General features: G+C 37.3%; 1 protein-coding gene across 2 annotated transcripts; it reads left to right on the forward strand.

Moving 5' to 3' along the window:
* The first annotated feature begins 15,774 nt into the window (after positions 1 to 15,774).
* On the forward strand, positions 15,775 to 21,628 carry LOC113079861 (phospholipid scramblase 1-like). 2 transcript variants are annotated; one of them, XM_026252083.1, is made up of 7 exons: positions 15,775 to 15,866; positions 16,361 to 16,448; positions 16,976 to 17,018; positions 17,108 to 17,328; positions 17,520 to 17,681; positions 19,407 to 19,565; positions 19,644 to 21,628. In XM_026252083.1, exons 2-7 carry the CDS (start codon positions 16,371 to 16,373, stop codon positions 19,671 to 19,673), a joined length of 693 nt encoding a protein of 230 aa, XP_026107868.1. In that variant the 5' UTR covers positions 15,775 to 15,866; positions 16,361 to 16,370; the 3' UTR covers positions 19,674 to 21,628. The 2 variants fall into 2 exon arrangements, with proteins under 2 accessions (XP_026107868.1, XP_026107869.1); XM_026252084.1 differs by lacking the exon at positions 15,775 to 15,866 and adding an exon at positions 15,905 to 15,977.
* Positions 21,629 to 61,916: the final 40,288 nt, after the last annotated feature.

Below are 61,916 nucleotides of genomic sequence, written 5' to 3' on the forward strand. Positions count from 1 at the left end.
TAACAAACAAATAATTAATGAATGACCATGTTAAGGTCAATAAGTCTCTTAAAATATGGACCCTGACCATATGACCAAAAATAATAAGGTAAAAGAAGATAAAATTTACAAAAGATAGAAAAATAAAAATAAAGTTAAAAATGCTACCCTATAAAATGCAAAAAAGAAAAAAGAAAAAGAAAATCCATAAAAAAAATCTTTATTTGAAAAACCCAATCACAGCCATGAATAATAGTTTTATACTAAAGATGATATATTTTATGACTACACAACATTATATTTTAAATTGAATAAACTTTTCTTAGAAATGGCACGTATATATATATATATATATATATATATATATATATATATATATATATATATATATATATATATATATATATATATATATATATATATATCCAAGAGCTTCCTTTTATTAATAAATTCATATTACATTTAATTTACATTTATATTTACATTTATGGATCGATACATAATACATTTGTCAGGAACTGGTTAGCATGGAATTTCTACTTCCCACGACACACTTGCCATTTTATATCTTATACTGTTTTATTTCACAATTCTATAGCATACTTGATTCTGATTGGTGAACAGCATCATTCAGTGGTCAAATATTGTTAAATAGTGAATGCTGTTGTTGTTTAATAAGCACTGTGAAGCATTGTCCCAGACGACCAGTTCCCATCATGCTTCATATCTCTCTTGTCACTCTCTGCTCTCCTTTTCCTTAAAATCAAGTCCATTTATTAATGCATTGGATAAGTATAATAACTTGATAATGTACAGTCAGCCGGTCATTTTTGCAAAATAAACCCAGGCAAAGGCTTTTGTCCCTTATGTATCTATGTGACAGTGACAGTGAAAGAAGCAGGATGGCATTGATTCCCTCTCAAGTCAGAAACCGTGTCTGTATGCTATTGATTATTCCCTACCACCTCGGTGGATGGCACAATTACCTGTTCCTGTCGGAGCGTTCCCGTTCTGTCAGCGCGGCCTCATGAATAATGAAAGGCTGACATTCTGTTACTCTTACCTGCCGCTTGTAACCAGTCAAACTGGAAAAGGTGTTTATCTGCGCGCGCTGCCACTCCAAATGTTAGATATTAAAAATTAATGGCCATGATTAAGATACTTTGAAACCCTGGCAAATGGTATATTTAAATATTAAGTCACATGTAATTAAGAGCAGAGAAATATTCTTCCCTGTAGTTAGGGGGCAATTATAACAATTTCCATCAAGGGATTTCCCAGCTTGACTTTTTTGTTCTGAGCTTTGGTGATTAACATTATGGCTAATTGAAGTCATTTTCTTAGACCGGGGTAGTTCGCTCCTTCTTTTGTCCTGGAGGGAAACTTAGCACTCAGAGCGCTTCAAGCTGAATCTCAGTGGAAGATTTCCATTTTCAACCTCAAAAGTGGCCCCATGTAATTGTCTGCTGGAGTGTTTCCCCCCATTAGCTGAAGAGGTCAATCTTACGCGGGGCGACACGGGCGAAGGCTGCGGCCCGGTGGCTTGATCTCCAGCAGACTAACCAAACACCCTCTGGATAGAAAGAAGCACTTATGTCTTTTATGAAAGGCACTGATTCTTGCTCACAATCGCTCATTTGAGGTCCTACAGCAGGGTGTTACTGTCGCTTCATCATACACTGTAAAAATGATCGTAATTTTAACAGTAAAACACTGTAAAAATGTTACCGTATGAACAAGTTAATACTAATAGTATGTTTTCTTTGTATATATGAAGAACAAATCAAAATACTGTTAAACTGGTGTTACAGGAAGTGATGGAAGTCATTTAGCAATTTACAGTAAAAAAAAAAAAAAAGATTCCCAGAATCCTCTGCATGATACTTTATTTTGAATATTTTTTTCTTTATTTTTTATGTAAATTTTTATTCAATCCATAACCCCCCCCCCCCCCCCCCCCCAAATAAAAACAAAAATGCTACCATATTTTACTGTAAAGTAGATTTTTTTAAATATGTTGTAAGTGTTTGATAATAACACAGAGAACTGGTTTTATGTTGCAAGAAAGGAAAATCTGTAATTTGGTGTTGCGATGTAGCCGCCCGCGGCTGTATGAGGCCTATGAATTTTCCAGATGACCACAGAATTGCAGTGTTAACAGAGAAGTGGCATACACAAAGAGCTAATGTATTGCTAAGCTAACCGTGAGTGACACTGTCAATCAATCTGATATAGTGTTGACCACTACTGGGATCCCGCTTTTGGCCAGAAAGTCGAACATACTGTGAAACAAGTCCATTAAAGTTCTGCATGATGTTTTCATAAGGCATGCTGGGTAAAATACTGTGTGCGAGTGAGTGTGTGTTTGTTAGCTGTTATACATTTATGTTTAAGCCTAAAACCATGAAGTTAACACCCACAGTGATGACAAAGGTTTACTGTATTTCATCTCACACCAAAACTGCCCTATCTCTGAAATCTAAACCTTGCGTGTGTGTGTGTGTGTGTGTGTGTGTGTCAGACCTATTCAGCTGGCCTAAGAGCCGTTTTACAGCCCGACGCCAGCACCGCAGAATGATCCCAGCAGTTGTCCTCTCGCAGAATGTTATTACAGAAGGAGGGAAGGTCAGATTGCAAGGATGATACATGGGAGGTGCTTTTGAAATAAGTAAGTCCTTTTTTTTTTGCATGAGCATTGTGTATTGACCTTGGCATTTCTGACAATAACATCCATCATGCACATGAACCCCTTCCAAACACACAACGCCAGTCCACGCGGAGGCCAAATGAATCGGATTAAGCAATAACACTGCTGCATGGATGCCTGACAGCCAGCGATAGCAGAATAAACTCTCAGTTCTCAGGCTCTCGGGTTTCAGATTGGGCCACTTTATGAGAATAAAAATGTGTATTATAGTAAAGGTATATATATATATATATATATATATATATATATATATATATATTTTTTTTTTTTATTATTTTTTTTTTTTTTTTTTTGAAAGTTCATTTATCCATCTTCAAGTATCTATTTGTACAAACCTCCTAAAATGAGAGGTTTAAGAAGTAACCAGGACATAATTGCACACACACACACACACACACACACACACACACACACATATATATATATATATATATATATATATATATATATATATATATATATATATATATATAGTATAGTATAGTATAGAAATATAAAATTAAAGTATACACCTACAAAAAAAATATAATAATAAAAAGTTCTACCTATTCATATTTGTATTCATTTGGAGCGCAGTATCATTTTTGCCTCATGCTGAGTGTGTAAATATGTAAATGTACTCTGGTGATGTTAGAGTGTGTTGACATCACATTGCTGTGTGTGTACAGCATGAAAGTGTAAACAGCACAGCGATTGCTCGCTACCGCGTGTGTGTGTGCGTGTGTGTGTCAGGAGAGCCAGGATGGGTCCGACCTCTGTCTGTCTTGCTGTGCTGTTTGGAAAAGTGGTATACGTCTGAGAATAGTGAAGCGTTGCTGGCTAACAGCTCTGTGTCTCTCTGCCTCCTCTGTCTGTGTGCTGGACTGAAGAGCACATGTTTGGCACAGACGACGCACGATTAAGTTATATTATTATCTTTTCATCCACTGCTACAGTCCTGACAGAGTGAGGAAGTTCACTTTACAACTCTAGCAGGCTGTACTGAGGGATATTTACTTTTTTATGGATTTTATATATATATATATATATATATATATATATATATATATATATATATATATATATATATATATATATATATATATATATATATTGGATTAACTGTGTGGCAATATAATATTTATTACAACGAATTGCACAATATTTTGTAGATTATTATTATTACTGCTACTATTATTATATTTGTTGAATTAAGAGTTGAAATATTATTTTAAATAATATTTTAAATATTTTATTTTTTAAATACATGTATGTACTTTTTTGTTTTCCAAACGTCTATATTAGTAGAATGATGAAAAGTACAATATCTAGAACAAAAATAAATCAAATGTAAACTGTACGATTACTAAAAATAATATCACCGTGAATGTATTTTGTTTTTTGGGGAATATATTTTAACTGAATATTAAATGTAAATATTTTAACTTAAAATAAATGTTACAATGCTTTTTTAATATTATATGATGTGTTCACAGCAACAGATGTATTATGACCAGAATAATAACAATATAATATGAATTATTATTTGTAGTAGTGTTATATTTCTAAAACATGTTGTCAAATAAAACACTTTCACATTTTATTTTAAACGTGTGAAAGTCTTTAAATACCTAAACATAAGCACACATGTAACATAGCTATAAATGACAGTTTTTAATACACAAAATCCTATAATACATTTAGCCTGAGCTCATTCAAGCAAATGCAAAGTATACATGATTTAATTATATTTATTAGTACAATATTTAAAAAGCCAGCATTATATTTTGGTTCTTTTTTATTCTATCTTCATGATTTTTACTGTTACAGTATAGTAACATGGCTAGGCCTCAGGATATAAATGATACCCACTGATACCCATTTTTCTTTTTTTTTTTTTTCTTTTTTTTCTCAATATTACAAATACATACACATAGGCTACTAATATTTTTATTCATATAATTACCATATTATAATGGCTCAATATTACATTTTGTCCACCAAAGAGCAGTTGTGTGGAGTGCAGCGGATCCTCAGTCAGTTTCAACAGGCCTGGAAGATCTCTCATGTTAAAGGAAAGAGACTCTCATTTTGTGAAGCAGTAGCAGAGGATCTTCACACTTCCACACCAGCTCTAGCTAAAATGGAGAGTGGATACTCATTTTATCCTGAAATAAGCGGGTGAGAGCTGAACCTTTGAAACACGGTTAGACAGCGCCCCCTAGCTGCGGCGCGCTGAGGTTTTATAGAAACCAAGCATGAAAGGGAGAATTCTTTAAAGCCTTCATCAAGTGTGACCAACCAGCATCAGCAGTAACCCATGTTATACAGGCCACAGTTGTGACCCCCTCAAAGGGCTGCCCCGGAGGAGGCGGGCGACAGGGTGGGCCACACGCCCTCAGAAGTGTTCCTCCTCTCCCTTGAAGAACGGCTGGGCCGGCCCAGCAGGAGGCACACCGGCCTGCTTTGAAAAATAACACCTTTGTGATCCGCTGTGTTTGGGATGGAGCGTGGTCTGCAGATGGCATAGAAAGAGCCACCACGGCAATCTCTGGAGTGGCATTTGAACTAATGCCAAAATATCATCCTCGATCACAGAAACAAGTCGTCCTGGGAGCGGGGAACGACTGCTGAGAACCTCCTGCCTGTGAGGAAAGCCACTCGCTTTTTAGGGATGATTTTCCCTGCAAAATAACAATACTAATAGGATGCTTAAGGTTTCACTTAAATGTCTGAACATTCTCTGCCATAAAATTACCAGCAGTCTGACAAGACTTGAAGGTGCATGACAAGAACATTTTATTAAGTTAGTTATTCATTCATTTATGTATTTATTATTAATATTAATATTATTATTTTGCAATGATATATATATATATATATATATATATATATATATATATATATATATATATATATATATATATATATATAATAGTGGCATGAAATAATTTATTTATGTTAAAGAGTTTACAATAACATAATTGCCTCTAGGACAAAAAAAAGTAATAAAAAAATTGCTATATACTGTTGAAAGAAAATGTAGAAAATACACAGAATATTTAAGGATATATTATAATGATTTGTTTAGTTTGAGTTTAGAAGGCTTCCAAATAAATAAATCATATTTAGATAAATCATATAATAACTGATTTATTTATTTATTATTATTATTATTATTTTATTTAAGGACTATTTTTATTTGTTTTCGTCCAAATTGCAATATTGCAAATGATGCTGTTTGGTAACATTTTTTTTTTTTTCAGAAATCAAAGTTGCTTTTAAGTTTAGTCATTTAGCCAATGTCGATTATATACTGCAAGGCTAATTAACTGCCCAATATCAGTCAAAACTTAGCTTTGCATTTTATACCGCATAGTGCATATCTTATCAGGCAAACCTTCTCTCTAGATATAAACATCAGCCAATGAAGAATCCACTTTAAAACAAAGATATGGAATGGTACTGCAGTGCTGTCTCTTACACTATAAGCTCCTTTTCATACTTATGTGAAGTTATCAAAACAGCATTGATACTGTGGTGTCATTAATAGTAGTTTATAACAAACAAACAAACAAAAAACAACCCTAAAGACCAGATCGTGATGTGGTGGGCCTGTGGAGTTTGTGCAGAGGTGAATTCATCACTACAGGCCAGTCCTGACAGGTCTTCCCCTTCCAGCCGTCTGAGAGGGACGGGGAGAAGCAGAGCGCTGAACTTCTAACCCCGCTCACTGAAATCAGTTTTAGCTGCCTCTGACAGTCGATAACCTCTTTCTGACAGTGTGCTCCTGATGGCCAGCGTTCCCATGCCACAGCGGGTCCCCTGCAGTCACCGGACCCTCTGCAAAGATGATCTGCTTTTAGCTTGTTTTCCTCTCCATTGGCTTTGGCAGGCTCAGAGGAGCATGTGTATTCTGATACTTCCCACACTTCATTTGTGAATGGATTCACGGTTTTACTACATCAGAGCTGTAAAATCCAAACCTGATCATATTACGGATGCGAGTAGTGCTTGCCTGTGAAAAAGTCACGGCTTTATACCAATGTGTTGCCATTAGTGTGCATTATACATTGACTATTCATTGAACATATTTTCTGTTAGTAATGTCTGACAACACAACGGCTAAAAGTCTGTCTTGTGCAACGCTAATGGCTTATGAGTTAACATATCTACACACACAACTGACCCTCTCAGTGGAACGCTTGTTTCCTTTGGGGTTTTGCATCGGACCCCCTCTTTAAACAGGGCCCTTGAAATTGTCCCAACTTCCCCCCTCGCCCCTTACAGCGCCCCTGGTGGCAGTTTATTTATTATTAAATATGCATTTATTAATAAATCTTTACGCAGTTCCTTGCACAATATCATCTCAAAACACTAGAGGCAAAAGTTTATACTAAGAAAGCATTAGTTCAGAATTCAGAAATGCTAAGGAATGGATTGTAATAATAGCGATGTTAATCATTTGGCAGTGCCACGATCTTGACCTGCGATCTTGATAAGCTCAAATATTTAGCGCAGCTCTCATAGCCCATGTCTTCTGCCCACAGCTGTGAATACTGTCCTTGTACTGTTCACCAGCGCGCGTGTGTGTGTGTGTGTGTGTTAGGCAAGCCTGTTGGCGCGTTCTTTTCAGCAAACTTCACACTAATCTCAGCCTCTTCTCACCCAGGGACTCAGAGGGCATAAATTAACTCCACACAACACAAAGATGGGAAAAAAAGACCAGCCAGGCAGTCATTTTCATCTCCTATTAGCACATGTTCTTTCATAACACAATGAGAAAACAGCCACAGTATTGAAGACTAAAGGGTGATTTGTTTTTATGTATAACGATATCTTCAGGCACATGTATAGCAATAAAACATTTGCCTGCTAATTGACCTGGGGACACTATATGTTACTTTAATGAGAGTCGCCAGAGCCCTGGTTAATGTGTCTATGACTCGTGCAGCATTCGGGTGGAAGAGGAACATCTTACAACTTAGAAGATTCTTCGTCAAACCAGCGCTGTCCTACTTCTCAAAGACATTACTCACACAAATCAAGACGGAAACCCTCGCTCTAGCTACACTTGCATGTGGCCTAATATTCTGATAGCTTAATCGCAATGAGAAAAATAATAATAATAATAATTAACTGAGGTAAATCAAATATTATTAAAAGAGGTACTGATCCATTAAATTTTTATTTTAGTGTTTTTTTTTTTTTGCATTATTTATGATTTCATTTTTATTTTAATTATTTACAGTTTCATAGCATTCATTAATATTTTGAATAAGCTTTTATTTTCATAATGTCGGTTTTAATAAGTATACAATAACAATTTTAGCACTTCAACATCAACTTATTTTAATTAATTGCCAATCCAACATTTTTATGATTATTTTTATCTTCATCCTTATTGTTAAAGCGTTTTTTTTTTTATCTAATATTCTTCTATCTAATTTCAGATCTATTTCAATTAACAAAAGGTATTTTTTAATAGTTTTAGTTAACTAGCATTACTGATCCATTAACTAGAGCTTGATTATTTTATATTAGCATCATCATTGTTGTTATTATTATTATAAAAATGTAGTAAACAGTTTATGAATACATTTGTAATATTATAAAGAGGGAGAGAGGGAAAAGCATAATACAAACTTCAAAGGATCATTTAATTCAAACAATATTTTTGTTGTTGTTGTTTTATCTCACGAAATCATGAAATCATTCTGAATTGAACACAAAAGTGTGCATGTGTATACAGTATTCTCATGATTACACACAAAGTGTCACTTTACGGCTTCGAAGATTAAGTACAAGACTCTGATTTCACACTTAGATCAGGTGAAGTAATATTGTGACATGCAGAATGTCCTAATGGAGCCATAATACACCCGATCATTTAAGCATTTTACAGAACATGTGTTGTGACATTTTAATTGTCTTTGAAAAACATCGCGAAGGCAACCCTACGATTTCATTGTACACGGATGTGCGCAGGACCATATGGCGGCATACATATTTCTCATCTCATACATGTTTCTTTTTGACATCCATAATTCCTCGGCATCCAGTAGCGTCTGGACCGCTTCCAAAGCAATTATAAAGTTGCCGTGGAAACAGAGGCCGCCTGCCAAAACGAACCATACTGTCTCCGCGCGCCAAGACAAAGAAAGAACAGATTCAATAGAAAGATGAGAAATCGAGTGAGAGCATATCTGGGTAGCACCATTATGATAATTCCCCAAAGTGCATATTGTTGTTTCATGAGACTAGACTTACTCACTCAATGGAGTTTTTCTTCCTTAGTGTGGCGAGAGGTGTTGTTAGGCACTAGAGTAATGTATTGTAACCTTATGCTAAGCTAATGAACAGGAAGATGAAGGCCCAGTAATGGATACGTTTTTACATTCATCTTTTTGAGGCTCATTATGGGGGTTTGTGACAACCTCGTTAGGACCGGTCTCCAGATAACCCAAGTGAATAAAGCACAGAACCCTCACATGCACACAATAAACACACACACACACACACACACACACACACACACACTCACTGTGGGAGAAGTGCTGCGACGTGTGCTCACACAACCTCTCATGCTTTGAAAGGAGCCCGAAGACTCTGTTTGTTCAGTTGGTTTTTGGGTTCATCTCATGTGCACTGCATAAATGTGTTTGATCATTACACGTCACAAAGGGGAGAGAATCTTACTTCTAGTGATGCCACCATACAGCGGATACCTTGACAGCTTAATTAATAATTTATGGTTTATTCATTTATTTATCTATGCACCTGTGAATAAAAAATGCAATATGCTAAAATATTTAGTGGCACTTTGCATGCAAGTGTCCGTATGGTTATTGTATAATGTGCTCGTATGTTCTCATTAGCGATGTGGAGAGGATCAATATTTGCATTCCAGCGCACAATAATATAACTCACTTACATGAGCTTGGAAGTTTATTTTACATTTATACTTATAGGGGAGAACTAAGAACTAAGACGATTTTTAGCCTACTTTACTGAACAGTTTTTAGCCGGACCGTTTTAATCATGAGTCCACACTCTCCCTGTTCTGTAACAGAATGCTCTCTGACCTCATATTTTTGAAAAGTTATCATGCCCTACCAAGTATTATGTAGGACAGGCAAGCATTGCATGCTCCGAACATGAGTCATAGTTAAATGCAGCCTATTCCTGTAAGATGGTAATAGTCTAAGCATGGTTAAAAATTCAGGGTAGCTGGACAGTATTGCGGACTGCACAAATCATGTTGTAAGTGAATAGTCTGGGTTGGATTTCAGCATGTTCTCTTTTGTCAGAACAGACTTGTAATGCATTTTTGGCCGTGATTCACTAGTCGAGAACTAGTAGTTTAAACCAACATGAATCTAGACCTAAAACAGAATAACATTTACCTAACTTGGTATTTCTGGTCTAAAATGACTGGCCTTTGCTCGTAAAAATCTGTGTAAAACTCTCATTCTGTCATATTAACACTATACCTGGGATTCAATCATATATATATATATATATATATATATATATATATATATATATATATATATATATATATATATATATTATGAAACTGGTTGATCAAAGGCCTCATTGATCTGAGCTCATGAACCTTAGTTTTTTTAATTAATTAACAATAATAATAATAATACATTTGGCAATGCTCACTTAAAACTGAGGTGTGTAAGCTCAGATCAATGATGCCTATGATGAGATGAGGGGAAAAAAATCCCCCAGAAAGTGCAAAAAAATATATATTTAATGTTTATGGGTGTCACACACCTGGACTTATTTAGTGTGTTTTTGCCCGTGACCCAGTTTCTGTCTTTCCGTGTTTGATTAGTTCCCAGGTGTGTCCATTATCTTCCTCATGTGTTCCATGTCCCTGTTAATTTAATGATTCCATCCACCTGTGTTTCCCCAATTATCTGTTGTACTTAAGCCTTGTCCTTTCAGTTCTGTGTTGTCGGGTCTTCATTACCATTTGCTACTTACGTGTGTCTACCTCTGTGCTCCATGTTGGATATCCCCTGTGTTGGATATATTAAAAACCTTATTCCGTTTATCCTCGACTCCGTATTCCTTCAGGCAGCGTAAAACCGTGACAGAAGACCCGACCAAATAAGAGAAAATAGAAAACTGCGTGTTCTTCCCTCCGTTTTGTTTTTGTGTTTTCAAAGTCTTTTCTTTTCTTAGTGTTTCTATGGATCCCCTCTATCGTCCCGAATTCCTCATCCTTCTGCTGAAGCAGGAAGAACGCTCTCTCGAGGACCACACCAGATGGTTTCTCCTATTAGCAAATGCCACCAGCTACCCGGACGGCGCGCTCTGCACCTTCTACAACACCAGCCTGAACTCCAAATGCAGAGCGTTGTCGTCCGAAGATGGTCCTCGAGAGAATTTCGCCGCATACGTGGAGTGGACTCTGGCGAGAAATGGCTCATCTCTCACCGTCTGCCCCATAGAGGACCTCGCCAGCCCCACTCCCGACCCAGAGACCAGCCAGCCACCATCTCGCTACACGGAGCCAGAGCCCACCGCAGCCGCAGAGCCCGAGCCATCCATTGACAGGGAACAGGATCTCGAGAGCGCGACTGACCAGGTGTGTGAGCCGGCAACACCGTGCATCGTGGGAGTCCTCGTGGAGATCGAGGGCGTGGAGGAAAGCCCTGCCCACACTCCTGCGACTGAGGGTGAGCTGTATACAGTCTCTGAAGATCGTATGGAGCAAGTTCTGGATCTGATGGACTGGTCTATGGAGGTAATCCCTAAGTTTCCTGTTTCCCCGCTGGTTCCGTCCAGCCCTGATTCCCCTGTATACCCTCTCAGTCTCCCACTCCTACCTCCTCCAGTCATTTCCTCTGCTCCATTTCTGCTGGTTCCGCCCAGCCCTGAGTTTTCTGTTTCTCCGCTGGTTACGCCCAGCCCTGAGTTTTCTGTTTCTCCGCTGGTTACGCCCAGCCCTGAGTTTTCTGTTTCTCCGCTGGTTACGCCCAGCCCTGAGTTTTCTGTTTCTCCGCTGGTTACGCCCAGCCCTGAGTTTTCTGTTTCTCCGCTGGTTCCGCCCAGCTCTGAATCTTCTGTGTCTCCGCTGGTTCCACCCAGCTCTGAATCTTCTGTGTCTCCGCTGGTTCCACCCAGCTCTGAATCTTCTGTGTCTCCGCTGGTTCCGCCCAGCTCTGAATCTTCTGTGTCTCCGCTGGTTCCGCCCAGCTCTGAATTTTCTGTTTCACCACTGGTTCCGCCCAGCCATGATTTTTCTGTTTCACCACTGGTTCCGCCCAGCCCTGAATCTTCTGTGTCTCCTGCATTCCCTCCCAGCCTCCCTCTCCCACCTCCTCCCAAACCTGCTGGTCCTTCTGCTCCACTTCCGCTGGTTCCATCCAGCCCTGATCCTCCTGTCGTTCCCCCCATCCTTCTCCTCTCTCCTCCTCCTAGACCAGCCAGTTCCTCGTCATCCCTGCTGGTGCCAGTCAGTCCCGCAGCTCACCCTCAGTCCGCGCCATCGGGGCGCGGTGGTTCGCCGCTGGACTGCCAGTCTCCAGCTCCGCCTTGGCGTGTTAAGGCCCTGTCTCCGCCTCCAGCCTCCGAGCCCTGGACTCCTCCTCGGTCCTTCGACCCAGCGGCTCCGCCTTGGCTCTTAGCTCCCTCGTCTCCACCGTGGCCTGTCATCCCACCTGCTCCACCGGGCTCCCTCGTCCCTCCGGCTCCACCTTGGTCAGTCGTCGACCATCCGCCGCCTCGGGACTCCACTCCTCTGGTTCCACCTCGTCACTCCATCCCTCCGGCTCTGTCAGGCTCCTCCTTCCCTCCGGTTCCACCTCCATCCTCGGTCGCTCCGGCTCCACAGCGGTCTGCCAGGACCCTGCCTCCGCCTTGGTCGCCTGAGCCTTCTGCTCCACCTAGGCCCTCCGGAACCTCGACGTCCCCCTGGCTCTGCGGCTGTGCTGCTCCATCTTGGGCTCCTCACCCATCGGTGCAGTCTCCGCCTGTCGGCCCCCTGGTGTCGTCGACCCTTCCTTCACCATGGCTCCTCCCGCCGTCGACTCCACCTTGGATCTCCGTCCTGGCTGGTCTCTGGTGGACCATCTGGCTCCTCCTGCTCCTGTCTCCTCCCTGGCTCCTTCCTCCGTCGTCTCCTCCCTGGCTCCTCCTTCTGTGGTCCCTGTCTGCTGGCCCCCTCCTGGGAGTCCGTCCTCCACCGGAACCTCCTCCCAAGTTCCCACCCACGCCTCCCCCTGTTGTTTCTACGGTGCGAGGACGCACCTACCGGGAGGGGGGAGTACTGTCACACACCTGGACTTATTTAGTGTGTTTTTGCCCGTGACCCAGTTTCTGTCTTTCCGTGTTTGATTAGTTCCCAGGTGTGTCCATTATCTTCCTCATGTGTTCCATGTCCCTGTTAATTTAATGATTCCATCCACCTGTGTTTCCCCAATTATCTGTTGTACTTAAGCCTTGTCCTTTCAGTTCTGTGTTGTCGGGTCTTCATTACCATTTGCTACTTACGTGTGTCTACCTCTGTGCTCCATGTTGGATATCCCCTGTGTTGGATATATTAAAAACCTTATTCCGTTTATCCTCGACTCCGTATTCCTTCAGGCAGCGTAAAACCGTGACAATGGGAAGTTGTTATACCCTGTGTGAGCAAAGATAAACTTCAGGTCAATGCAATAATAATAATTAGCAATATTTTTACCTTTTTGGGTAAAAAAGACCGGAACACAACATGAGTGTTAATGTATCAGCTGTTTATTTATTTATATATATAACAACATATATCCTCATTCACTATACTCCACTAATATACCACTTGAAGGAGTGAATGAGCGAATTCAGAGGTTCAGAAAGTGGTTCAGAGATGATGCAGGCATTCATTTGGTGTGACACTCACAGTGCATGTGTATGTCTCTTGTTAGCAGTTTACTGTTCATCAGTTGCACACTCACTTTTCAGGTGCACTGTGGGATTGAATGAGTGCACTCAATACTGTGCACTATGGTCACAACTACAGATGCCTGTCGCCTCAAATAGTGCACTATGTAAGGGTATACGGTCCACTTTCATCTAGACTCAGACCAAGGTAGTTCCACATCCAGACAATTATTGAACAGTTTCTTCTGATTGTGGCCATGGATGTGTGTCAGCTCAATACTGCACTCCTGTGGCCACTGCAGAGTTATCTTGCATAGATGCCATGTAAACAAATGTATCAGTATGACTCTGGAAAAAAAAGTGAAATATGAATTTTGGCCAGAAACATAGATATCTCATCATCAGCACCACTTCAGCTGTTATATCATTTCTGTTTGGATTAAGAAGGATCACAGAAGAAAGTAGCAGATATGAAAGACAAAACCACCTATATCTTGTATCACACACACCAATCAATCAATTAATCAGTGACTGAAAACTGAATCTAAATAAAATAGTGTGAAATAGCATTACCATTACATTATCACTTTTATTAGTATCAACACATACCAAAAAAAAAAAAAAAAAACTGACTCATATAGTGTGGCACTCATATTATATTGAGTGAGATTATATTATCTCCCTTTAGAGTATTATTAAGCCAGCCATCTAAACTTGTACAAGGACACACTGTGGGCTACATTTAGAATGGAATGGAGATGTTTTCTGATATTTCTACAGTAGGTCAGTGGTTCTTAAGGGACCGGGCTAAACGACATTAGATAAACTCAAATAATTAATCTAAATTAAACTATGGTAACGATCATAAAAATAATAATCTAAATGATTCTAATTAAAATGCTAAAATGCTAAAAAAAAAAAAAAAAAAAACAAACAAAAAAAAAAAACATTAATGTCCTGATGTCAGGAGGCCTTTGAGTAAAAAAAATATATATCAAAGGAAAGTATAAAAAGGTATGATTGATGAATACATGAAGGTAAAGAGCTGAGTATACTGTCAAGTACTGTAAATTGTACTGTACAAATGATGAGTGCTGGCACTATATGACTTCTTTACTATACCGACTTCCTGATTTTGACTGAACTGGTTGTGTGGTTGACCTTTTCAGATTGGGTTACAGTCATTTTGCAGCCATGATAAGGTCTGTTTATCACATGGGATAGTGTAAAGTGATGGTCTGGACTTCACAGCAGTTTTTGCCATCCACCTCCACCCCGGGATCTGACCTCTCTGATAGCACTCTTGCACACAGATTGATTGGTTCATCAGCCTTTCAGTGTGTCCTAGTGTAAAAGTGTTTGACTCTTGCCGTTATAAATGATAACAGCAGGGGTTTCACCTGAAACTGTATCATTCCATCCACTGCCTTCACCAGGAGGCTACCTGATGCGCTGCATTGACTTTAATCTAGGGACCTATTTTGGGGGGAAATAGAGGTTGTAGGAAGCACTTGAAGGATTTTTTTTCTTTGCTCCTATCCGCTTTATTTTTAACCTAAGCCATTTTCACCTTGAAAGCGCAAGGCTTTCTGTGTAAGTTGTTTCCATTTATTTTAGCTGTACAAAACCAGTTCGTTACACTTCTAAATAGGCTATTACAGTGTAACAGTGTTTTTATTTTATTATTTACTTATTTTAATAGTTTACAGCTCGTTATTCTTTTAATTTGTTCTATATTATATATATATATATATATATATATATATATATATATATATATATATATATATATATATATATATATATATATATATTATAAAGCATAATACATTTACAGCCATTTGTATAAACATGGTACAGGATGACTTGGTAAACATTCAATACTGTGGCATATCCATGTAACTCATGAAACAAATCTCATAATAATTTGCGGAGGTGGAAGTAATCTCTGCGTCGTGCCTCCTGCAAGGGATTTTTATTTTTTTCATTGGGATCATACTATGCCGAAAACGATTCCACATGAATATTAATTAGGACGTGCTGAGGTAAACACCGAATTAATATGCATAAGTTAAAAGCTCACTAACAAACGTCTGTCTTTCAGCAAATCAGATAGTATCACGAGCCAACGTACGTTGCGTAATTAAGATTCATGAGCAAAGGGCTTACCATAGTAGGATTTGTTAATTCGCTTCCGGGAAATCTCGACCGAAGCGTAATGACGTGTAAAAAGCGTTTTGGAGCACGTGAGCAGCATGCCAACCAATGGGGCCGAGCCGTTAAAGTCAGCCGTTATAGTCCCTATCATAAGAAGACGCAGGTGAGTTTTGGTCTTATAAATAGATTTGTGCAGCAGATTTAACGCGTCTGCGAGCGTCACGCTGCTTGTAAACCACGCGTTTGATTTGGATTTGCTTGAGGAATAAATCTGGTCAGTCACTACAGGCAGATCAGACCTGAACGCACTTGCTGCTTGTCATAAACTGTTGTGTTACTTCAGGTCGCGGTCCTATATTATCAACATTTTAAAATTAAATTAGATGAATTAAATTTAATTTAAATTTATTTCCAGGCTATTCATAAAGCCATACAGTATATTTAGCATTTAAATAGGTCGCATGTTCCCCCGGACCAGGTTTAGACGACTTCTGTGTTGTGTTATGGTATTTTCTCTCAGTCGACAAATGTATAAATCTTACTCGACTGAATATATATCTATATATATCTATATATATCTATCTATCTATCTATCTATATATATATATATATATAATTTTAATTATTTATTTGTTTGTTTATGTCTCCACTGTAAAGATAAGGCAGCATGCAGCCTATGAATATGTATATGGTTCCCAATCAAGGAATACCAGGCTTGCCACCGGGATTAGAATACCTGACACAGGTAAGTTAAAATGCTATTTGATATGGCTATGTTAATAACACACGGCTGTGTAATTAATATTCTGATATAGGCTAATGCAATTCCATCTGAATTTCAACATTTGTGAGATTCAGTCCGTCGAAACAGTTTTGGTTAACTGATCTAATTTTGTATCTCTGAAAAATAGTGATCTCCGGCATTATATAATGTTGAATATTAACGGTTTTAGTGTCTCTTAATTAGGGATTTGTGGATACTACTCATTATATGTCTTATTTAAGTCAAAGAATAAACGTACCTTTCAGATGAAATTCTGCATTGTCTGTTATTGGTTGTCCGATTATTTAACTAAATTGTCAAAATACAATTTTAAATACAATATTTGATTTAGTATCTTACATTAGTGGGTAAGATTGTTTCTTTGAATAATTTAACCTTTTGTTCTTAAACAAATTAATTACTAAAAACACGTGTGTAGGATAAGTGTGTTATGATATAGTTGTTGTATGAAAACATCTTTGTGTGTGTGTTTTCTCAACTGTCTTTAGGTGGATCAACTTCTTATCAAACAGAAAGTTGAGCTTATTGAAGGTACGTACAGCTGTTTCTTCTTAGACCTGTTATTCTAATGCTACACATGCAGCGAGTAATTGAAAAGTCCTCTGTATGGTTTCATGCAGCTTTGGCAGGCTTTGAGAGCAATAATAAGTATGAGATCCGTAACTCCATGGGTCAGAACGTGTTTTACGCGGTGGAGGAGAACGACTGTCTCACCCGTCAGTGCTGCGGCCCGCTGCGATCCTTCACCATCCGCATCCTCGATAACTTCGGACAGGAGATCATCACAGTCAGCCGTCCTCTCAAATGCATGTCCTGCTTCTTCCCTTGTTGTCTGCAAGAGGTGATCTTCCGGGATGGCAAAAATGGTTCTGAAATGCGAATTTGGATCCGAGAATTGCATTCTTTGCTTGCAGAGGCCACTCACTTTAATATAGACCAGAGATAACATATTAGAATGTTTATTATTAATGGAGCAATTTTGTTGATTCCTTCTGTTCACCCTGTCCTCTCTCTTTATTTCTCCTGTTTCAGCTGGAGATCCAGGCTCCTCCAGGGAACACGGTGGGATATGTTCTTCAGCAGTGGCACCCTTTCCTCCCCAAGTTCACCATAGAGAATGAGCGCCGGGAGCCGGTTCTCAAGCTCCAGGGGCCGTTCTGTGGCTGGAGCTGCCTGCCAGACGTGGACTTCGAGGTCTAGTATAACAGCTCTTGTGATCAAACTCTCGTTGCTGTATCACTTGAAAGCTTTGTTTAGGCTGGTAAACTGATGTTTTTCCAAAAACAAAACTAAAGACCAAAAAGTCTATTTTTAGCATAATTAGGCAAATAGGTGCTCTCAAATTCATTTTACTTAAAAAGTAAAAAAAAAAAAAAAAAAAAAAACATAATATTGTCCAATGCATTTATGCATCATTATATTATATGGTGTGTGCTAAAGTTTTTATGGAAGACTTTTATCTCACAAATCAGACTTTTTTTCTCACAATCCGCCCACCCCACAAACTCCTAAACTCAGAATTGCAAGATATAAACTCACAATAATAATAACAAAAAAATTAAATGATAATAATAAAAAAATACCTCACATTTTTAATCACAATACTAAGTTTGAAAATTTTGCCTGGTATTTCCTTAGAATTTCGTTTATATATCACAATTCTGACTTTTTTTCTCTGAATTCTGAATCTGTTTTTTTTTTTTTTTTTTTTTTTTTATATTAAAAATGACAAGGTAATTATTTTTTGTTATTATCATTATTTTTTTTTATATATCCCATAATTCTGTCAAAAAATAAAAACAAAAAAGATCAAATATAAACTCAGAATTGCCAAAAAATAGTCTGAATTGTGAGATGAAAATTCCCAAATAATTCTGTCCCAAAGATTTTTATTTATTTATTGTGAAATTAAAAATTCTATTCAATTGTATTTTATTTCAATTGTATTTTATTTTTGCAATACAGTCATAATTTGTATAGGAGAATGTTCTTGATTGTCAGGAAAACAATATTCAATTCAAATCAAGTTTTTTTGTATATTGCTTTTTACTATACAAATCATTGCAAAGCAACTTTACAGAAAATTACGTTACAGAAAATTACGTTACTTCAATTTTTAGTAGTAGCTTAGTAGTGGTGACTGTCAGCATTTTTTTTATTAAAGACATAGTTAAACAGATGGTGATCACTATTAACAGCAATTATTACGACGCGATCACACTTGTAGCAAAGTTTAGATAGAATATTAACAGAAATATTAAACAGATTAATAATAATAATAACAGTTGGTTTTAGGTCGCCGTGATTTTGCCAAGTAAGTCATGACATCCTTGTTGATCCTGGAACAACATTCCAATCAACCAATCACAATTGAGATATAACTTTTCAGGAAATATCTGTTTTAGGCTTAAAATCAGGATTAGGTGCTTCTACACCCTTGTTAATAAGCTATCATTTCCCTCTGATTTTATAATAAATTATGGGTAAGGTTAGGTTTAGTGGTGGCGATTGGGTTAAGTCAGACTTTTTGGACAACAATGTTGATCCAGGATCGTCAAAACATGTTGATCCAGGAACATGTCTGTCTTACTTGGCAAAATCACGGCGGCCGTTGGTTATACGATTCATCCATAGACAGCTGTTACTCTTTGTGTTGCACTACTGAAGCATCTTCATTGAGGATATGTCAATGTTTAAATATGTGATTAATAATTCAGCTATATTAAAACATTAGCATTTGACTGGAGAACTTCAGATTTGTACTTTTTCTGTTGATGTCTGCGATTCTGTTCTTGCCCACTAGGCGGAACTGTTGTTTAGCGGATGCAATATTTCAAGGAAATAAGCATGGATTTGCAGCCGCATATTTGTATCCCACAATTTGGAATGTCATTTATTACTTCTCATGTCCCCTTGAAGATTCTGACCATGGATGAAGTCAGTATTGGAAAGATCAGCAAACAGTGGAGCGGACTTCTCCGTGAGGCGTTCACAGATTCAGACAACTTTGGGATCCAGTTCCCCATGGATCTGGATGTGAGAATGAAGGCGGTGATGATCGGAGCCTGCTTTCTCATTGTGAGTATGAGCGAACAGAGAATATGGGTTGATAGCGTGGCTTGTGAGTTACATATTTGTTTTATTTTCATTTTCCAGGACTTCATGTTTTTTGAGACGAATAACTAGTTGCTATGCAGACGGCGTTTTAACGTGCGGCTTTCTGGAAACGGGTGAAAGAGAATATGTTTACCCTTGCACATCATACATCTGTGAAATCCAGTGGAATGCATGTGAATATGAAGCCAGCGGTGTAGAAGAACGGTGATTTTAGAGACTGTGAACTAGCTTGAGCTGTGTGATATAGCTGGTTGTACCATTTAAAGTGTATTGTTTTATTTCAATTTTTAACTTTTTTTTTCTCATCTATACATAACAGATTAACATATATGGCATTAAAAGGAATAGCTCACAACAAAATAATTAAATAAATAAATAAATCTGCCACTATTTACTCCAAGCTCATATTACGTTCTTTCCTTCATGGTCTCCCAATTTCTAACATGAAAGGAGCAATTTAAAAGCATGTCCAGGCCACTGTTTTATTAAATTTTTTACCCCCATAAACTCCATAGAATAAGCCATATGACAGAATTTAAATCGTGAACTCTTCCTTTAAGAGCTGTCAGTACAACTATGCATATTCCATTTTGCATTAATACCTACACTGAATGATTAATATACACCTTTAAAACACAAAGTTATATTTTATTGTGCAAATAGTATTTCCAACACTTTTAATTGTATTGATTAATTCCCCAAATATGTATTTTGCATGCATAAAGAGCTAAAAGTGGTCCAAAACAGTAAAAAGAAAGAAGTAATTTGTAGTAATGTAGTCATTTGTTATTTATTATGTGATTTACTTAGCTTATCTATTGTTTGTTTAATTTGTAGTGTTAACAGTAATTTTATAAATAAATAAGAATTAGTATTTATAAATAAGAATTAGTATTTATGAACTTTTATTTAAAACATTTTGTAGTACTTTGATCTTTAATTACACGCAAAATTTAGGAATGGAGCCCTGCACATGATATGCAAGAAAAAAATTAATAAATTGTGCGTGCAATTTACTAATTACTTCCTTCGATGTACTAAAACTTACACACAATTTACTTATTCGTTCTATCGATTTGCTAAATCGTGCGCACAATTTACTAATTCATTGTCTCAATTTATAAATTTTGCACACAATTTAATAATTTGTTCTCTCAATTTATAAATTGTGTGTACGATTTTTCAAATCGGGGGTACGAATTAGTAAATTATGCACACGATTTAGCCCATTTCTTTTTTCCTGCATGCCATGTGGAGGGCTAAGTATTTAGGATATTAAGTATTAAAGTCACGTATTAAATTGTTTTATTGTATTGCATTTTATGACACAGGTTTGCAGTTTAACATATACTGTATACTGTATGTGACGCTTCATGAATGCCTGTTATAGTGGATGTCTGACTAACACAATGTATTTCTCGCAGAGCACTGTTCTTTTTAAATATTTTGGCAGATTACTAACTTCAGCGTTATATTTAAATAGTAATACTATGTAGTACAAAACAGTTTTATAAACTACACACATTTGTCCAATCATTGTGTAGCGAATGTACCATTATTTGTGTCACTTTTAGTTATAATTCAACCTGTTTTGATTGAATTTGTCTTTAAAGAAAAACAAATGAAACAGAAGCGACTAATTTGAGTCTTGCATAAACCCTACCAAAATCGTATTTGTTGGGAAAAAAAAAAGAAAGAAAGTGGGATATTAGGTGGAAACTGAACTTTTCTCTTAAAGCTATGGTCAACAAGTTGGCAATAATTCCTCCAGATGAGATGTGAAATTTGGGTGCTAATGAAAGAGAACATGGCAGTGCGTCATTAAAAAAATGTATAGGTTTGAGAAGAAAATATATTTATTTTACCATTTAGCAGAGTGTGTTCGGTCAAGCTTGGCATCAACAGCCCAAGCTTTGATCTGACCTCGGCTTGTGAAGAATTGAACATTTTAAAATGGTATTAGCGTAATGGAAACACATGAGGCTCTGAAGTCTGATCTGGAATGCAATAAAGAGAATTATTTAGCTGTGGATTCAGTTCTCACCCTGCGTTCTGCCGCATAATGCCAAACACATCAAAGCAAACACTGTGTATATTCCATTCACTATGTTTTACTGCTTGTTTTATAATAGAATTGTATATTGTTACAAACTAGAAAGTCTCTAACAGCATCCACTGTTTCTGGAAACTATAAGACTGAACAGTTCAGCCCCCAAAAATTAAATAAACATCTATCATCATTTTCTCACACTCGTAGTTTTCTAAACCTTTTTTTTTTCTTCATGCAACACAAACAGATTAAGCTGATCTCAATGAAAGATGGATAAATAAGATAAAGATAGATAAAGCACCATAAAAATATCATAAAAGTGGACATTTTGCTCGCTCAACAGCTGGCTTTCACTGAATGGAGAAGAGCAGCTTAGGTATCTTGCTGTAAATATCTCCTTTTTGTGTTCTATAGTAGAAAGGAAGTCATATGACGACTGAGAGTAAACAAAGAGAATTTCTACGGGACTGCGGACAGGTAGTTTTAATGTAATGTTTTATTATAATGTTATCTGTACTGTTTGTATGTACCAAATGCTATGTTATAGTCCATTACACTTCCATGTATATTTAATCACCCATATCTATTGGTCACTGGGAGTTATATTCATCTGCAGGAACTGTTTCAGAGAGCAAAATAGATTTTCTATTGATGGAATAATATTGTCTTTTTGGGGGAAATTTTTGGAGGCTCAGATGTCACAGTTGTAGCAGTCTTGTTATTAAAAGGAAGAATTTTTAAGTCAGTCAGATTGACAAACTTGCGTTCAAGGTTTCCTCGAAATAACCAGATTGGACAGAACCAAACCGGTCTGCCAAGCAGGATGTTGGCGTGAAGGTTTCCTCTTGGATGCTCCTGTGAAATATGGTTGAAGCTTGGTTTGTATGCACTATATTCAGTTACAAAGTCTTTAAAATGGATTATAATTGCTCAGGTAGCATTACAGGCCAGTGTTGCGATGCTTTACCACAAACCGCTATGAGTAACAAAAACTATCGGATGGCTGATTGAAACAACCCGCCCGCCCTTTTTTCTGTAAACAGTATTTACTTCTGGCTGAAGGAGTTTTCCAGAAAAAATATATCCTGAAAACTGTGTCAAGACCAGTATGTAATTATGTGCAATGACCCAGATTTTATGGTTTGAGCATTTGTCTTTATAATTGAGTGACAAACCCTGTAAGACAACCATTGTGTGCTTTTTTGAAACTAGACTCATGGACTCATTTTCTGCATGATGCCAAAATTTTGAGATTTTTGGACAAGGTCTTATGTACACCTGAAGCTGTAGGCCTACTAGACTCTCCTCTGATGGGAGAATTGTCTAAATGAAGTGTTCATCACTGAACTTGTCAAACCTTAATTGCGGGGTTGGAATCAAAACTAAAACCGGGTGAAACAGTTTCTGTTGCTTCTGGAACAATTCTGGCTAAACCCTAGCCACCATACCAGCCCCTAAATTAAAGTTAATTGGTTGATAAGAATGTTGTTTGCATGTTGAAAAGTCTTTGTCTTCCAAATCTGGTGGCTAGGAATGCTCTGTTAGGACCAAAAAGGATGTTGATCTAGGAAAATGTCTTACTAGCTGAATCTTGGTAAGCCACCCGAGATGATATATTTACATAAGTGATCGTGATTCTAACTGTCAGAGGAGTGATTGTACTCAATTATAATTTGAAATTGTAACAAATTGGCTTCATCCAGCATGTATACCTATTAATCGGGCTACGATTGACCTCGCCGTTGTGAGCATGTTCTGAAAGGCAGACTTTAAACACTTGATTACATGTTGTTTTATGTCTGTTGAAACCTCCTCAGTGAAAGAAGATTCCCTGAAAGTGTCAAATCAAATTCCACACGACGTCATGACATACATAATATTTTACATTTTGTCAAAGTGTTGGTGAAGTCATATGCATTTCTATGATCTTTTTCATAGGATCTGCTCACCTCCCACAGAGAGCTAGGGTTAGGAGTGGGGTTAGGGGGTTGGAGCTTCGTGCTTACTTTTTTATATAAATCTGATCTTTTTTTTAATTTTAATTTTTTATACAACTACCTTTGATATCACAGTGTCATAAAATATTTACATTTTCTCATGATATTAGGTTTACATACTGTATATGTAGGCTTTATCTATGCCTAGAAGCACAGTGAAGTGTGTTATTACGAAGTGGAATGTATTTGGAACACCCCAGACCCTCCCTGGATCAGGACATCACTCCAAACTGGATGAAAGTGCTGGAGGAAACTGGTCAGAGAGACGACCAAGAGGACTACAGCAACACAGCAGTTGCAGGACAGAGTGGTCATCGTGTGCACACAGCGAAACTGAGCACACAGTTGAAGTTGAAGGAGAAAGAGGTGAATGTCCTTGCATGGCTTTGTCAGAGCCCAGACTTAAACCTCATTGGAAATCTGTGGAATGACTTCATGACTGCAGTCCACAAACACTCAAAATTATACTGAACTTGAGCAGTTCTGCAAAGAAGAGTGTAACAAATTGTAAAAAAAAATCTTCAAAATCAATGATTTATAAAATATTTTCACTTTCACAAAAGTTTGGGTTGGTCAGAGTTTATATATCCATGGAATCTAATCCAAAACCTCCTGGAGAACCATGTTGTGTTGCTTCTAGAACAACCTTTTTGCCAAAACCACAAATAGCATCAACCCTTTCCCAAACATTTAACACTATCCTTAAGAACAATAGTGAACGGGTTGAGAATGTTGATGATCTATAATGCTCACCCTTTTTTTTTTCTCAAAAAAATCTGGTTTATAGGAATGCTGTTCCAAAACCAACAAGGCTGATCCAGCAACATGTCTTTCTTGACATTATCACATCCACCCAAGTGTGTCAGAGTTCATAATTGCAGTCTGAGTCCAAGTACCCCAACTATAACAGTATCATCCTTCAAATTATTACAAAATAACATATTATTTATCCATAATTTTTCTTATTAAATTAATTAACTAAATAATAGACTAACAGCTGGACTAACAAACCTAGTATCTTGGCTTCATTTAATATTTATACATGTTAATCAGGATACAAAAAAAATAAAATAACTGCATCCCAGTTATAACCTATATGGTGCCTGTGAGGGGACATTGTCGGTTCACTTTGTTTTGTCATAGACAGTAAAAGAAATGGACACAGTGACCCCACTGAATTCAACAGAAACAAGTGAAGTCAATTAGAAGCAAGCACTTCCTGGGGAAAGTGCCCAGGAAGTGCGTACTGCACAGACTCAAACTGAGCTTGATGACGTAGATGTCACGTGAGCAACCTGTCTGACAATTGTAAGTCTTCTAATCGTTGTGCCAAGTGAAATCTGAATCACCCACCGAATCTTGCAGACGTTATTGAATAATTTTGTCCCGTTGCTCTATGGGCCTCTCCATTGACTTCATGCCTCCACGCCTCATAGACAGTTAAAGATTGCCTGCGAGCTTCTCTTCCTGTCCGTACGGTAATTCTCTACTGTGCGACAGAGAGTCGCAGGTTATGACGCAATCGTTAGCCTATTTTTTACAAAAACTGCTTCTACGGTGCCACAACCTAAGATACAAGGTAATGGGGCCTTTTATACATTTGCGTGTTTCTTTAGAAATAATGAATGGACAAATTGAGTCTTTAAACGCGTCAGATGTAAAGTTATTCGCTGTCAAAGTGACGCCAAAATGTATGGGAGTAAATGGAATGCTAACAGCAGGTGGGGGTCCACTAGCCAATGGTGGCACCCACAGGTGCTTCAAAAAAATATGAAACTCTGCCCCCCTAAGTTTTGTTGTGGCCACGACATAATAATTAGTGAACATATTTTTCTCGTAGCCACGACTTCTTATGTTGAGGGAACAACATTCGGTTCTCGAGTTTTGTGTTGAAGTAACAACTTTTTACCAATACCTTATAGTAACCACTGCAATTGAAATGAGATGTAAAGATGGAGATGACTGATGAAATAACATTTTACTTTGAATTAGTAATGTCATATAAAGACATAGTGCAGTCTCTTGATTTAAAACACGGCTACATTATAAGTGAAAGGCAAGTAAAGCGCATTCTTAAGTTTAACGGGCTTTGTCGTCAGAAATTTGCTTACTTGAATCAAGTTCTCGAATTCGAAATTTTAACTAGCTGAACAGTCCCGGACGCCTCCATGGATACCGCTAGATGCAAAAAAAATGCCTCGAAAATGGCATACATGTACGGAAAGAAGATGTTCGAATAATTTTGAAAGAGCTGGATCCAGAAAATGTATTACTTCGTCGTCGACGCCGACTTCATCGTTGGCAGTATTTTTCTCAAGGTCCCAATTTATCTGGCATGTAGATTCGTATGATAAACTATCAGCATATGGAATCTGTATCAACGGTTGCATAGATGGATTTTTCTTGTCGAATCATCTGGCTAAAGGCAGCACACACAAACAGGAACCCTCAAGTCATTGCCGTTGTTGTGCCCAATTTTGACCTGCCTAATCCTAACCCCACCCCTAATCCTATCCCCTCCCTCACACCTACTCCTAAAACTACCAATACGGGGGGGGGGGGGGGGGTAATAATTTGTCAGGGGGTCGAAATTGGGCACAACAACTGTTACTTCGTGGAGTGTAAACAGCAAACTGGAGGATGTCCACAAATTGTGAGATGCGACCTGGGAACAGAGAATGTGATCATGCGTGACATACAGATGTTCTTCTGACGAAATGATGGTGATGAGCGGGCAGGGCCCCGCAGCTGCATCACTGGTGTCAGTTCAGCAAACCAAAGAATCGAAAGTTGGTGGGGATTGATGCGCAAAGAAGGGATTAAATTCTGGATACAGTTTTTTTTGGAGAGCTGAGAGATGAGGGACTGTTTTCTGGAGATTTTCAGGATAAAGTTTTGTTGCAGCTGTGTTTTCGAAATATTATTCAGGTAAGCAAAATGTATTTTAAATGACCCATTAACTCGTTTGGTTAATTGATCCTGTATTTAAATTTTTCAGTCCCCAAACATTAATTATTTTGCATTTAATCACTTTTATTAATACGACTCTTTATTTTGATGTGGCAAAATGCCTTTTAATTCTCCGCAGTGGGACTCGTCAACTCATCAAGTATTATCACACTGTTGTAATTTACACTAGTAGATGACAATATCAAGTGTGTCAGTGACTTAGCAAAAACAAATATTGAAGCCTATTACAATGCAGGAATTCCTATATAATTCAAATAATGAAATAAAAAAAAAATATCCCTATGTGAGTTTTTATTATTATTATTATTATTATTTATATGATAGGCTATAATAACACAAAAGAATCAGCACGTGTGCGTGATCGCAAATGTTTAATTTTATACAGCACTTCAACAGACAAGAAGTTTTACATTTTGTATTTTTTCTTGTTTTGTAAATGAAATAGCTAACAAAGCAGCAGAGCTGTTGTGTATTTCAGAGCAACACTACAATGTTTCTTTTCTTGAATTAATCTGTTTTTGAAGAATGGAATAGATAATCTAATTGATTAGCCATTTGAAAGTTTCATTTGAATTAAGTATTCAATGAATCATTCATTAAAACTGATTCTTTTCGCAATACTGGCGGCTTTAGAGTCATTTATTCATGACAAGTCTATATTGCATAGGCCTAACTACAGTAAAGCAAGGGACATCAATAAGGTCACTTGGCGCCAGGGCCGGATTGGGACTCCTTTTCAGCCCTAGAATTGCATGTCTTAGACCGGCCCACTTTAGTTCACAACTGACTATATTAAAATAATGTAATTAAAACTACAGAATATAATTCCCTACAGCCTTGTCTTCATACAATTCATTGTATTTTTAAAAACATCATAATTTCCAATTCAGTGCAAAAACAATAGCCTAAGTTTTGCTTCACAGTGAAGATTTATTAGAACAGTAGATAACAGGATAGTGTAAGAATATATTTTCTTTAAGATTTAGTAATCATAAATATCCAAATATTGAAATAAAGGAAAAAAATCTAATAAAAACAAATATATAAAACAAAAGAAAAAAATAAGATTAAAATAAATAAAATGTATTGCACTTTCTAACGACAGTATCATCTCAGTTTCATTAATGTATTGCTGAATCATCAGGTATCATTGATTATCTCGGGGCATTTTTCATTGAGCATTTTTCATTACTATTAGTTCTTCTGAATGACAATCCTACCTGCCCATTCTGGTGTGTTGGGCTCATGACTGGAGCTTGGTAACGTTACTGGGCCTTGCTCTTCACTGTTTGCAGCAAACTGGACTAGAGGCGGCTGCTGCTGCACAGCTACAAGAAAAACTTTGATATATGAGCAGTGGTTTGCATACAACGTTGTTTTTGCAATGTCGCTAGCATCTTGAACTGCTCCTAACTACCTTAACGTTAGTTTACTTACTGGCCTCGTAGTCTCCGTTTGTTTTGTTTGAGGAAGAATGTGCTCAGTTAAGAACATTTGGCCGCGTCAGTTTCCAAAGCTTTCTTATTTATTCTGGACTTTTCAGCGCCGCATTTGCACTTTTTCTTATCCGTTTTTATCTCACTTTTTTATTTTGAGCAACTTGCATGGTGACGTATTGGGGCGGGGCCAAGGAGTCAACAGATAATCACGTCATCATTATCTTGCAGGCTGCACTCAGGCGGCAAGGAACTTGACCGGAAGTTGAAGTCGGGTGGGGGCTGCCATCTTTTAGCAGAACTTCACTTGCGTTAGCATTCCCATTGACTCCCATTCATTTCACTTTGACAGCGAATAACTTTACATCTGAGGCGTTTAAAGACTCCGTTTGTCCATTATTTATTTCTAAAGATACACGATAATGAGTAATTAATCAGAATACTTACTCCTGCTCACTCACGACAAAGAACTCCCCGCTCAAGCTCGCCGTCTCTGCAAGATTAACAATGGCAGTTTGCACGCATAGCCACTTAGAAGATTTACATCTGTCAGACAGGTTGCTGACGTCGTCAAGCTTCATTTGACTCTGCGCGTCAGAAACGGAAGTGCTAAAAAACGCTAAAAATGGGCTTCACTTGTCTCAATTGAAAAAAAAGTGGGACGGTGGTAAAAAAATAAATAAAAAGAGTGGGGCTGCGGTAAAAAAATAAAATAAAAATAATAATATTAATAATAATAATAATATATTTCAAACCAGTTCCATGACAACAACGGCCCTCGCAGCCAAAAAAACATACCGGCCCGGTGCTCCCGATTAGCCAATCCGGGTCTGCTTGTCGCACAGACACAAAGATATTAGGCGTTTCTCAATGTCAAGGATCCTTCCTCGGTAGGATTGATCCTTGCAAGTCACTTCCTTCAGAGGCTAGGTGAGACTCCTCTTTAGCCTACGGAGAACACGTAAATGGAACAGGCTAACAAGTGCACGTAATTGCGTCATTACGACAGTGAAAAGGTCCGTTTGAATAACGCTACTTGGACAACTTAACTAGTCATTTATAAAAGAAATGCCGTTGACGCAACCAATTGTTAAATGACAGGTCCGGTTCAGTTAACCATTTGTATTTGTATAATTTACAATATACGGTAGTAATTTATACTGGCATTTAAACGTCAAACTTTACTTATATTTACTACAGTTATAACAAATGTTTGGTAACGTAAATAAAATCCGTTAACGCTCCGACTACGTTAACGTTCAACATTTTTTAATTTTTGAGCCAACGTTAGATAGCAAAGCTGCGCGCATAGGATTGTGGGTGATTTTGAGAGTGCGAAGAGCGCGAAGGATACACATATGCATCCTTTCCTGTGTATGGGATATTCTTCGAATGAAGGACTCAGTCCTTGGTTGAAATTCCGAGGATCCTCGACATTGGAACAGTCCTTCAATGTCGATGACGTAGCATCCTCGAAATACTGGCTTCCGAGGATCCTTCCTTGACATTGAGAAACACAGATTGTGTGCATGTATTTGTGTGTGCTTTGGTTTAACCTAGATTGTGATCCTCACAAAAATAATAATAATAATAAAAAGAATAATAATAACAGAATAATAGCCTTAAATTGGTTGGACAATCATGGTATTGAAATTTGCAAGTGTCTAACAGTTTTGAAATTATCCATTATCTTACACTTTCCTCAGTGGCTTTATCACAAAACAAATGTAAACGCTTAACCAATTGCTCATGTAGTTATACAAGTAAACAGTTTTAACTTGGTAGACATGATGGACTAACTGCCAAGGTTTTCCTAAGAAGAACAAGACTGACTGTGAGCACCCTGAATATATTTAAAGAGATAGTTCACCTGAAAATTCAGTCATCATTTACTCACCCTTCAACTATTCAATGCATCAGTGCTATCTTTTCTTTTCTTCTGTTGAGCACAAAATTAGACATGTTGAAGAATAATGGGGACAACAAAAAAATCTCATAGTTTTAGAACAAGTATAGGGAGAGTAAAATTATGACAGAATTTACATTTTTGGGTGAACTATCCCTTTAATGTCTATTTCTACATGCATGCTATTCTATGCGTTCTCATTTATTTTATTTGAAGTTGATGGTGACAATCAAATAAAGGAGTCAATAAGATAATGTCTGAATGATTTATACTTTAGAAACATGATTTTTTTTTCATAAACTCTGAATGTAAACACTGTAAATATTTCTTTGTGAGCAACACTTTCTAGTTGTTCTGAAGTAAGTTGTAGCCAATTCTGAATGCATAAACAAATATTTTTGTCCATAACAGTATACTATAACAGTATCATCCTTCAAATTATTACAAAATAACATATTATTTATCCATATTTTTTTCTTTTAAATTAATTAACTAAATAATAGACTAACAGCTGGACTAACAAACCTAGTATCTTGGCTTCATTTAATATTTATACATGTTAATCAGGATACGAAAAAAAAAAAAAACTGCATCCCAGTTATAACCTATACGGTGCCTGTGAGGGGACATTGTCGGTTCACTTAGTTTTGTCATAGACAGTAAAAGAAATGGACACAGTGACCCCACTGAATTCAACAGAAACAAGCGAAGTCAATTAGAAGCAAGCACTTCCTGGGGAAACTGCCCAGGAAGTGCATACTGCGCAGACTCAAACTGAGCTTGATGACGTAGATGTCACGTGAGCAACCTGTCTGACAATTGTAAGTCTTCTAATCGTTGTGCCAAGAGAAATCTGAATCACCCACTGAATCTTGCGGACGTTATTGAATAATTTTGTCCCGTTGCTCTATGGGCCTCTCCATTGACTTCATGCCTCCACGCCTCATAGACAGTTAAAGATTGCCTGTGAGCTTCTCTTCCTGTCCGTACGGTAATTCTCTACTGTGCGACAGAGAGTCGCAGGTTATGACGCAATCGTTAGCCTATTTTTTACAAAAACTGCTTCTACGGTGTCACAACGTAAGATACAAGGTAATGGGGCCTTTTATACATTTGCGTGTTTCTTTAGAAATAACGAATGGACAAATTGAGTCTTTAAACGCGTCAGATGTAAAGTTATTCGCTGTCAAAGTGACGCCAAAATGAATGGGAGTCAATGGAATGCTAACAGCAGGTGGGGGTCCACTAGCCAATGGTGGCACCCACAGGTGCTTCAAAAAAATATGAAACCCTGCCCCCCTAAGTTTTGTTGTGGCCACGACATAATAATTAGTGGGAACGTGATATTATGTCGTGGCCACGGGATCATTTTGTTGAGGTAACGACATCCTTATGTCGTTGCCTTGAGATGTTATGTTGAGTGAACATATTTTTCTCGTGGCCACGACTTCTTATGTTGAGGGAACAATATTCGGTTCTCGTGGCCATGAGTTTTGTGTTGAAGTAACAACTTTTTACCAATAGCTTATAGTAACCACTGCAATTGAAATGAGATGTAAAGATGGAGATGACTGATGAAATAACATTTTACTTTGAATTAGTAATGTCATATAAAGACATAGTGCAGTCTCTTGATTTAAAACACGGCTACATTATAAGTGAAAGGCAAGTAAAGCGCATTCTTAAGTTTAACGGGCTTTGTCGTCAGAAATTTGCTTACTTGAATCAAGTTCTCGAATTCGAAATTTTAACTAGCTGAACAGTCCCGGACGCCTCCATGGATACCGCTAGATGCAAAAAAAATGCCTCGAAAATGGCATACATGTACGGAAAGAAGATGTTCGAATAATTTTGAAAGAGCTGGATCCAGAAAATGTATTACTTCGTCGTCGACGCCGACTTCATCGTTGGCAGTATTTTTCTCAAGGTCCCAATTTATCTGGCATGTAGATTCGTATGATAAACTATCAGCATATGGAATCTGTATCAACGGTTGCATAGATGGATTTTCTTGTCGAATCATCTGGCTAAAGGCAGCACACACAAACAGGAACCCTCAAGTCATTGCCGTTGTTGTGCCCAATTTTGACCTGCCTAATCCTAACCCCACCCCTAATCCTATCCCCTCCCTCACACCTACTCCTAAAACTACCAATACGGGGGGGGGGGGGGGGGGGGTAATAATTTGTCAGGGGGTCGAAATTGGGCACAACAACTGTTACTTCGTGGAGTGTAAACAGCAAACTGGAGGATGTCCACAAATTGTGAGATGCGACCTGGGAACAGAGAATGTGATCATGCGTGACATACAGATGTTCTTCTGACGAAATGATGGTGATGAGCGGGCAGGGCCCCGCAGCTGCATCACTGGTGTCAGTTCAGCAAACCAAAGAATCGAAAGTTGGTGGGGATTGATGCGCAAAGAAGGGATTAAATTCTGGATACAGTTTTTTTTGGAGAGCTGAGAGATGAGGGACTGTTTTCTGGAGATTTTCAGGATAAAGTTTTGTTGCAGCTGTGTTTTCGAAATATTATTCAGGTAAGCAAAATGTATTTTAAATGACCCATTAACTCGTTTGGTTAATTGATCCTGTATTTAAATTTTTCAGTCCCCAAACATTAATTATTTTGCATTTAATCACTTTTATTAATACGACTCTTTATTTTGATGTGGCAAAATGCCTTTTAATTCTCCGCAGTGGGACTCGTCAACTCATCAAGTATTATCACACTGTTGTAATTTACACTAGTAGATGACAATATCAAGTGTGTCAGTGACTTAGCAAAAACAAATATTGAAGCCTATTACAATGCAGGAATTCCTATATAATTCAAATAATGAAATAAAAAAAAAATATCCCTATGTGAGTTTTATTATTATTATTATTATTATTTATATGATAGGCTATAATAACACAAAAGAATCAGCACGTGTGCGTGATCGCAAATGTTTAATTTTATACAGCACTTCAACAGACAAGAAGTTTTACATTTTGTATTTTTTCTTGTTTTGTAAATGAAATAGCTAACAAAGCAGCAGAGCTGTTGTGTATTTCAGAGCAACACTACAATGTTTCTTTTCTTGAATTAATCTGTTTTTGAAGAATGGAATAGATAATCTAATTGATTAGCCATTTGAAAGTTTCATTTGAATTAAGTATTCAATGAATCATTCATTAAAACTGATTCTTTTCGCAATACTGGCGGCTTTAGAGTCATTTATTCATGACAAGTCTATATTGCATAGGCCTAACTACAGTAAAGCAAGGGACATCAATAAGGTCACTTGGCGCCAGGGCCGGATTGGGACTCCTTTTCAGCCCTAGAATTGCATGTCTTAGACCGGCCCACTTTAGTTCACAACTGACTATATTAAAATAATGTAATTAAACTACAGAATATAATTCCCTACAGCCTTGTCTTCATACAATTCATTGTATTTTTAAAAAACATCATAATTTCCAATTCAGTGCAAAAACAATAGCCTAAGTTTTGCTTCACAGTGAAGATTTATTAGAACAGTAGATAACAGGATAGTGTAAGAATATATTTTCTTTAAGATTTAGTAATCATAAATATCCAAATATTGAAATAAAGGAAAAAAATCTAATAAAAACAAATATATAAAACAAAAGAAAAAAATAAAGATTAAAATAAAATAAAATGTATTGCACTTTCTAACGACAGTATCATCTCAGTTTCATTAATGTATTGCTGAATCATCAGGTATCATTGATTATCTCGGGGCATTTTTCATTGAGCATTTTTCATTACTATTAGTTCTTCTGAATGACAATCCTACCTGCCCATTCTGGTGTGTTGGGCTCATGACTGGAGCTTGGTAACGTTACTGGGCCTTGCTCTTCACTGTTTGCAGCAAACTGGACTAGAGGCGGCTGCTGCTGCACAGCTACAAGAAAAACTTTGATATATGAGCAGTGGTTTGCATACAACGTTGTTTTTGCAATGTCGCTAGCATATTGAACTGCTCCTAACTACCTTAACGTTAGCTTACTTACTGGCCTCGTAGTCTCCGTTTGTTTTGTTTGAGGAAGAATGTGCTCAGTTAAGAACATTTGGCCCGCGTCAGTTTCCAAAGCTTTCTTATTTATTCTGGACTTTTCAGCGCCGCATTTGCACTTTTTCTTATCCGTTTTTATCTCACTTTTTTATTTTGAGCAACTTGCATGGTGACGTATTGGGGCGGGGCCAAGGAGTCAACAGATAATCACGTCATCATTATCTTGCAGGCTGCACTCAGGCGGCAAGGAACTTGACCGGAAGTTGAAGTCGGGTGGGGGCTGCCATCTTTTAGCAGAACTTCACTTGCGTTAGCATTCCCATTGACTCCCATTCATTTCACTTTGACAGCGAATAACTTTACATCTGAGGCGTTTAAAGACTCCGTTTGTCCATTATTTATTTCTAAAGATACACGATAAAGAGTAATTAATCAGAATACTTACTCCTGCTCACTCACGACAAAGAACTCCCCGCTCAAGCTCGCCGTCTCTGCAAGATTAACAATGGCAGTTTGCACGCATAGCCACTTAGAAGATTTACATCTGTCAGACAGGTTGCTGACGTCGTCAAGCTTCATTTGACTCTGCGCGTCAGAAACGGAAGTGCTAAAAAACGCTAAAAATGGGCTTCACTTGTCTCAATTGAAAAAAAGTGGGACGGTGGTAAAAAAATAAATAAAAAGAGTGGGGCTGCGGTAAAAAAAATAAAATAAAAATAATAATATTAATAATAATAATAATATATTTCAAACCAGTTCCATGACAACAACGGCCCTCGCAGCCAAAAAAACATACCGGCCCGGTGCTCCCGATTAGCCAATCCGGGTCTGCTTGTCGCACAGACACAAAGATATTAGGCGTTTCTCAATGTCAAGGATCCTTCCTCGGTAGGATTGATCCTTGCAAGTCACTTCCTTCAGAGGCTAGGTGAGACTCCTCTTTAGCCTACGGAGAACACGTAAATGGAACAGGCTAACAAGTGCACGTAATTGCGTCATTATGACAGTGAAAAGGTCCGTTTGAATAACGCTACTTGGACAACTTAACTAGTCATTTATAAAAGAAATGCCGTTGACGCAACCAATTGTTAAATGACAGGTCCGGTTCAGTTAACCATTTGTATTTGTATAATTTACAATATACGGTAGTAATTTATACTGGCATTTAAACGTCAAACTTTACTTATATTTACTACAGTTATAACAAATGTTTGGTAACGTAAATAAAATCCGTTAACGCTCCGACTACGTTAACGTTCAACATTTTTTAATTTTTGAGCCAACGTTAGATAGCAAAGCTGCGCGCATAGGATTGTGGGTGATTTTGAGAGTGCGAAGAGCGCGAAGGATACACATATGCATCCTTTCCTGTGTATGGGATATTCTTCGAATGAAGGACTCAGTCCTTGGTTGAAATTCCGAGGATCCTCGACATTGGAACAGTCCTTCAATGTCGATGACGTAGCATCCTCGAAATACTGGCTTCCGAGGATCCTTCCTTGACATTGAGAAACACAGATTGTGTGCATGTATTTGTGTGTGCTTTGGTTTAACCTAGATTGTGATCCTCACAAAAATAATAATAATAATAAAAAGAATAATAATAACAGAATAATAGCCTTAAATTGGTTGGACAATCATGGTATTGAAATTTGCAAGTGTCTAACAGTTTTGAAATTATCCATTATCTTACACTTTCCTCAGTGGCTTTATCACAAAACAAATGTAAACGCTTAACCAATTGCTCATGTAGTTATACAAGTAAACAGTTTTAACTTGGTAGACATGATGGACTAACTGCCAAGGTTTTCCTAAGAAGAACAAGACTGACTGTGAGCACCCTGAATATATTTAAAGAGATAGTTCACCTGAAAATTCAGTCATCATTTACTCACCCTTCAACTATTCAATGCATCAGTGCTATCTTTTCTTTTCTTCTGTTGAGCACAAAATTAGACATGTTGAAGAATAATGGGGACAACAAAAAAATCTCATAGTTTTAGAACAAGTATAGGGAGAGTAAAATTATGACAGAATTTACATTTTTGGGTGAACTATCCCTTTAATGTCTATTTCTACATGCATGCTATTCTATGCGTTCTCATTTATTTTATTTGAAGTTGATGGTGACAATCAAATAAAGGAGTCAATAAGATAATGTCTGAATGATTTATACTTTAGAAACATGATTTTTTTTCATAAACTCTGAATGTAAACACTGTAAATATTTCTTTGTGAGCAACACTTTCTAGTTGTTCTGAAGTAAGTTGTAGCCAATTCTGAATGCATAAACAAATATTTTAAACATTTCTTAATGTAATGAACATCAATTTCTAGTTGTCCTCTGATAAAAACAGTTTAAAGTAACTCTGAATGTATACATAACCACTGTAAACATTTCTGAATGAACATCACTTTCTAGTTGTTCTGAGGAAAGATTTAACAAACTCTGAATGCATACATAAACAATATAAACATTTCTTACCCATAGTTAACGCCTTTCTACTTATCCTGAGATATTTTTGTTTCATTGTACAAAGGCAAGGTTATGCTATTTTAGCAGCAGTCAGTAGCAAACTTGAATCAAAGCTCCCTGGGGTAAAAACAAACAAAGAAAGGACTTTTAGAAATTAAATTTCACAATAACTTAAGGAATTTATATAAAGATGATGTTAAAGGTATTCTGTTTACATTACATTCTGCTTAAATGAAATGGCACAATTAAACTCTATTTGTCCTGTATGACATTAGCACTAAACTTAAATTTTATTGCAACTCCTATAAGCAGTCACCTAAGAGCAATATAATTTGGTCCTAAAAAGCATTTTCTTTCCCACAGGACATTTTAGTAGAGGCACTAGCACACCTGTCTGTTTTAACTGAAATAATGTGTTGGCTACCAATCCTAAGAGTAGGCTACATTACAGTTAATTAACTTTTTTTTTTTTTTTTTTTTTTTTTAAATGTCACCTATCGGCTGTGCAACTTCAAAACTTTCAGTAATCACATTTTTTTTTGTACACATATTTTTTTGTACAAATGTACAAAGAAATATGTGATTTTTTTTTAATTTTTTTATATGAATTACTGAACAAATAGAAACACATTAATTCGTGGACATCATGTAACTAAATGTATTTATAAGTTCATCAACTTTGTATAACAGTGTGGAAATGTGATACACTTGTCAATGGAAATATGTACTGTTATTTATTTCAGTTACTCACTAATACTAAATTGATATAACATCCATCACCCAGACTGAACTGTTAAGAACAGCACTGAAGTCACTGCGGATGTCTGGGTAGTTCTGATAGTTTAAAGGCGACATTAGAGAGCAACCACATGTGTGAGATAGTGGGCGACAATGGAAGTCACTTGTTTCAATGAAATTCACCATGATTTGTTTCCCTGATATTTGCTGGGCCATACTATAAAGTGGATCATGTAACATGAAATTGGTCTCTTCAGACTCTTAAAAAGGTCAATTCTTTCACTTACATTGGTGCTAAAGCTGCTAGATGCTCGGTTGTCATCTTGGGCACTTTCATTCAACTTGACATCTGTTTAAGGATTTGTGACAGAGTTTTCTGTATTCTTCTGTGTACTGATGCACTTTGTAAAAAGATAAAGTCTCAGAATTTTAACCTGACTTGTTTCATAGAAATCTCCAATGGTGCATTCCGATTCAATCATTCTGTGGGAGAAATATCGAATCTCACAAAAACCTAGGTTTTTCTCACAAAAACCTATCAAAACCTTGATGTTCTAAAATATACCCTGTATAATGCATATTTTCTCTTCTCCATGCTTGCATGTCAGCTTGATGCAAACAAACAACTCAAAAGTAGGCCTAATCCAATTTAATTTAATGTGGTTTTGTTCAGATTCTTTTAAAGTATTGATTTGATTTAGCTAATTTCTGTATATCATTCAAATCAGTATATCATTATTTACATTTAAAATGCAATTCACACAAAAGCAACTTGAAAACACATCTTCTGAACATCTTTTCAGTTTAAAGAGTGTTTAAGTTATGCAAAGAATCTATGCAATGTACGGTTGCCCATCGGAAATCATAAAAAAGTTCATAGGAGACTCAGCATGACTGAACAAATTTACATATTATTAACACCCCCCACTCAAAGATCAGTTTCGCATTACCGAGCTTTTTACCGAATGATTCAGGGCTTTAAACGAATCAGTTGAGTCATTGATTCAATGACCTTTTCATAAACTAAGACAGGCAATCGATTCATTTCAATTTCCTCTGCAGTGGAAATATGTATTTTATTGATAAGCCTACTGATTTAATGTGACTGATAAAGGCTATTTTATTTTATTTTATCACGACTTAGGTGCCCTTGAGCAAGGCATCGAACCCCCAACTGCTCCCCGGGCGCCGCAGCATAAATGGCTGCCCACTGCTCCAGGTGTGTGTTCACAGTGTGTGTGTGTTCACTGCTCTGTGTGTTTGCACTTTGGATGGGTTAAATGCAGAACACAAATTCTGAGTATGGGTCACCATACTTGGCTGACTGTCACGTCACTTTCACTTTCGTCACTTTCATTCTCTTATTACGACTGAAATTTCGAATATAATTTAAGGACTTTGATTTGACAAATGACAGTGGCTGTCAAGACCTGCACATGTTTATATAAATATATAAAAATAAAAAAAAATCATACAACTATTTACCTTGTCTTGTTCAATTCAAATGTTTGCCTCTTCGATGTTGCGTTCCCTTTTAAAATGTCAAAAAAATGTTTTAAAATGGAAGTCACGTAAACCTTCAACGATGTTCCAATATAACTTGTGCAAAAAGCAGATAAAGAAATTTTTGAAATACAGTGAGTTATTATGAAACAAAGAGCCCATCGAATGCAATACAAAACACATGTAAAGGTTGGATCCTTTAAAACAAAACGCATGGCCATGAGAAAAATATGTCGTTCCGTCAACATAACATCTAGAGACCACGACATAATATCATGTTCCCACGAGTTAATATCTTGTGGCCACGAAATAATATCACGTTCCCACGAATTATTATGTCGTGACGACAAATCTAAGCGAACCGACCAAATCACCTCACAGGCACCGTAATAACCTCTGTAGTGAAAGAGAACATTCCCTGGAAGTCTCAAAGCCAAAACACCATCATGAGCATTTGTAACCATTTGCAGATTGGCTTGGTCAGATTTATATATCCATGTACTCTAATCCAAAACTTCCTGGAGAAAATGCTGTATTGGTTCTAGAACCTTTATCCCACAACACCAGTCCCAACACTGTCCTTGAAATCAGTGGGGGATAGTTCGATATGAATGTTGTTAAGTCCCTAATCCTTGAAACATCTGGTTTATAGGAATGCTTTTCCAAAACCAACAAAGATGCTGATCCAGCAACATGTCTCACTTTTCAAATTCACAATAAGCCACCCAAAGCAATATACTTAAGTGACTAGGTCCATGTCTCTGATACAGTGAATTATAGTATCATCCCTCACAAAATTAATATAACCAAACACATCCATCACTTTTCTTATTAAATTAATTCTGCGATAGACAACACTCCTAGCTGATACTAAAATACCAGAACACCCCTACACACGAGCGAGAGGTTCACATGACCTCAGCTCCACATACACTGTGCACTTTATCTTGATTTATAAGGTTTAGCTGAAGCACACATTTCAGAAATGACAGCAGTGTGAGTTTTCTTACTTGAATGTAATGTGTTTCCAACCTCCAGTTAACTGAGGCTGTATGTAAAGAATGTTTAGGGATGTGCTGGCATACTTGCAAACAAATTAACTATGTCATTCCTTACATATACAAACTTCAAGGAGCCTTAGAAACATCATACTGTATTGAATTTCCTGTATCAGTGTGTGAAGACCACACATTCAAACACATCTGGTCCTAAACACATCTGTGCAAACAAAGCTTGAAGATAGTCTCCAGTGGAATGGGACACTGGGCACTAGATGAATGAAAGCATGAAAACAATGATGTTCAGTCATCTACTCCAGCAAAGTAAACAAATGCGGAAATCTGTTCTTATGTCTGGTCCACATGTGATGTGCTCCTGTGAGAATTTCTCAAATATTTTTGGAATTGACCATACAAATACTACTTAAAATGCAAATTCCTCAAAAGGCCTGTCCTCTCTTTTCCTCCTGGAAATGGAGATGGTCAGGGTGTATAAATATATCCGAGCATCTTATTTCAGACTGGCCTCTCTAATGATCACTTTTGGTATTACTCTAATGAGAGACTGCTCATGAAGCTCACTCTGTATAATTAACTTAAAATGAAGAATTCTCCCAATGGAGCCCCTGGGACCCACCTAAGTTTAAGTTCCTTTATATCCCTGTCTTTAGTCAAACTTATGGTGCCATTGTGCGACCATGTCTCGTACTGTCACTGAAATGTAATGTTTAGAAAGAATTACAGGAAAAGTCATGCTCATGTTTTTCAATATCCAGTTGAAGACAAAATGACGTGTTTAGCAGAATGTTGATGCTGTTTATTAATTAAATCGTACATTAATTAGAGATTTTCAAGCTCCACAAAGCATACTTACAAAGTAGGACACTAATTCTAAAAGTGCAACCGATTTAGTATGTATTTATGTATGTTTTAACTGTACAGCATCTAGTCACTGTAAACTGAAGGGAAAAGAGCAGCATTAACTTTCTTCACAGTTGTTCATTTGTGTTCTGCAAAACAAAACAAAAAAACCTTGATTGGAACAAGACGAAGGTGAGTAAAATACAAAAGTGAATATATATATATATATATACAGTGGGGCTCGAAAGTTTGGGCACCCCTTGCAGAATCTCCAGAAGGAAACAAGATGCATGAAGAGCTGGGGGGTGAAAACTTTTGAACACAATGAAGATGGCCAAATTTGTCTTATTTTGTTTAAATATAATTTTTTTCCATTTAGTTCTGCCCTTCGTAAGCAACAGAAGATACTTGTATGTTTCCCGGTACACAAATTAAGTACAATTTACCTTGATCTTCAAATTCCAAAAGTTTTCACCCCCCAGCTCTTAATGCATCTTGTTTCCTTCTGGAGCATCAGTGAATGTTTGAATCTTTTTAAATAGTTGTGTTTGAGTCCCTGAAATGTCCTCAGTCTGAAAAGATGTATCTCAAAATCATACAGTCACTGCTGGAAAGGGTTCAAATATGCAAAGATGCTGGAAAACTGAAGAATCTGCAGGACCTTAAATATTTTTCTGAAGAACGCTGCTCAGTTTAACTGTTCAGAACACACAAGGGACTCATGCACAACCATCACAAAACAGAAAGACAGTCGAGGATCATCAGGTAACAGAACACAGTATTAAGAAACAAGGGTTCCAAAAACTTTTGATTGGGGTTATTTTAATAATTTCAGCATTTTTTTGTCTTGTGGAATAAATGTTAAAATATTTTATGTACAATATCTTACTCAGGACAGTACTAAATAAAAAAATAACATGCATTTAGTATGATCTCTCTTATTTTTTGAAAATTACTCATATTTTCACAGATTCTGCAAGGGGTGCCCAAACTTTTGATCCTCACTGTAGGTATATATATATATATATATATTGAGGTAGGCCTACACACTTTAAAAAAAAAGAGTACCTTTTGAGGATATAATATCCGTCGATAGACAAGTGCGAACTAAATGGAATACTTTTTGAACACAAAAATGTATTATAGTTTTAGATTGAAGTAAGACTTATACGATTTATACAAGCATTTATGATGAGCTAAAATATACTTTATTTGTCATTTCTATTAAAACGTGTATATCATGTATTAATTACAACTTTGTGTATAATATATTATTTTAAGTGTATTTAAAATATATTAACTAAATATATCAAAACATATTATTAACTTAATATTGCAATAACACTAATACAATTGTAATCAATTACTTATTTACATGTGCTTTAGTCTGTTAGTCGACACAATAAGTGCACTTCTTTAAAGCATGTCAAAAGATTATTAACACATAATGATTTAAAGTCTACTTTAATGTAAAACTTTTCTTTTGATGTGTGGTATGTTTTGAATCAGCCATGAAAGTGTACACTAAGTGGCCTTTTATGTCACTGATATAATGTTAACTGTAATTGAAGTTTTTATAAACAAAAAAAATATATAGATTTTAAGGACACAACTAGTACACATTCAATACAGTTATGCACACTTCTTTTACACAAGGATAGTCCTTTAATGCAAATTAGGTTTCCCGCATGCTTGGCCAATAGACTCCATACTGTATATTCCTCCCTATATTCTTTCTTTCCGATATGTCCATGACCAACATGCTATCTGCCTGTTTTCAGTGTTGTGAAATGGCGCCATTGCGGATGCACAGATTGCCTCCTTTCCACCCATATGAATGATGGGTTCTTGAGGATGCTTATAGAGCAAGATGACAAATGTGTTTTCCTGGAGGTCAAGTTCTCTTTGTGATTTTGGCTGAAGTGTGGGATTTCCCATCTTAACTTCACTGAAACCAGTGCACAGATGTGGAAATGAGGTGGTCAGACTGACGGCGGTTGGTCTATCAAGAGGCACTGGTCTTATATAGTTGCCAGTTTATAATTAACACGAAGTGGCAGGTTCAAAGGCACGCATTTGAAACAAAAAAAGCTATTATTGGAAGTAATTATAGCAAAGGATTCGTCAGGTCCATGAGATCATGTCGTCGTGGATGGGTGACTCATCATCGTAATCGAGAAACCATTTGCCAGGCATTGCCAGTACCACAAATAGACGTGTATGTATTTTCAGTTTGCTCCATGGGAAGAAAAAAAAAAAAAAAAAAAACTAGCTGGCCAAAAACTTTTAGATCGTCATACTCTGTGATTCAAGACCCAAGGTCTGTAAAAATGTTTAGTCTTGATTCATTTATTGGTTGTACTACTGCCTGACTCATCCACTATACTTGACATTTTCGATGAATGGAAATATAGATGAAATATCATGATCAGCTTTATTGCCTGCAGACTTTGACGTCTCTTCAAACTAATACCTTTGTGTTTTAAGGAAACTGTGACAAACTTACACTTATAATTGTGTGTGTGTTCTCCCTTTTGGGGTAACATCATAAAATATTATAAAAAAGATGCTACCTGTAACAGAAACCATAATTTATGTCAACACCATGGTGCCTTGCATTCAGATTTATCTCCATGACAATTATGCATATTTCTCCCCAAATTATTGTTACAGTATTGCATCCAGATGTTATCTTTTTTTTGTTTGTGTTTTTGACTCATTATAATATTTTAATGTAAATTCTTTTATTTAGCATAAAATACATGATACATGTCATACAATTATCCAAAATACATCATACAAAATACATATATTATGACACATGTCCCAAGCTCTCATCAGTGTTGCCAGATGCTCCCCTATGTGCTCTTCGGTATTCGAGAGATCCCTCAGGCCTCCACCAGCTTTACACCGTTCGATCTGCTCTTCGGCCGACAACCCCACGGTCTGCTTGACGTTGCCCGAGAGGCCTGGGAACAACAGCCGGTGGTACACCGGACCACCATCAAACACGTGCGCAAGATGCGAGAGTGGATCGACTGAGTTATGCCCATCGTCCGGGAGCAACTCATCAAGGCGCAGCAACGGCATTACAACCGGGCGGCCCAACCACGGGAGTTCCAGCGAGGAGACCACGTCCTGGTGCTGGTGCCCACAGCCGCCTGCAAATTCTTAGCCACCTGTCAGGGGCCCTACACAGTCACGGAAAAGGTCGGTCCCGTTACGTACCGTGTGCGGCAACCAGGCAGAAGGAAGGAGGATCAGCTTTACCACGTCAATCTTCTGAAGCGCTGGGTTCAGGGACAGGGCCCCAGCTCTCGGCCTACACCAGCTTGACTCCCGTGGTTGTTGATATGGATCCCCAACTCTCCGCCGCCCAGAAGTCTGGGCTGCAACACCAGAGTAAGGGGGTAATTGAACCATCACGCAGCCCATGGTCCAACCCCATCATCATGGTTCCAAAGCCCAACGGCACCCTCCGCTACTGCAACAACTTCCGCCGCCTGAACGAAGTCTCCGAATTTGACTGTTACCCAGCGTGTGTGTCTATGAGTTGTTGGACCATTTGGGAAGGGCCCAGTTCATCTCGACCTCAACAAAGGTTTCTGGCAGGTCCCCTTAACGGAACAGGCCAAACCGAAGACGGCCTTCTCTACCCCATCAAACGTATGCGGTGGCCTACCTCGGCGTCGTCATCCATTCGGAGACTTGGGAGGACCATCTGGAGCAGCTGCGGAGGGTGCTGACGGAACTACGCCGGGCTGGCCTGACCGCCAACCCTCGGAAGTGTCATCTGGCCCTTGCCGAAGGGAAAGTACTTGGGGTAACAGGTAGGTCGCGGCCTCATTAAACCGCAAGAGAAGAAGGTGGCAGCTTTCCTCTCTGCGCCGTGGCCCACCTCCAAGACGCAGGTATGGGCCTTTTTGGGGTTGGAGGGGTACTGCTGCTGCTTTATCCCTAACTTCTCCTCCTTAGCTTCTCCCATGACAGACCCGACTGGGAATGGGCAGCCGTAAAAGGTCCCGTGGACCCCCGAGACAGAAGCGGCATTCCACCGGATAAAGGCAGCCCTCACGATGGAGCCAGTCCTCCGAGCCCCTGCCTTCAACTGCCCCTTCTTGCTGCAGATGAACGCATCCGACACCGTCCTGATTTTTATAAGCCGAAAGCTCACCCCTGTGGAACAACTGTACGCGGTCCAGGACTTCAACTTCACCATGCAACACTGAGCGGGGACGGCCAACGCCGACGCCGACGCACTGTCAAGTGCACCACTACAAGGACGCTGAGCACCGAGCACCAAGCCGCCTCACAGCAACGCCACTTCCTTTCAATAAAATCCACCCTTCAGGGAACTTACCTTCATTCTCCAGTCGTGTCCTTCCTCACCCTGCCACAATATATATATATATTGTTTTTTTTTTTTTTTTTTTTTTTTTTTTTATTGTTATAAACTTGTTATACTGGTGGGAGTTATGAATATGTAATTTTCACAATGCAGAAAAATCTTGGAAATATGTTTAATTTTCTTAAAATAAATAATAATCTTAAATTACTAATCACCATTTTGTTTGATTATTAGGCTGTTATGTTGGGTTGAAATATGGTTTTGTGAGATTCACCCTTTTACCACAAAAGTAAACAAAGCTTTTATTTCATTTTTCAGACTTTTCTGAATCATTGTCAGTCTTCTGCCTCTATTCATCAGCATATCCATTAGCTTCACTGCACTTTAAAGTTTATAACAATGTAAAAGCAATATCATACTGTACACTTGACTGCCCACACAAAACACATCATTTGCACTGACATTTTCTTTACTGTTGCTCAGTTAATAACCAAGACCAGATGTGGCAGATGAATGCATAGCCATGTGTTTCTCACTGTATAATACAGAAGTGATTTCAGCTGTTCATGTTAGTAGCCCCCGCTTCCATCTCCCAAACATGTCCAAACAATCCCCTCTGTCTCACAAAGCCGTAAAATGCCAAGGGATGCATTGAGTATATCTGCCTTTATTTATCTCCACTCCTGTGCTTTGAAACATCTTCTATCTGCAGTGACAAAGACTGCGGCAAGACATTTTAATGGCCCACAGAGAAGCGGGAACCTCTGGTGAACTGATATTTTGAGTATTTGTACTACTCATAGATACATGCATGAGTGAAACTGAAACTTGTAAAAAGAATGAATGGGAATACATTGGCCTCTGTGACTTCAATCAGTGGCTATTAAGAGTGTTGGACGTGAACCAGATTACCTCATTATAACACTGTGTGCGAAAACACCATATGTCTGAAAGCCTGAGACCACAATAAATGCATAAATTGCATGGTCAGGATCCAACTCAAGCCATATAGCTTTTGTTTGGCACAGAGGATCTTTCTTTTCAATGTACTGCAGTGTCATTGTGGTGTAGTAAATGGCCTTCAAGTACAATGATACTTAGAAAATAAAATAAAAAAATAAGTACAGCAGTAATCAAGCGGTCAGTGGATGTATGTGGGCTGTTTCAACATGTTTGTTTTTCCAAGTTGGGGATTGTCTTACTTCTGTTGTTTTAATACTGAGTTACTATTGTATTGTATGATAATTTAGTGTGTTTATTAAGTTTACCTTACTCCCCTATGAGGGCTGTTGATTTCCACAATGAATGCACTCATAAAATGAAACGTTTAAATATCATCTCACTAAGACATATTATTGGGAGATATAGTGTGACAATCGTTATGTACTGCGTATGCATTTTATTTCAGTAGTCCTGCTATACTGTTATAAAGATCTCATTGATTTACATTACAAGCTATCAGAATTCAATCTTATTTTTTGGCTAAGAAAATATTAACATTTGTACCACATTACACAGGAAAGCTTGTTTTATGTTGAACTAATCAAAATGATCATGTTGGTGTTATATCTGTCACCTGGCTATTATGAGCTGCATTGAGCAAATACAGCTGGATAAAACAAAAACTGTGTCCGTCTTCTTTCCAGGCTGCAAAGCAACACAATGTGATTATTTTAAAGTGAGGTGATTATTTTCTACACCCACTGTATAAAAAGGTTTTATTTTTATTTTGTTTATTTTTTTTGTCTAAACATATAAACAACAAATGGCTCATTAAAGGGGGGGGGGTGCAATGGTGTTTTGTGTATTAAGATTTGTTAAACAGATGGATTCTCATGCTTAACATGGCCAAAGTTTTAAAAAGATAATTTAGGAGAATGACTGAGAATTTATGTTCTGAAAATCTTATTTCTAAGTTAGTACAAATTTCGGCCGTTTTTTTTTTTCGATCGTGGCTCTAATGACGTAGACGAGAACGGAAGTCCTTATATGAGCATTTCTCCCGGAAAAGCATGCCCATTGACCAGAGAAGAGTGAGACCGCGCAAATCAACACGCTTCAAATTCGTCGGACTCGGCAGCGCTGGGTAGGATTTGTTCGAGAATGCCTCCAAATAAGTGAATTTTTGGATGTGAGGTAAAGTTTACCGTGTTCAGCTTCTCCAAGAACCCAGCACTACATGAACAGTGGATGCATTTTGTATTTCTGGGGCAGCAACGGAGTGTGTGTTTGTGTGTTCTGGTCAATTTGAGCTACAAATGTTTTATAAACAAGGCCCAAGTTAACACTTGATTTGCACATTGTTTGCTATTAAAACATGGAGTCGTCCCTGTGATAAAAGACCCCATTCATGTAAATACAATTGCATCAGATTTCTGTATCTTGTTGAAAATCAGCACATAAGTGAATATATGTTATTGGAAACAACACAAAACATCAATATTATAGCTCCGCTCACGGCACGCCTCCAGGAGCTCGCCATTTTCCGGAAAGAACCGGAGAGCAGTATTTTTCTTTTATAAATATGATAAAACTGAAGACTTTTTGGATATATGAAGGATGCAGTGCTACTCTCTCTCTCTCTCTCTCTCTCTCTCTCTCTCTCTCTCTCTCTCTCTCTCTATATATATATATATATATATATATATATATATATATTAAAAAAAAAAATAATAATTATATAATTATATAAATGTAATTATTTCATATGTCAGACTATAAAGGGTGAATTGCTTATTTTGGACATAATGCACTATGTCATTAAAAAAAATATGTTTTAATACGTTTTGCTAGTAAGTCACACAAATATTATTATTATTTTTATTTTATTAATATATATATTTTTTTTTTTTTGTCTACAACAGTGGGTACTTTAATATTTACCTTACCTGATTTAAGAAATAAAGTCATTGTGATAATATCCATTCAACTTATGTCACATATAGGCTACAGTGTTTATTGTAACATCAAGGTGTTATTTTATTTATTTATTTTTTCATGTAACTTGTCATATGCATGTGAACGAGGGCGGTGCCAGGGGGCATTATTTGAGGACTGCAGGAGGAGGGGTGGTCAAACACGGCTGTGCTTGTTCAATCACACTCACTACTGTCACCTTGTCTGGGAACATCGAGGGCACCATCACAGTCAGCTCGTTCTTGCGGGACTAATCAGCACATTTATACTACTGATATTCACTAGAAATGACTTTACTTAGGTGATCTACGAGAGAGGTTTTATTGCTGACCCCGGGGCTTCTCGGACTCACCGCGCGCTGACCAGCAGCAACTTCGCAAACTTGTTCGTTCACATCGTCTCTGAGGACTTCACCGAAGCGGCGATGGAGCATCATCTGTGCTTGTACGCGCTTATTTTAACGCTGACGTCCTGTGTTCATTATTCCCTGTGCATGGAGAGAAATAAGGATATTCCAACAGGTAAGAGCCCGTTACATTGGGACCGCGCGCACTGAACTCTGCTGCGTCATTCCCACTGAGCGCGACGGGACGCAACTAGTCTAGAACGCGCTCGTTTGGTTATATAACATAATAATGATCTGAACAGTTAACTAGTGTGATGATAACACTTAATTAACATTAATAAGTTGTTTTAAAGTTATTAACCAACCGATCAATAAATGTGCGTTCACATATTCATAAACTGAAAACTTAAAGGAAAATCCATGCCATTTTGAATGAATATTAATGATCTTTAATATTTGAAAATTAAAATGTTATCTTTCCTTCTGCAACTTCTCTGAGACGTATTCACTCAAGTAAAAAAGTGTGACACTAGCCAGGTTTCCTCTCTTTTTGAGATGTGAGGGATGTCGGGAAGACTTATTTTTTATATCACACAGTCATGCTGTGAGGGAATATGTGCCTGTGAGATACAACACTGTTCAGTCTACAAAGTGTATAGCTATGCAGTGTAATAACTTAAATGTTATGAAAATTTGATTGCACAAAGTTAATGCACACCCTGAGTTAAGCATTTCTTTGAAGCATAAACATTATTATATATTTTTTTTTATTGCTTTCTGGATTCCAATTAGGTTGTACATTAATTTATTTGCGATGGTAATACAGCCTAAAAGCATGTTTAAATAATAAAACACCTCCATGGTTAGTGAACAGTTGCTTGTGCTTGTTACTGCAAGGAATATAAAGACTGTTGAGTGTCAACAAGCCTAGTAAGAGGGGGGAAATATAACCTACACCGTTCTCATTCATTTTTGCATTCATCATTCCCATACAACATGACTGCAGTAATCTTTAATCTCAACAGTTCTAGAATTGCATTTACATTGAATATACAAGGAATAAACCTAGCCCATCTATCAATCCAGCTCTAGGACAAAGTGATGCTTTACTATTTTCTAAAATTACTATTTTCTAAACAATCCTGTGTGCGTTGAATCATAATTAAGAATACAATCAAGCTGTGTTAATTTCCTTCCCTTCATATGTCAGTGCCGTTAAGTCACTGAGCAGATTAAAGTCTAAATGGGTCTCTTAATTGCACCTGATTTGAGGTTTTGTGCACCTCTAGATGACGCATGCTGTCCTGAACACTGGATATAGAAATAAATCTGCCTCTTGACTCTTGAGGTCGTCTCTATTAAATGTCTGTGGGAGAACTATCAACTCCTGTGAGTTTTCAATGTCCGTCCACGTTTAGACCTCTGTGAACACTTCACAATGAAACATTGGCCTATGAGTTGAACGGCAGTGTAAGAATTACGACTTCCGAGTCCCAGTAAAAGAAAACATATACGTTTGTCTATAGTGTTGACTGCTGGACCTGGCAGCACTAGCCTGTAATCGGTCTTTTGCAACATGGTGTCATTCAACCACACACTTGATTAAAGAAGTCTGGTTTATGTAAGCAGTTTAGACAGATGGCAGCTGTATTTTTTCAAACCGTTAAATGCCAAAACACACAAACAGAAGTACAGTTGTATAGTCACATCCCCAACCTTTTGTTCTCTAGTCCCTGGTTTTACTTATTCACAGGTTTTGCAGGCAGCTGCCCAGATTTGTCAGTGGCCTTTTTTTTTGATTAACTATGAAATCTAAAGGGGGTACTTCAGCGTGTCTTTTCCCATACCATGTGGTCTGGAACGAGTTGCTTGTCCAAATATGAGTGTTCACTTGTGGGAATCTTCAGTTAATTCCAATGAGAGCTGTGCAACATGCTCATGTGGGATAATAAGAGATTGATAGTGGAACAGAGAAAGTGTTGAGAGCGATGGAGAGCATCTCAAAGTTGAGAAAAGCTCAACTTTATGCAAATGAGAAGCTGGACTGTTGTAGGTAGTAACATCTGTCATGCTATTACTATACTTATTATTGGGTTGACCATATGCACTGTTCATATGGGACACGTCCTGGCCAAGATTGTAATATTGCCTAAAATATCCAGGTTTGGCTGATCATTGTGTGACATTCATGAGAGCTATAGAGAAGAGAGCAGACGGCTCCTTGTGCTTTTGAATCTCTCTCACACCTACTTTGGTGTTTTTTTTTTTTTATCAGTGCCCAGCGGCACTTCAAGTCAGTTGAACGAAACAAAAACATGCGCATATTTGCATCGCTTTGATCGTTCCCTGTAGATCTCACCTTCTCACGTGCAGCCCTACGATTGGTCGATTATGTACAACACCTGCATGTTATTGGTCAAACTGCTTTGGATGTTTTAGGCAATATTAAGATCCTGGCCAGGAAGTGTCCCGTATATATATGGCCGCCCTGCTTATTAGTATATTAAATGCATTTTTCAGATGTAGTTTGGATTCTTTCATTGTGAATAGACTGGTTGGGATAACAAAAGTGTATTAAATTGATTAATTGCATTTTGAGTAGCACTAATGACATGCTGACATGCACCATAAATCCCAAAGTATACATCAGTTTTGACATTAATGATTAGTGTATGCATGAGTCCAAGCTCTAAGGGTGTGTTTCCACTTGTAGTTTGTCTCTCCTGATTTTTCTGGTTCGGACCCAAAAGTAAATTATATATGTAGTCCTGGTCATTTTTAAACCAAAACTAAAGAAAAAAACAAAAGGCATAAAGATACAGTTCCAACCTGATTGGACATCAATAATGACTTATATTTTGCAAACTCGCTGTATGCTGTGCTAAATGTGCTTGCTGCATGTGTGTACTTAATATGGCGGTATTTTAACAGCTGCTAACTCATAAAGAGCGTACAAAATATGTAAAGGAGTCAAACCAGCACCAATGGAATTCATCCATTGCACACATGGAGATCTGCTGTAAGCAGGCGACAGTTCCTACACCTGTACTGGACCTGTAATGGGCAACAGCTTCTATGATGAGAAGAACCAGCTATACTTGAGCATTCTGTCCTTTTTACGCCTGCATCTCATTATATAATGTACTGTTTATTATGGAAGCATATGGGTAGCATTATTCAATTTGGGATGTAATATGCAAAATGACAATGCAATATGTAAAATGGCAATGCATTTCTGTATTTACATTTACATTTTCCAATACATTTGTGCAACGTTTGGTGCAAAATGAAAATGAAAATTAAATTACATAATTTTAATTTGCCATTTACTACACGAGTTTTAAAATGTAAAATTAATATTAATTTTAACGCTTTATAAGTTGCAAAATTAAAATGAAAATGTATTACAGAAATGATTAGATATGTCTAACATGTTAAAGCAAAAACTGTGGCAAAATGATCATTTAAATGCTATTTTTCTTAATTGCATTAACACTCACAGTCAAGACACTTACGATTGCATTTTCATTCGGTGTCCCGCAATGAATGTAGCAAAACTCAATGTGCACATTGAAAATGCATTCCGAGCCGATCACGTGTCCCCGCCCTCGCGCCACGTCAATCATTGTGTGAACAAGGCGGGGCTTACAGAAGGTCAGAGACTCAAGTCTCAAGAAGAGGATTCAATCAAGTGAGACAACATGGACAAGACAGTTGGTCCGTGTATGTTTTGATCATTTCGGTTTATGGCTTCAATATTTAATTCGGACTTGTGGGCGGAGCTGAAACGCTGCTTTCATCTGATTGGCCGAATCGGATCGGTTGTCATCTGACAGCCTTCAGCTGAAATGTCTGAAACTACACTCACTGTTAATTAGCATAATATTTGAATCAGATGTAGCTGGGCACATAATTCGTGCTGCTGAGACCTGCAAATTATTTCTAGGTTGTAGTAGTGTATGAATATTGTCCCACTGATAAAAACAGTGCAAATAGTTCTGTCCCTTTGGATAACAGTAAAGTGGAAATAAATATAGTTAAATTTATGAAATAAAATTAAATAGGATTTTTTGGGAAGGTAAGTCTAGCCAGTTATACAAGCAACACGAGTCGGACGAGTCTAAAGATATGAGCTGAATTGGGTGAAACATTAAAGTTCTAGTCTGTGTCAATTACTCTCATAATAAATAATAATAATAATGTTAACTGTATTTTTCGGTATAAGTTGCATCAGTCCAAAAATACGTCATGACGAGGAAAAAAACATATATAAGTCGCACTGGACTACATGTCACATTTATTCAAGACCAAGAGAAAACATTACCGTCTACAGCCGCGAGAGGGCGCTCTGGGGTAGGCTACAGGAGCACTGAGCAGCATAGAGCTAATTTTACTATTTTTATTTAGAAATTTAACTATATTAATTTTTACAATTATTTATTAATGTCTCTCTCTCTCTCTCTCTCTCTCTCTCACACACACACACACACACACACACACACACACACACACACACATACCTAGTGCCTTATGACTTAAAAGATGAGAGTGGTAAATGTTACAGACATGGAACTGTTCAGTCTATTATTGATTTTAATTTCCACTTCACTGTTATCCAAAGGGACAGAACTATTTGCACTGTATTTATCAGTGGGACAATATTCATACAATACTACAACCTAGAAATAATTTGCAGGTCTCATCAGCACGAATTATGTGCCCAGCTACATCTGATTCAAATATTATGCTAATTAACAGTGAGCGGTGGTTTCAGACATTACAGTGCTTCACTCGCAGTGACTCTTATTTTGCATGAAAGAATGACAAGACCGAGCTGAAGGCTGTCAGATGACAACCGATCCGATTCGACCAATCAGATGAAAGCAGCGTTTCAGCTCCGCCCACAAGTCCGAATTAAATATTGAAGCCATAAACCGAAATGATCAAAACATACACGGACCAACTGCCTTGTCCATGTTGTCTCACTTGATTGAATCCTCTTCTTGAGACTTGAGTCTCTGACCTTCTGTAAGCCCCGCCTTGTTCACACAATGATTGACGTGGCGCGAGGGCGGGGACACGTGATCGGCTCGGAATGCATTTTCAATGTGCACATTGAGTTTTGCTACATTCATTGCGGGACACCGAATGAAAATGCAATCGTAAGTGTCTTGACTGTGAGTGTTAATGCAATTAAGAAAAATAGCATTTAAATGATCATTTTGCCACAGTTTTTGCTTTAACATGTTAGACATATCTAATCATTTCTGTAATACATTTTCATTTTAATTTTGCAACTTATAAAGCGTTAAAATTAATATTCATTTTACATATTAAAACTGGTGTAGTAAATGGCAAATGAAAATTATGTAATTTAATTTTCATTTTCATTTTGCACCAAACGTTGCACAAATGTATTGGAAAATGTAAATGTAAATACAGAAATGCATTGCCATTTTACATATTGCATTGTCATTTTGCATATTACATCCCAAATTGAATAATGCTACCCATATGCTTCCATAGGTTTTTGCTTTATGTAGAATTCTTCAGTCTGTGTTGTGTTTATATTTCAGTTGATCATGACCAGGGGGGTTTTGGTCCACTTGTTAGGTTTCCACCAAGGTTCAGATGACTCATTAACTCAGCAATCGCCTCTGAGTATATTTTATTCAAACCAAAACTGCTAAGTGTAAACGCAGTCCAATAATGACCAAAAGTGATAGCTTGCATTTGTATTTCATATCCTTATCCAACACCTATAACTGCATGTGGTCTTCAGAATTTGAGGTTATGAGGGTTTAGAGAATCAAACAGAAGCTGCTCCCGGTTTGTCTTGTTTAATTGCTCTGGCCAGTACAGCATTCCATCTAAAAGGCAACGCTCAGCTCAGCTCTGCGCAGGAAGTGACCAAAGTAATTGCGAGCATTAGACGATGGCAGGCACAATTTTGGTGATGTCAATCAAATGACCCCCTTCTTTTTCACTGTTCTTCATTCTTGTGATTGTTTTTCCAGTCATAGAAAAATAAATAAGAGTTACTGGTAAGTTAAATACTCAACTGAACTATTGTGGCTACACTGTTAAAAATCGCTGTTAAAAAACGGCCAAATTTCGACAGTAACATACTGTTTTTCATTAAAACAGTGCATTCTGGGTAATATTTACCGTTTTCGAGAAGGTACACTGTTAAAAATCGCTGTAAAAAAACGGCCAAATTTCGACAGTAAAATACTGTTTTTCATTAAAACAGTGCATTCTGGGTAATATTCATCGTTTTCGAGAAGTAGCCTGCTGCTATATATCGTAAATTAACAACGTTCAAAGTCGACACTCAGCGGCTGTGTTTCAAATCACACCCTACACCCTCATTCACTATTCCCTACATGAGTTTACTAATATAGTCCACCTGACAGAGAGAATGAACACTAATGAGTGAATTCAGACAATGATCAACAGCTGCTGTTAATGAGTAGAATCACTGAAGAAAAAAAAAACATAACAAAACAAACACATGAAATACAACTGACTTCAGCCACAGCCTTAGATGAAATCAACTAAAGATTTAAACGATCAACAAACAGCTTCACCAACTTCACTCATTACTAACCAGACTGACTTTATTTCTGTCAGATCAGAGAACAGAGATCAAAAGATCTTACTGAGAATTAAAGAGATTTAGATGATAATGTTCCTGTTTCGTTTAGCGTCACCATTTTGGAGATCAGTGTTTGCTTTAGTTGGGCTAATGACCATTGACTTTTGCACTTTAAATTTTGTTTTATTGCTGTATTTGTATCTTTATGATGCATCTGTTACAGCAGTATTAATTTTGATAGTCAAGTGATTATGGTTGTTTCTAACAGGCATGATCTGCTAGACTGACTTAAAGTGTTACTATGGTAATCAAATATTAATTTGGTGTTGAAATATTTGAGTGAATGACACTTCAATTTTGTAAGATTGAAAAGTAGTGTGATAACCAGTATTTATGGGTTTAACGACTAGTTTTAGTTAAAAAGTATTTCGGGCAGCAGTCCCCACAACACTCAAAGAGAGAAATCAACAATCAGCATATGAATCTCAACAATGGTGACAATCAAAAGGTTCATGATGCAATGCATGCTGGGTACCAGCACAGGATAAAACTTATCCATGATTCCCAGCATGCATTGCGGCATGAATAAATTATGCCCCTGAATTGTTCACTTATTTTCTTGAATTCTTATGTGCTTATAATTTTGCATTTGTTTTAAGTTTTAGTAGCATGTGTTGTGATGTTCAGAACTGATCTTTTCATTTATTTTGTGGATTGTCACCATTGGTGTGATTCATACGCTGATTCTTGATGTTTCTGTCTAAATTTCAGCTAAGGTTTTTTTTTTTTTTTATTATGAGTGAAATTTTCTTAACAGTAGTATCAATATTCAATAAGAGAAGAGACACGGGATTAGATCAGAAATAATGGTATTTGTTCTTGTCAATCTATAAACAACAATATCAGATTTTTTTTCTTCTGTGTACTTTTGTTTTGCTATAACAAGTTCCAAAGACGCATTGTTACAGCATGTAAAAAAAAAAACCTTAGTTGTTGAAAAGTCACGTTCAAGAGCCCAACTAAAGTAAACACTGATCTCCATCATGGTAGTGAAAAAAAACACCTAAACCTATTTAACTCTCCATAAGTTCTTCTGTAGACATCTGACAGAAATAAAGGCAGTCTGGTTAGTAATGTGAATCTGGTGAAGCTGTTTTAGTAGTTGTTTAATCAGATCTTGAGAGATTTGATGTATTCTTTTATTCAGTTGATTTCATTTAAGGCTGTGGCTGAAGTCATTTGTAGTTCTTGTGTTTCTCTTTCCTTCAGTGATTCTGCAGGTGTTTATCACTAATGCTCAATCATCAATTAATCACCGAATTATCTCATTAACTTCACTGATTCAGTGTTACTCAAACACTCTGTAGTGTGCACACATTATAAGTGTTCATTTAAAACTGAGGATTTTCTTGTGGGGTTTAAAGGGTTAAAGATTTAAGATGAAGAAAAAACAGCATGAAACATAATTTAACAGTAATAAACTGTAATTAATTTACAGGAAACAAACTGTAAAAAAACAGTTATTTACTGGCACCCCTGCTGCCAGTAAATAACTGTTTTTCTAATGTTTCTTGCCGTAAATTAATGGTTGCCAGCAAAAAAAAAGTGTTTTTCTACAGTTTTTTGCCGTCAAGTCAAGGAAAAACAGTAATATACTGTAAAATGTAAACGTCAGATTTACCAAATGAAAAAAAAGTTAATTTAACTAAAATATTTGTGAACATCCATAGAAAAAAAATAGGCAAAGTCATACACTGATAATGAGAGTAAATACTGAACTTGACTGTATTAATGTGTGTTTGCACAAGAGAGATCGTTTAGTTTAATGTAGTTTTGTTGTTCACCATTGTGCTGGAGAGTAGAGCCGGTGCTTCAGTCAATGATGAGCCACAAATTCTGATTTTCTGCTGCTTTATATAAAGGCAGTAAATGTGGAGTCGCTGATACAGTGATGATCTCTGTGTTGAGTACTTCAGCACATACATGTGTAATACAGCTGACAATGAGCTGCAGTGATTTGAGTAAAAGTCATGTATTTAGTTACTTTATTACTGCACATTAAGTGTAAGAAATATTCCTTCTCAGTGGACTCAAATGAAATATGTTCATAGTACTAACATCGCAGGAATGCTAGTTTTAAAAACTCGAACTGTTTGAAGCAGTGGGAGTGGAGTTAATTTCCATGGTAGAATTTACGGTAAAATACTGTTAAAAATAAGAGTGGTAAATTAATGGTTAAGAGCTGTAAATTAACAGTACTTTACTGGCACCCCTGCTGCCAGAAAATTACTGTTATTTAACGGCAAAATTTTTTACAGTGTAAGCCCATGTTAAACCAGATGCTGATGACATCATGCAATGTTCCATTCTAGAGGCTTTTTAATATGCACTGGAGGGGTTCAATCGACACACACACACACATTTGTTTTTGTGAAAAATGGGGACATCCCATAGGCGTAATGGATTTTATACTCTACAAACTGTATATTCTATCACCCTACACCAACCATACACCTAACCCTAACCCTAACCCTCACAGGAAACTTTGTGCATTTTTACTTTCTCAAAAAAAAAAAAAAAAAAAAAACTAATTCTGAATGATTTATAAGAGTTTTGAAAAATCACTTCTGATAGTATCTGACGTTTTTTACTCCTGGTACTCGGTGCACTATATAGAAATTGTCTTTGCTTGAAATTATTTATTTAGTTGATGTTATAGCTGATGTTATGGCAGGAAACAAAAAAAAAACAGACACGTTTACTTGGCTATATTTTTATAGCATTAAGCCTCACATGTCAACTATTCAATGGATTGGGTTCTTCTTTAAATAATAATATAAAAGTAAAATATCCATGTCATTATAATGTTACACTAACACTAAAATTAAAACAATGGAAAAATCCTTAAGCAAACATCTTAAGCACTCAGAATAACATAAGTGGACTTTGAACGATTTCCACTTTGATAAATTACATAATTGTGGCATCCTTAATTGTAATCGAAACATAAACATCTCTTTGTAAAAAAACAAATCTCTTACATTAGCTGCTTTTCCACTGTCAGGCCAGTGCGAGCCAGTGCTTCAAATGGTCCAGGTGGGGCTAACAGCCTCGAACCTGTAGCACAGAGGTCAAAATAGCGCTATGTTTCCAGCGTCCGGCTAGAAACTCTTGCTGCGCTTCACTAAAACCCACCCTTTACACCCCTCTTAGGAACAACGTCATGCAACGCCATAATTTCACCAACAAAGAGAAGTTGGCACAAAACTTATTAGAAATAAGTCACTGGAACTAACGCGATCACAAACATGATAAAAGCAGCCATTTGTTTGCATGCTAAATATTTAAATCCAAAAGCATCAATGTTTTACTATAATAAGTGATACATTGATCATAATGAATACATTTTTCAGGATTGGAATTTAGTTACACAGAAATAAAGTGTTATGACCTTTGTAGTCACAGTAGTTTATATACTGTGCATCATATTTAGAAAGAATGATCATTTATATATTTTTATAAAAGCTCCAGAACACAAAAACATTGTTATATTTTTATGACATAGGCTACATGGAGCTAAACTTTCAAAACACTCTCCAGACGCGGAGAAACTCTGCCTTTGTTCATAACCACTCCTCTAGCCCCAGCTGGTCCGCTTTGGCCCAAGGTACTCTTTGGCCATGAAGAAGCCCCTGAAGTGACAGTGGAAACATGACTGGTCCTGGCACACCCTGGCATGCACTAGCACGACCGCTTTTGGCCCTTACAGTGCAAACGCGGCTATTGATGGCATGCAGATTTGTATCACTTTGAATAGACACATTCAAATTAAAATGTTCATATTGTGTGAGCAGACTTTTAGGCTGCAGTATTTTCTGCAGTTGATGGGTTGATAAAATGATTGAGTGATTGATTGTGAAAGAGCCAGTGTTCACCTACTTTTACAAAAGCAAATGCAACTATTGTAAGAACAATACCCCTGCAGCAATCTGGGGTTTAACATCTCTTAAAAAAGCACAACGATTGTGATCTTATTAAGATTGTCATTCTCCTATCCTACAGTGTCTTACTTTGAAAAGAATCATTGACTTTTGTTCAAGAATTACAAATCCTCAACTTATGAGCCCACCATTATAGCACATCCTTCAATATACGATGATGAGAAAACTAGATAAATACAATACTCTGAAATAAAATTAATACATTTTATTGGCATATCACATTTACACTTTCACAATCAGTTTCTCCCACACAGTTATTACTGTCCCATTTCCAGATAGGTTGAGTGCTTGGCACAAATTATTATATATATATAGTATAGGTTTAGTTTTTTATTTTTTCTTTTTTTCTTTTTTTTTTTTTTCAAAAGCAGCCATTCTAGCCAGTTCTGCTACCTATTCCTGAAAGAAACATGCATTCTCTGACTTCCAACTTCGGATAATTATTTGTCTGCCAATCAATAAACTGGTTTGAACCAAGTATTTTGTCAGTTCTTTTTTTTTCAGTTCTTTAATTTTGTAGTTTGTCCACCCTATAAACAGTAAAGGACATAGTGAAATATTCCAATCTAAAACCAAGCAAACGTATTCATGAACTCAAAAGCATAGAGCATGTGCTAAATCACAATCCTCAACATAACATTTCAAGAAATAAGGTGTATCTTTAACCCAACCTTTAGTTGCACACTCCAAGATAAATGAGTAGCCTGCAATCCCCTCCACATTTAAGCCATCAGAATCAGCTTACTAAAACAAAAACTGTCTCACCATCCAGACTATGTTTAATAGGATGCTATTAGCGAGCACAATTGATCCTTTGTTCATTCACCCAGTATGATTTACCCACCTGATGTGTGTCAACCCACCAGAGCTGATAAAAAAAAATGAGTGTGAATGCCCTCATGTTATTGTAGGCTGAGAGCTTTCTTAAACAGACTTTGTCTCCAGAGTCCCAAGAATTACTAGGAAGATAACCCGAGAAGGCCACGGAGAAACCAAAGTGTGTTCTCGAGTTTCCAGTCTTTCACTTTTCTTTGACTCTCCCACACTTGAGTGTTCTTTCTGGTAGAAGTTCTGAGTGTACAACGGTGGCATTCCAGGGCAGTGTGAGAGTTTACATAGACGGCCCTGACTGTGTGCCCAGGAACAATTTAAAGCTCCTCTCTGAGAAAAGAAACAGCCTGCCTGTCTGAAGCAGCATTGCTGTGGACCTCAGCAGATCACACCGATCTGTCAAACACTGTCTCCTTAGGTCGGCCCAGACTGTGTACTACATTAAATAAAAATCCAAACTGCTTTTTCCACAATTTTTCAGTTCTAAAAACAGTGTTCCTACATCAAGGGGCGGAAAATGAAATTCTTCAGAGTGTTGGACAGTGACCTCTCTGTCTGCACTGAATGTCTGCTTGCACTACATTTAGACCTATCTGTAGACTCCATTAACAGACATTATTGCCCAACAGGGTGCACACTCCCATAATATGATTCCTCTGGTTTTGTAATTATTTCAGTTTTGCGTATTGGCTACACGAATCAAAGAAAATGCATCTTGATAGAGAGCATTTATTTTATACATTTTTAATCACAGCTGCTGAAAGTGATCACACATTGTGCGGTGGCTTGGTTTCTGTCTTTGAGAAGATACTTTAGAACCACTAATCATGTTTTCTGCTTAGTTACTGTGAAGACGACTTTCTCCATATGGCAGACATGTCAAGATTCGAGACACAGCAATAGGCATTATTCATTACCATTTACCATTTCTAAAGTAGCTTTTAAGAAAGAAATACGAGAAACAGCACATATTATCATCACATAAGTTTGAGTTATTTTATCAAGCATCACTATGACTGTTGCTCATACCCCTGACTCAAATTTCAAAAATGTTTGCATCTTTGCAATCGCACATCAATGCAACTACTACTACAATGCACATGCCATAAGACAAATCTTCTAGTCTAAGTCATGCTCCTAAGCAGAATGTCTAAGTCACCTGGTTATCTTCACATGATTGCAGACGGTGACGTTCGACCATCACAGCAGGAGTTGTGTGTCATCACATGCTTGTGTGTATATTTGTTGCATAGCAACTGATTCTCTCTAAGTTTGGTAGGCTGGATCCAGCCCTCAATTCTTTCGAGCACAAAGGAAGACATTGGCTAGGGCACATTTTTGCCGGCACCCGCAGTTGTTTGTTTTTTGCTTGTTCTTAAGGGATCAAGTGAAGGTCAAGGTCACTTGCAGGTCAAAGCAATTTGTGTTTATTTGTTGGCATTAGGGGAAGACTAGAGAGACACCACCAATCGCCCACACTCATCCATTATGCAAAAGTTTCAAGACATGCTGGGAAATAGCTTCCAAATTTGGCAAAATAACAAAATAGATTGGGTTAATCTTTGGTGTTGCTTTTTAGATCTCTACAGCCACAATGGAATAGAGTCAGATGGATATTGTGTTGTGTTTGATTATACACTGAAATGGATTAGTGTGAAACTTATTATAAGTACAAGGAGAAAGTATTGAAAGATGCATGAACACCTTAAGAAACACCCGTCCCAATGGTGTAATGAATTAGAAATTGGCAAAGAATGGTGTATATACAAATTAAACATTAGCGTGTTCAGAAAATAATGACATTTGGATGTTGATTCTAACCAAGGAACATAGTTCATTGCATAGCTCATCAATCACTGATATGTCTGTGATTTACAGATCCTAGAGGAAAATGAAAAAGCTTGCTTCTCAAAGCTTTAAAGATTTAATTGAGACCTTATGTTTCATTGAAGTGCAAATATTGCATGAAATATTTTATACTAAAATCTCATAAGATAAATAAAATGGATACACATTGTATACTTTTTGGGAGACAGTAAGAAAATTGAGCTAAATGTATGTGACTATCATAGAATCATAGATGTGACTCAATAATTTCATGTTCATATTCAGATCTTTTTGATTAAAACACTTGAAATACATCTTTTCTGAAACTCCTATATATGCATTTGAGTTTACTGGGGTCTTGAGCAAGTCACTATGTGGTTACTATTTTATCTCACTGTAAAGAAATAATGAGATTTGTCTCTTGCCTATGGGATTTCACAATGATTAACGACTCTTCAGATTTTCTTTACCATGACCCTGACGTAACCA

The sequence above is a fragment of the Carassius auratus genome, unplaced genomic scaffold (assembly GCF_003368295.1).
Source record: "Carassius auratus strain Wakin unplaced genomic scaffold, ASM336829v1 scaf_tig00029585, whole genome shotgun sequence".
Lineage (NCBI taxonomy): Eukaryota > Metazoa > Chordata > Actinopteri > Cypriniformes > Cyprinidae > Carassius > Carassius auratus.

Bases quoted from the DNA above. Each gene is read 5' to 3' on its own strand.
- LOC113079861 (XM_026252083.1), top strand. From the start codon at position 16,371: ATGCAGCCTATGAATATGTATATGGTTCCCAATCAAGGAATACCAGGC. The intron at 17,329-17,519 runs GTGATCTTCCGG...CTCCTGTTTCAG, and splicing joins TCCCTTGTTGTCTGCAAGAG to CTGGAGATCCAGGCTCCTCC. The intron at 17,682-19,406 runs GTCTAGTATAAC...GTCCCCTTGAAG, and splicing joins TGCCAGACGTGGACTTCGAG to ATTCTGACCATGGATGAAGT.